General features: G+C 38.6%; 1 protein-coding gene across 1 annotated transcript; it reads left to right on the top strand.

Moving 5' to 3' along the window:
• Positions 1-19,199: 19,199 nt before the first annotated feature.
• cdh5 (cadherin 5) lies at positions 19,200-52,955 on the top strand. The gene is made up of 15 exons (XM_062430423.1): positions 19,200-19,680; positions 29,209-29,448; positions 29,826-30,102; positions 30,589-30,711; positions 30,858-31,025; positions 31,137-31,321; positions 33,527-33,631; positions 34,096-34,238; positions 34,331-34,464; positions 35,621-35,730; positions 36,236-36,338; positions 41,368-41,498; positions 41,608-41,722; positions 45,466-45,598; positions 46,990-52,955. The coding sequence occupies exons 2-15, from the start codon at positions 29,209-29,211 to the stop codon at positions 47,372-47,374; spliced, it is 2,352 nt and encodes a 783-aa protein (XP_062286407.1). The 5' UTR covers positions 19,200-19,680; the 3' UTR covers positions 47,375-52,955.
• Positions 52,956-72,089: the final 19,134 nt, after the last annotated feature.

The raw sequence follows: 72,089 nt of genomic DNA, 5'->3' as shown, positions 1-72,089 counted from the left end.
CACGAGACAATGGCAGAGCACACACACACATGCACACAAAGACACGCACACAACTGCAAACATACATACATACACACACTCACACCGCCAGATTACAATATACTTGGAGGAAGTAAAGGGTTGTTGCTAGGGAAACCAGAGGAAGAACTGGAGAGACCTGATTAAGGATTGGCTAGATGAGATTAAGTCTTTTACTCTGTCTCACTTGGTGCACGCATGCACACACACACACACACACACACACACACACACACACACACACACACACACACACACACACACACACACACACACACACACACACACACACACACACACACACACACACACACACACACACACACACACACACACACACACACACACACACACACACACACACACAGGCTTTCCAGAGGTGAATAGGGAGGAAATCTTTTTATGGAGGTGACTTTTGATGTGAGTGCCGGTCCCCTCAGTTTAAATCTAACGTCATGTGTTAAAGATAGCAGACGGCCAGCTCACCAGTGTGACGCTAAGAGCGGCTATGTTTCACTGAATACAGAAAACATAGGATTCCGGTCTGCGTCAGCTCTGTGACCAATTTCCTTTTGTACATAACTCGACAATGACGTGACCTCACTTGTAAGCGCAAAGAGGAATTTTAACAACTTCAAGACTTCAGATGAGTTTTCAAGTTGTTTTTGTCAGCTAGCATTAGAAATGACAATGTTTAGTACATGAATGTCATGGTCACAAGAGGCTAAGTCCTGATGTTTTTATTGACGACCTGACTTTTCCCAAAAGGCCATCTTGCACACAGAAAATCACAGGGTAATGAGGAGTTTTTCATCAAATTACTGAGCACATTTATGCTCCCTTTCAATTTTGGACACTTAGTGAGCTTCTTGGGCCAAATATCAGCTTTGCACTTGATATATTTCAATTTTTAGGGAGAAGATTACCAAAAAAGTTGCTGAGCAAACTCCAACTATGCAAAGAGGAAAACCTTTTTATTTAATGACCCCATGGTTTCGCACAAGTTTGTTGTTTTATGTGATATAAAACTAAATCTGAAAATGGTGTAACTACAGTATAAAGTCATACTCACAATGATGTAAGTGTTAGAATTTAACAGTGGTTTGAGGTACAGATACCTGCACAATTTTCTTAAATGCTTCTGATATTAAAAATAATGAGAGTAAATAAGAGTATGTTGCTTTTGCTGTATCCGTGCTGGAAGGTGAATAATATCTTACGTGGAACCTGGTAGTGATTTCACCACAGGATACAGTTTGTTATGCATAAAAAACAGGGAGGTGTTTTAGAAAGAAACATGACTCATACCTGTTATCACTGTTCATGGTAAGTCAGATCTACATGTGTAAACCTACTTTTGGGAACATATAAATCATCAGTTCCTGCGACTGTCTGGGGCGACTGTGGCTCAGTAAGTAGAGTGGGTTGTCGGGAGTTCGATACCTGACTCCTTCTTTCCACATGTTGAAGTGTCTTTGGGAAAGATACTGATCCCAAAACTGCTCTCAATAGTTGCACCATCATCCTGTGTGGTAGCTCACCGCCATTGGTGTGTGAGTGTGTGTGTGAATGGGTGAGTGGGCAGTAGTAACATTATAAAGCACTTTGGATAAAAGCACTACATAAATGCAGCCATTTACCATTTTATATAAAAACAAATATAGATTTTTACAGACATCAGGCAGTGAAAATAAGATTGGAGGGTTGTGACTCGAGCTGGAAAATATGAAAAAAAAAACGAATCTTTATTCTTTTAAGATTGGGGTTCAGTCACAATTTTGCAAAATGCAGTGGTTGTGCAAAAATGATAAAAGACCTGCACCACCTGCAAGGTTGACATCATTACATATGCTATGGACTGTCAATACCAAATGCTTAAACAAAGAAGATCGAAGACATCTAGTTTAATAATCACTTTCAGCAGCAGATAGCGCAGTAAAACCAGTTCACTTATTGATCTACTGCTGTCCTTTTTCTTTACAAGACATCAGATTGATAACAGGAAGGGACAGACTGAACACTGAACTCTAGTAACCAGACATGATACCTTGTCGACTAACACAAACCTAGAGCGTAGATGAGTGTGCATGGTCCTTTTCATTCTTTCCCTCTTAAAGATGTGACTGATAAATTCATAATGAGATAGCCAGTGACAGGTTGACACCTGAAGTCACAACCAGCCTGTAAATTATGACAGGTGTGCATGTAGTCGTAACTCAAGACTATTTACTTCTTGCTTTAAAAGTCACCTTTATATGCATGTTGTAATAACTCAATTTTCACGATTTAGAAATTGTATACATCATGCAAATAGGAAATGAGTCCAATTAATTGAATATATTGCCCCACCCTTGCTGTGATAGTTTGATAAACCATCCCATAATCCCAAATACCATCCACAAGTATTTAGTGATTGTACCTGCACATCAGTTCAGTTGTGTATATGTTTGTTTGTTATGTTTTTGAATGGTGGATAGTTTCAGCTGGAGGGAATATCTGAGCTCAAAACACATTACCTACCATTTGAATGTTATGCTCCAGCCATCCATGTCAGAGGTGTGAGTCACAGATGAACTCATGATACTACACTATCACAATGTATACCCATGGTAATGGTATATCAAAACAAAGGCGATTCTGTGACACACAATATATCACAAAGCAATAATCTATGATATAACACTGTATTTGTAGCTGAAGAAGAAAGACAAAGAAAACACACACACACGCACACACGCACACACACACACACACAGACGGACCCGAGACCAGCTAGCTCAGCTACAATACAGGTACCATACAGAAACCTTCACAAAGGACCATGAATGTGTTTCTAGTGACTGTCAAAGCTCTGGTAGTTATAATCCTTGCATTTCTTCTTCATTGTTGCCTCCATTCGCTGTCTATCTGACCATCACCAGTCCATAAAAAGTGGGGGGCAGTAGCGCTCTGGTAGTTGTGAGCCAGAGTAGCTGGATCAATTCTGAGCGGTCTGATGTTTAAAAAAATGTATCCATTCTTGGTGCCAGTGTATCGATAATGCATCACAAGTGGAAATATTGCGATATGTTGTAATATTGATTTTTTTGTCCCACTCTAAATTCTAACCTCCCTCTTCTGCTCTGTGTGCTTTTGTTGATTTGTGCGTATTAGACACTTTAATAAATATTGTTTCGCTCTCTGCAAACAAGAGACTTCCAATTTTCTTTCTGTTGATTTTCTCTCTGAGCTCTTTCTTTCCTCAATTGTTTTTGACACGGATTTGTTAATAGTTACCCTGAATAGTGGGTTTTAGTTGCATAGTGTGCTTGCATATCTTTGTGTGTTTGGCAGGAGACAACAAGGGCAGTAAGAGTAGAGTGGGGTTTTATGATGAAATTCAGTGGCAATTTGAAGTCTCCAATCATTGCGCCAGAGTGAGAAAGTGAGGAAAAGGGGGGTAAAGGAGAGAACTGGAAAGAGAGAGAGAGAGAGAGAGAGAGTTAGAGAAGAAGGAAGAAGGAAAAAAGGAAATAGGAGATTGCAAATAAGAGATGGAGAAAGGGAGTAAAGAGAGAGAAAGGTGAAGAGATAGAGACAATTAATGGCTTCATCATACAGTAAACTAAAAGACGACATGAAAGCATCGCCTCAGACTGTTTATTAAAAAAACCCACTGCGTGTGTGTTTGTGTCTCTGATTACACTGTTGCATCTCTTGCAAGCTTTTGTGAGTGTGTTTGTGTCTGTCAGTCTGTGTAATTACTCTCATTCCTCTCCACACAACAGCTATAGCTGCAGGTTTTGCCAAGTTGACATTCAAGCGTTTGCGATAAACAACTCAGTCAGATTTGTTTGGCTCGCTCGGCACTCTGCGCGCTTCTAGGGAGGGCATTTGAATCGTATGCAGGAAGAAAGAAAAAAAACACCAATAAAGAAGGAAAAAAACCCCAGAAAAGGCACGATGGAGACAGTCCTAGAATCTGGGCACTATGGCACCGTTTGGCAAGGAGTGAGGAGAGGTTGCATCATCAGAGAGAGGGAGAGAGGGAGAGAGGGAGATCACCTACTGAAAACATCAAAACAGTTTAACCTTGATATGCTCTCTGTATTACACCTGCACGGCAGAGTGTCAAAGAAAATCACACACTGCGGTGACCTTGAAAATGAAATAATTTACATTTTTTACCTTCAACACATTTGTCTGATGTTCTAATCTATAGAGACATATGAAGATCAGCAGAATTTAGTTCCCAGATGGTTGAAACTGCGATTTCCCTGTAGAAGCATAAAAGGCAACATATACATAAGAATATCAATAAAGCAGTGACACAAAAACATCCATGAACATATAAGAAGGCAATGCATATAGTGAAAACACACCATATATATATTGTTTTCTTCTATAAGTGGCACACAGATGTTGAATTTCTCCAAAGATGCTCCATTTTCAAACCAAAAGGCAGGGAGGAATAACAAAAGGAAGCGTGCAGAGCATGTTTATTTCTTCCTTTCCGCCTGAGGCAGTTTAAACTGAACACATTTTCTGTTCATTGCACTGTGAGTTCATTTGAATTCAGTCATTTGAAAAGATAAAGTCTTTCTCTGTCACTTTTTTTTTTTTTTGTAAATTGGGAGCTCATTCTTTTCACCTTGTTTGCTGGGCGCTGCCCAAAATTCAAACAAGGGGGAATAAAACACATGCTACTTTCACGGTTCTGCATTTTAATGCTCCGTGCTACAATGTGAGTTGGTTTTCTATTGCCTCATTGTAGAAGTCGAGCATCACTCCCTTTGCCTGTAAACAAAGTGTTGAGCTTCGCTGCTCAGTGTGCAGCAGCAGCAGCAGCAGCAGCGTAGGCAGATATCACAGTGTAGGTGGGCACAGAGAAAATCAGGTGGGCCTAACCTGTCCAAGACCAATCAAACTTAATAGGATCTGAATATATATGTTTACCAGAATAAGCCAATACAACTATACTTGCCTGAATGCACCATCATACAGGCCTTATACATCATTAGAGATAATGTTATGGCGACCAAGACGAACTTTAACATCATCACATAGCCAGGCACATATTCACACTCACAGAGCTGACAGCATTAGAGTGTCGTTAGTCAAGCATATGGACAGAGGTACACCAGCACTAATATGCTCAGTAGCATAAAAAAAATATACTTAAACAGAGCACACACACACACTGCTACATCAGCATAAAATCCAATTGTACACCCAACAAAAACTATACCCCACTGAATTCACTTCCTTGCGCTCCTCATGTGTCTTTTTGTGACAAACTTAAGCAAACTGCTTTGTTTGCCATGATTTTAACCTTGACCTACATTAAAAGCAGGTAGCTATAGCAGAAAGTAGACTTCTGTTCCCATTAGCGGGCACACACCTCTCAATTTAGAATGACTGGTGAATGATTCACTAACATACAACACAATGATGAGATTGGCCAGCAGCTCTGACATTATGGATGACTTCCCTTCTAAAACATCTAGGAGGTGAAGTTTTGAAGATGGTGATGATGATGATGTTAATGATGCTAAGTTCCTTAAATGAAGTATTTTTATGTGTAAAAAGTAGCAATAGGAATGGGGGAGGGGTCATTTATGAAATGCACTGCCATTTAAAAAATCATCTTATAGTCAACAAGATTTTTTCCGCATTTGAAACTGTATTCATTGACTGCTTTCTGATTAGATGGGCCTGAATGCCAAGTGTGCAGCTGTAAGAAAGTGCAAGTGACGTGTGAAAATTTTTTAAACATTTGCTTTTTAAACATTGTTGAAAATGTTGCAAACGTTTAGCAGATGGAGATGATTCACAGTGCTTGTATATTATATTCCAAAAACTGCAAAGTCATTTCCCATAAACCTTGTGGATTTCTGCCATGGAAATAATGTCTTCATTGGGAAATACTCCCTGTGCCGTAACCCATTACAAGAAATGGATACTCGAATCCAAGAGGGCTGTCTCTCATTTCAATGACTTATTCAGCACCCATGCCAAAAATGTTCTAGTTTGATTCTACATATTGCGGCACACTGCAAATGTTTTAGTTTCTCTTTTTCAGGCCTTTCATCACATCACTGTTACACATTCAAAATAGGTTTTCTGTGCTTCTGGAAAGGATTACCAATATTAAACCTTAAAGGACAAGTTCAAAAATTCTCCGAACAATGGTCAGATGCCCATATGAACACTGATGCAGGTTTGGATATCTCTCATCATTCCTCCTGTTCATATAAACCAATGAATTATCCTTTCCTAATGCATTCTCAATGTAAGTTATGGGAGATGAAATTCACAGTCGTCCCTCTACAAATATGTATTTAAAAGTTTATGTGAAGTTAATAAGAAGCGTCAGACGTCCAGATTAGTCAAATGAAGTGGATATCTTCAAAGTCATGCAGCTCAATAGGCAAACACTATCCAAACACTAAGAGGGAATTTTATACTAAAAAGACTGCACCTTTGAAATATATTCCCTTGATTTGACCATCCCAGACTGCTGAAGCTTCATATTATCTTCAGATAAACTTTGGAATACATATTTGCACAAAATGAAGACTGTGGACTTTGGCCCTCGTTCCTACATTAAATGTGCATGAGGGATCTTTTAATAGCCAGTATGAACAGGAAGAATAATTACAGCAAGGAAAAAAACCTGTTTCAATGTTTATGCTGGGCACCTGACTGTTGTTTTAGGACAGACTTGAAACATTATGAACCTATCCTTTAACAAATGTGATCTTTAAGGGATAGTATGAACCACCAAACATTTCATACCTTACTGGTGAAGTTACACAATGGCAGGTGAAAAGAAGAGGCCGATGACACTAAGAGGAAGCACATTTTCTCCTCAGGCCAACAGGTTTTTTTTTGAGATTGTAGTTTTTAGTTTTATTATAATTTTCATCAATGCATTACAAAGACAAACAATACATCCCCTTTATACGAATAATGCATTAAATTAAGTAAACTCATATCTAATTAAAAAGGGAGGCATGAGGAAATATTTGCAGTGCAGACAGAACCTAAATAGTGGGCAACATTATAGTTAACAATGCAATTCATGGGTTAGTGGACATTTCAAATGTTAAGCAGTGGGGTAAAAATCATTTTAAAATTACACTTAAAATCCTTACAGGTCATAACTTGTCTAGGTATTCTAGGCCAAAATGGCAGCACAAGTTCTTATGGTTATAGTAACCTCTTATATGGGCCAGCTGGGTGTCGGGTTGATATGTTAGCGTGTGTGTGTGTGAGTCAGTTTCTATGTTTCTGTGAGTGTCTTTGCATGTCTGTGTCTGTCTATGTTTGTGGATGGGTATGAGTCTATCTGATTCTGCCTCTGTCCATGTTTGTGCATATGTGTGAGGCTCTCCAGTCCTGCTATTTTCTCCAGTTTGATGTGAATGAGGAGTGACTGTGTTAAAAGCATTAACATTTTCAAACCCCGAATCGCTAATCAGGATGTTGTTGGGGAGGAGAGGCATTCGGCAGAATGCTGCATTATTTAGCATCCAGTAGTTAGCATCCTCAAAGAAACACACACAAACATATGCACACACATACTTGTAAATGTGTTTTTTCACACTTTTCTGTATATGAAATACAGAGATGAGAGCTATGCAGCACACTTTAAACCACAAAATCTCTCCGTAATGAGGAATAAATACACACTGATTTCTTTTCTACAATGTGCAAAGACATACGCACATTTTCTCTCACTCAGATTCACAAAGACACACAGAGACACCCTCAGACATCTCGTCATTGATTCAACCTCTGATAGGTTTCGGCCACAGAGCAGAGGGAGTGATGAAAGACAGGAGCAATAAGAAACAGACAGGTGGGAGACACAAGGAGAGATGGGTGTGGGTGTGGGGGTGGGGTTGTGAAACAAGACGAGGCAGCAGGGCGGAGAGTCCGTTTGTGAGAGATTTGTAGGTCATTATCTCTGGATTTTAATGGGAGTGTTGCATATAAATTCTCTATTGAGTGTGTGTGTGATTGCGTGCGTGTGTGTGTGTGTGTGTGTGTGTGTGTGTGTGTGTGTGTGTGTGTGTGTGAACTCCCTTTTCTTAATCCCAAACTCACTGAGAAACGTTCAAAACAACAATTCTCAGCTAACACCTCCTCGCATGCCATTGCTGTCTCTTCAGGCTGTCAGGAAGTTATTATTTCTTTTGCTTTCAGAATCAAACTGCATTTTAAAAATAGAGCATTTATATGCTTCAGAGAGAGACGACCAGTGTTTCTGGTGAAGTGTTTTCATGTCTCACAACCAGCACCTTGCTTCCAAACACATAACAAGTTGCAGCTCCTGGATGAAAACCCTGTATTACTAACCCTTACACACTGAAAATGTGCAGCACCTGAATAAAAACCCTGTATTTGTAACCTTTACATACTGTTTATATTCTGACCATTCACAGCATCCCCCCATAATTAGTCTCTATTCCAAATTTCCGAGCCACACATTTATTTTTTATTCATAAATACGGTATCAATCATTAATAAAATGGGTGATTAATAGTTAATTTAGCTTTCAAAGAGCAGAGGGTGTGTATCCTTTAGGTGTTACATTATTTGTTTATGGAGATTAAACATTCAAAGTCACACTATATCATGGTTTTATGTGTTGCGTAAAACAGGAGGGCAATAATTATTTCATGAATTTTATTGAATGTGACAAAAACAATGCAACTTTTTATTTTATTTTTATTTTTTAATAAATATGGGTCAAATTCATCCCAGAATAGCCTCTACGTACTGGGTTATTTTAGGAAAAGTCATAAAATGTTAGGCTTTCAACTTTAAAAACAGGTCAAATTTGACCTGAACAGTATTCATTTGTTTACATAAGTAAATAAAAGGAATCACTGAGAGTTTAGATTGTTTTCAAACCACTTTCCAACTTGTGTGGATACTGCCTGGCTCTGGACCTCTGAATACTACCAACATCTCCATTTTACATAGCAGATATTTTACCTATATCATAGCGGGTAAAGCACAGGTTTAATTAGCAACATAAATGATGGCACCATTTCATTATGTGCCAGTCATGCCAGCGAGCCAACCTGTTTAATACCAGGGTCCTGGAACTGGTACACCTGGTACACTGATACACCTAGCTGGACTTTTAGTTATTCATACATCTGTGTTTTTGTACCTGTTATGAGATATCACAGTGTCTGCAGTAAAAACTGTGTACAATGTTTTGGATCACAGCCTGTCCTTTGCTTTTTAATGTTATTGCACTATGGAAATCATTGACTTTGCCTTATATTCTCTTTTCCTCTCATTATCACTTAATTCCCAAATATAACACATGAAGCCTTCTTTTTGGACCTAAATTAAGCTAACTGTAGACCAGCAAACGCAGCCTGGTCAACTGAAAATGAGAACCGGCGAATCAAGTATCTCTGTGTTTCATTGTTCCAAAAAAGTGTTCATTTTCAAGCTAGAAATATAGATAATAGCCTACAGATGCCACTCACCATACAGTTTCATTGTTCTAGATTTTTTTCAGCCAATTCAGGTATTTCATTTCCAGGGCCCAAGTACTGTATTGTGTATATTCTCTCACTGGTATGGCTTACTGGGATGTTTGAGTGGCATGGAGCCATCATTTATGTTACAATTTAGTTTGATTGCTATTTACATCTGCTCATTTCTTTGTCTGCAATGCCAAAATTCCTGCCATGAAAAAGGCCTGTAATCTGCAAGAAAGTACATCGAATCATGCCATACCTGGTTTATTGTAATTTCTGTTGAGTTTCTGATTGCATGTTGTCATTATGCCTGGGGAATGTTATTTTTCTGAATATATATCATATCAACATATATCTGACTTGGCACGTATTAATACAGAAGAGGCTGAAAACCATGCATACACAAAGGCCTCGTGTCAGCCAAAGTTTGTCCTTCAAAGTAATTACACTCAAAATTAAACTCACTAAATGGATATAATGTAAATTTCTTTTACATCCTCTCACGACCAACTCTGTCGTCACACAACCTTCTTGACTTGTCAGATGATGTGAACTCAAGTTGTTGAATCTTTCCCATCTCCACCATTCATCCCACACAGTATTACGTTAACATGGCATTATAGCAGTGTGAGGCAAATGGTGAAGAGGTCAGATCACGAAGGAGCAATATTAGACCTCTACTAACATATGAATGTATGAGATTATTTGTTTTATGCTGCTTCTTTGTCTCAACATCCTCCTCTATTATTACCCCCCAGCACCTCCCCCACCCTCTCACCTATCTAGCCTCTCTCTCTCTCTCTCTTTCTCTCTCTCTCTCTCTCTCTCTCTCTCTCTCTCTCTCTCTCTCTCTCTCTCTCTCTCTCTCTCTCTCTCTCTCTCTCTCTCTCTCTCTCTCTCTCTCTCTCTCTCTCTCTCTCACTGTTTCTCTGTGTCTGTGTTACCCTGAGGCGGTATTTCACATTACCATGTACATCAGTCACAGGAGCTCTGCTTAAATGCACCTCATACCTCTCTGCAGACACACACACACACACACACACACACACACACACACACACACACACACACACACACACACACACACACACACACACACACACACACACACACACACACACACACACATACAGTATATGCACAGGGCATGTAGAGCTCAGTCATGCATGATAACAAATCCTAATAGCTATTACTTGTTTACTTGTCTACTCACACACACACACACACACACACACACACACACACACACACACACACACACACACACACACACACACACACACACACACACACACACACACACACAAAGAAAACTCAGAGAAATACAGTGGAGGAATGCATGTGCTCACACACACACACACATGCAATTATGCACACATAGATCATGCAGGAGTACACACACACACACATACACACAGACAGAGACATAGAGCTCATCTAAAGCGGAGTAATGTTGACAGCGACCCTGCTATTTTTAAAGGGCACACTTCACAAGATATCATCTCCTCATCATTTGTCCTCAGGGATCTTTGTCTATTTACACAACACAACACACACACACAAAATGGTAGACACACACATGTAAGCAAGCACTGTATAGTCAAACAAAAGTATTCACACACACATGCACACAGCGGGGGTTAATGTCCCATCTCTCCGGATCTGTGTGCCATAACAATTCAAGCTGGTTAAAACTGAAATGACGTTTTTTAACCGAGGCCAGGGGAGAGTTAGGCTTTTTTTTCTTTGTTTGCCTTGACTTGATTTTCACAACATTTCCAGCGTGAAAAGCATCAGAGTTTTACTTCAAATTCAAACTCATGCAGTCTGTAGAAAACAAAAACACCACCTACTGTGTCAAATCAGCCACCAGCATCTAAACATTGAGTCTGTTTTTTGGCTTTTATTCGTAGTCTTTTCTTCTGTACATAAGACCGCCTGCTGAACTGAGCATTCATATTATGACATCTATTATAACTTATTCCTCAGTCAAAAAACACACATAATAAACTGTGGCTAATCAGAGAGCTATAAGAGGTGCTGGATGGGAACAGTAGAGACATTTTTCACTCAACTATTCCCACTTATACAATTTCTGGAGCTTCAAGAGCTGAAGAGGTGGTAACCTATTGATAGGTGAGCTGAATGGTAAAGCTGGACAGCTCTGATTTTTAGACACACAAACAAACACTAGTCTGACCTTTTATAAACTGCTTGTTGTGATGAAACAGGGTTTCCACAGTTCGCCTGAGGCAGCCAGGTAAACTGCCAGGCAGGCAGGCTGATTGATTGATTGATTTGATTTATGGATTAAACACACACATAAAAAACAAAAATGAGAAAGGGAGCAAGATAAAGTGAAAACGTGTTTATAACATGGTCCTAAGTTGGTAATAAACAAAGAGAAAACACAAAGAAACACCAGAGATTCAACATAAAAATGAAACTTACCTCTTTGAGCCCTTCTCATATTTAAGAACTTTGCAAAAGTGTAAAAAAAGAAAAGAATTTCTGGCTATGTTATTCACTTAAGGGACTCTACATGACTGCACACTAGCCTTGGCATTATAGTTATGTTTAATATGGACCATTGTTATCTGAAAACTGAAGTACTGAAGAGCATACCTGAATACTGATAATATTTTACATATGATGCAGCTTCGATACAGCTTCTGTTGTTCTTGCAGTCCTGGCAGCAGTCCTGCTCTTCTGAATTCATCACCACCAACATGAGTTCGAGGGGATGCATTTTATAAATACTGAATATTTATCACCTGGAGTTTTTTCCTAAGTTTAGCTGTCAAACCAGAGCACCAAGGAGAAAAATGCATAATCAAAATGACACCGTATCAATGCTGACATGAGTAGTCGAGAAGCCTTGTTCTGTGAAACAGGAACTTGAGCTTTCTGGTACACATATAATATTTTATCAGCAGTAGATTCACAGAGATTTCCATGTTCGTTCCATCTCACTGAAAGAAGAACATTTGTACATGGGGGTTACTGTATACTGGTTTCTGTCTCGTTATTGAGTTCAGTGTAAATTTAGGTGAGAGGAAAACAGGAAAATGACCATAGTGGAAGGAGAGGAAAATCGTTATTGGAGTCCTTGGAGATCACTAGCAAATCTATATCAGATTGAGGTTGTTTTCTGTTGCTTAATGCTATCTATAATTTGAGCACTCCCAATGTGAATCCATACATTATTCCATGTTGTTCTGGTCATATTCCATCACCACAGCTTGATGCATGAAAGACAGAAAGTGAAATGCCCCTCTTAAGCATAGTGTCGAGCACAATTTAACATCTGGTAGGAGTAACGTTTGCAGTCTAAGCTAAAAAACTTGCAAGCTTCCATTTCCAAAGAGGAACAAACTTAACAGCAATACATTTGATAATATTGTGAAGGGACAGATGGTTTTAAATTGCTAATTGACAGCAATGTGGACTTTGAAAGAAATGTAAACATCTTGTATTGAAGTGAGGAATGTTGTGCTCACATCAGTTCCACATCACGGAATTTGACAGCTCCTCGCTAACAAACGCCAGCTCTTGCCAACTAAGAGGTTTAAAATGATGATATTCCCAGTGAAATGTCCAAAAAACAGATTTAACTTCTTTGGAAAATATAAAAAAATAGTCACAACAGCTTCACGTAAGCAGTGAACAGCTACTCATCATAAGCATTGACTATTTTGATATCTCTGCTCAAGATATATGCATGTATACGTTGAGCTTGATATAAAATTGAAGTGTATTTGACCCAATTGTACAACAACTGTGAAGGAATGAGAGAAAATGCAGCTTTTTACTGGCGCTGAACATATGCTTCTGATGCAACAACGCAGCGAGAGTGTTTGAACACTACGGTGAAATGTACTAACTGACATTTACATAAAGCTTTTCTAACAGCCTTTTATATGGTGGTGAGGCGATTAACAAATGTGTTGCAGCGTGACTAATGAATCATGACTGAAAATACACGCTCGATTTGTTTACTGATCAGCTTGAGCAGTAATAAGCATTGAAACATTGTTCTTATAGGCATGATACTGCACAAGGTGGGTGTACAGAAATCTGAAAGTTGTTTGAAGACTGAAGACTTATTTCTGTGTATTGATATAAGACTTAGGCAGAGTATTGCAAGGAGAAAGTAAAAATGTGCTTTTAATGGATGTTAAATGCTAAAAAATATATATATTGTGAAAACTTTAATTGGGTGTTGCCTATTTCTCACTTATGTGTTCTCGTTCCCTTTGATATCTGAAATTAAGTCTTAACATTAAATCTTAGCATCAGCACTTGAAATAATCTACCAAGGACACAGATTTCCGTAATTTCTTTGGTTATACCCATTGTAAAAATGTATAAATGTGGCATTGTGAATGAAACAAGAGATGAAACAGATAACTTGTAATGTAAAAACGTGCAATAGAGTAAAAAAAGAAAAAAGGACACAGAGGATTTCAGTGCCTCTTCTCATCATTTAAAGAAACACTTCACAGTTTTCCAACCTTTTCTCTATGCTTGTGTCATATCATGACATGCCTTTATACTTCACTGCACTTGTCAATACTCTTCGTATCATGTAGGCAGGCTCTGTTCACCACCCAAAAATCCTACACATGATGATGCAAGCACCGGCCAAACGGCAGCAAGAAAGACTCATTTCAGCCCCAAGACCTGTAATCATTCTCTTTACCAGATAAGACTACGAGATTTGGAAAAAGGGAGCTAAAGTAAGAATCTAAAACCAGAAAACTGTAGCTATTCTTGCTACTCTTCATCCTATGACTGCAACATCAGATAGAGGATTATGGGGGGGGGGGGGGGATTTGACAATAGTCTCTAAATTTAACGTTGTATAATGGTATATATATTTGATTTATGGGAAACTGATTAAAATACTGTAAAACGGTGACGTGGTCCTTTAACGAAAAGGTTGTCCAGCAAGCCAATGTCCTGTCAGAAGGTCAGATTTCACATCCGCAGTCTGTTGCTCTTTTGATTTCACAAGTATGAACTGCCTGGTGCTTGCAGATAACAATGTGCAGAATGGTAATTGTGCTAACGAAAGGTAGCATGGAGCTAACTTGTTGTGATGAAAGGGTGAAGACGACAAAACACCAAACACAAAACACACCATTGGTCTCAGAAATACTGGCCATTCATTTACAATCTCCAAAAACAATAAGAAATGGAGAAAAGGAAGCCTGCAGGTTAACAAAAACAGATATTCATCTCTTAAATTGGTCATAATAACCTCTGCTACTTATTTTATACTGTAAGCTCATTAAAAATGAACAAACAATTCCTTGAAGAGTATTTAACCAAATTACATTTAATTTCATCACACAAGCATTATCCAATTAAAACTGAGACCCTGTCTACACATGCTATTGTGTTCCCTCGTTAAGCTCCAGCCCAAGTTAGACTTCACAAAGGACACAACTAAGAAAAGGTTATTATAATTTTTTAACAAATAAAACAAAATTCTAATAACTTCTTTTTTGCCCTTATCAATTTAAAAAATGCATACAAACTAAAAAACGAAAAACCCAACCCCAAAATGAAATAATAAACATAATTTCTGTTGTGGTACATTTCTTGAACCACCTAGTACAACACGGCTCAGAATATGAAAGTCTGAAGTGTCTTTAATGAAGGTAAATTCTTTGTTACATCCTGTAGGACCCAGCTGTTAAAACTAAGAGGCCACTACTTTACAATGAATAAGTAATCACAAAGAAGCTTGCAAAGGTCAGTTCACTCAAAGGTCAGTGGCGCTCAAAGCTTTAAAAAATGACATTTGAAAAGCTCAAGGAACGTGTTTCCAGAGACATTGTCGCACTTTTTTATTGTGATTTTTTTTTAACTCCTTAAAATGTGCAAACTGTTCACAATGGAGCACCCTATCATTTCTGGAAAGATACTTTGAGCACCACACATTTACCTCTGTTGTATTTTAGGAGAAACACCATAGATTTCTTTCTTATTTGGGTGAACTAACTCTTTAAAATCAGTAACTTCAACACTCATTCGCTCTTGAAAATCAGCTTTTAATATGGCTCCCTCCATCAATCAGCACTTTGATTTGATATGTGGGTTTTCGGAGCAACATGAGAGCACCACCAGGAACTTCAATCCAATTTGACCCACCTTTGTACTATAGCAGCAACGCCGGTGAGTATGTGTGTTACCCCTCGAATGTGCTTATGGCAAAAAGCATTGTAGGTGTTAATGATGAAAGTCGACCCTTTAGGCAGATATGTACTTTTAAAAAAAAAATCTGTCATGTTAGACATTCGCCCCTCTCTCTCTATCGCTCTCTCTCTCTCTGTTTCTTTTTTTTCTTCTTGCTGTCTCTCTGTCAGTCCTCCAGCCCTTGATGTTCAGCTCCCAGTGGTCTTCCTCCAGTCAAACCACCAGTGGGGGAATATCACCCGTTTCCTTACATGTCATGAGTGGAGCGAGGATGCAATTTCTAGTTTGAAAGTGTGGATTTTTTTTTTTTTTTTTTTAGGAAAGTAGGCCAAGAGCATGAGGATTTTTTGAAATAGACAGAATGACAGAGAGACACAGAGGGGGGGAATAGGAAAAGCGATGTGTAAACATGAGAGTTTCCATCATATTTGTGATGTTTTGTTTGTTTGTTCGCGGGACAACCGTCATTCTTGTATACGTCGCCTCGTTCACTGAAAGAAAAATGACAGCTGACATGAGGACGAACTGACTCCTTTCTCTCTTTTATTCCCTCTCATGTTCCCCCTTCTCTCTTTCAAGTACATACATTACTCCCTCTTCTATGCTCAATTAGATTTAACTCAATTTTAAGATAATTTATAGGCAGGATTTTTAACACATTAATAATACTCACAAAAGAGGTTTATATTAAGTAACATACACAAGACATATTACATATACACACATTTAGATAAACAAGTCACATTCCTTTAATTATGGTGAATACTGAGGAATAATGTTGGGTGAAAGATTTAAAAAATGCATTCGGTGTCTGCCCTTTATGCTTTTTCTGTCTCTCTGGTGTAAAGCTGTCATCCAGCTCACCAGGCTCTTTATCTTTATATATGCTTAAAATGACACTTGCAGGAATACACACACACACACACACACACACACACACACACACACACACACACACACACACACACACACACACACACACACACACACACACACACAAACACACACACGAGTAAAAGATTCAAAGTTATGCATACAAGCAGAGAATAGAGAGAAAATTAAAGCGGGAAGAGGAAAAAAACCCTGAGACTGTCCTCATTAGAAAAATGACAGCCTGGGTCGTTTAAATATGCGACCCCTGACAACGACCTCCCATGATTCTTGAAAAAATATGACCATTGTCTCTTAAATACAAAGGCCGACAGTGGAGAGACAATGACGGACAAAGACAGCGGCATGACGTTATAACACCACAAGAAGTCTCAGACGATAAAGTATGATATGTTCTGAGTAATAGATATTAAAAAAAAAACCTCATACTACTAAGAACACAGCCATTCTTAATAGTATTAGACAGGATTTTACAACTCCGACTAATTATAATGGTGTCAATTATATGCCCGTCTTGATAATTGCAAGGTCAGCAGTAAGACTCCCATTAGAAAGAAATCTAATCTAACAGGAATGTGCACTTGCATGTTCTTGATTGTCTGGGGACTTTCTGGCAGATGTCACTTTGCACCGTGGCAAAAGTTGAACCGTGTCCAATTTGCTTTTTTGCAAGTGCCCTTTGTGTTGGCACCCCCCACTGTGCTTGATGTTGTGGTGAGGGGATTATTTATTTTTTTATATAATTTTTTATTTATTTCCTGACAAACAAGTGTTGTCATTTTTTTTTTCATGAATGTATTTAGGTTGCTTGAAAGCTAAAGTTGCATTCAAAACAAACACAGCCTATGTTAAAGTAATGTAAACTACCAGTAAGATAATGGAATATGATCCTGGAAGTCCAGCTGGAGCTACAGATCAAAGGTTTATCAGCTTTGGTAGCTATCGCATTGGAAACGGTTTTATCTTTTTGAGCTCGGTTCAACTTTTTTCCAAGATGACTCTGTGTTGTTTTGTCGAGCCCTCTTAGGTTTCAAAGCACTAGCTCCTTTAAAATGAAATATAGGGCTGCATTTTTTAAATAACGGTCTGAACATGACCTAAATGGGAAGATGATTTTTTTAATCCGGCCGACTAAACTCTGATTGTTTTACTATTTCTACAACTGGTGGAAACAGTCAATGGTCACACCTAAACTAGAAAAACATTCATGTCACTATCGTTTAATTATAGCTTTTTAAACCTACCCGTTACCATAGCAGAACATGAAAAATAATGTTCATTTTGCCACTGAGAGAGCGAGATTATACTCACGCACACATGGCCACAGTACCAGTCAAAAGTTTGAACACACCTTCCCATTCCCTTACATGTGAAAGTGTGTCCAAACTTTTGACTGGTGCTGTACTTTAATATGTGAGGGGATTCAAAGTAAATGTTGATTTACGTCATGTCAGTGCTCTGGCAACACCGCTCCTAGCTGTAATGAAATGATTGTATGTAGAACTGAGCTGAAACTGCAAATAACAAGAGAGTGAGCAAACAGAGAGAGCGAGAAGAAAGAAAAAAAGAGAGAAAGAGAGAGAGAGAGAGAGAGAGAGAGAGAGAGAGAGAGAGAGAGAGAGAGAGAGAGAGAGAGAGAGAGAGAGGGGGAGGGAGGGAGTGATGGAAGTGAGCTGCTGTTGCCACAGGAGAGGTTTCATGTAAAAACACACAGCCGGCTTTCCTGTCCAATTCGCCAAATTACTGACGGCCGACTCTCCCCCCCCCGAAGTGGGGAGAAGGGGGGGTGAAATAAATGAAGTGTGTTTGTGTGTGTGTGTGTGTGTGTGTGTGTGTTGGGGCGTCCCTCTCATCTAATTTACCGGCTTAGACAAGATCTCTCTGTCAGATACACTCATGCACACACACACACACACACACACACACACACACACACACACACACACACACACACACGCACGCACACCGAAGTCAGCCCTCTGAAATATTTACTAGCCTCATGTGGGGAAATCTCTTAGGATTATCCCCAATAACCTGTTTAACTTAATCCTTATCTCACACACATGAATAATAAACCTCTCCCCCACTCCCCGTCTCTCTCTCTCTCTCTCTTTCTGAGAAGGGCTGAGAAGTAACGCCTCTCTCACCTTACTCTCCATCACCCTCCCTCCCTCCTTTTCCCTCACACACTCACTCCATCTGCTTCATGAACATGAGCCGGCTGCTTTCTCTGCCTCTCCGAGCGTCTTTGAGCTGTTTTGACATATGTGGTGCTCCCTCTCTGGTTCTCTGCCTCTATCTTTTTTTGTTTCCCCACCAGTCTTTATATCCATCTCCCCCCCTCCTCCCCCTCCAGGACAGGAAAAGGAGCGGTAGCAGGGAGCACCAGCGAAGAAGGCTGACCACAATAACAGGAAGAGGAAGTGGGCAGTGACCTGTGCGAGAGAGCACTGGAGTTGGACAGCTGTGGTTCAAACACTTTTGGCCACTGGATGAGAAAACCACATCGGAGTCGACAGGAAGAAAAGAGAGGCTCCGAACCTGTTGGACTCTCACCTGAGGAAAATTGTTAACAACCTGAGGAGGGAAACAGGGCGATAAAGACATTTTGGGGTGAAAAACTTTACACAGGGAGAGATAACTGAAATATCTCCCTGTTTGTCGCTCTTTGACTCTTACAGAGTTTGTCTTTGGAAATCCAGTTCTGGGATACATTGACTCATTCTTCATCATCACTTACTTTATTATCTGGTCCACAGTCCAGAAAAGGATTTTTACCAAACACCTGGTAAAAAAAAAACAAGCTGAGAGAGAAATCTCAGCCTGTACAACAACACCTGCTGCTCTCTTTTTACACCAGGGAAACCAGCTGACAAGAGAAGAGAGTGCAAGACCGAGGAAGAGTTGATTCAGTAGGTGATTTTACCCTCTGTTGAGCAGACAACCACCTATCAGCTGCTAATTTCTAACACAACCTGCCAAGGTAGTGAAGAGTGAGCGAGACAGCACACCTTGAAGGATTTGGGCTCCGTTTTGGACCAAAAACAGAGGTCTGATTCTTGGACTTTCCATCTCTGTGGTAAGTTTTCTGGGGTTTTTTTTGTAGGTGTGGGAAAACTGTAAAAGAAAGAAGGATTGCACAACTATGAATGTGTGTGTGTGTGAACAGATGGCCAAGGTGTGCTAAACAGAAACAGACATTTACGTAAAGATTTAAATGATTCCAGAGCAGAGTGTGAATATATAGATTTCCTTCTGAATGAAAAGCAGAAGCGTAACCAGAACAATGTCACCCGAATGCTCCCAGTTACTTTCATAGACACTCCAGGGTGAAATGCTCATGAACACTGGTCAAACTGTCTGGGAGAACGTACAGAAATAACTTGAAATGATGGTTATAATCCCTTTACGGACAGGCTGTCGCCCCCGTCACCGTTCACATACGTTATGCCAATGATCTCGGACAGCTCGGTGTAGATTTGAATGCTGTAATTGAGCGCTGCACCCCCCTCTCCCATCCACCCCTCACCTCCCAGAGGCTGGACTGTCATTCCTGAAGACAGACGGCTGTGACCATTAAGATGATACAGAATGATCTGTGGACAGAGCTGGAAAAGAAAATTAAAAAGGAAACTAAATCTAGGCGGTCTTCAGCTGTTCATTTTGAGGAGTTCTTTAGAGAGAGAGAGAAATGGAGAGGAAGAGAAAAATTCTTACAAACTGTCAACTTCATGTCACGTTAGTGTGACTATAAAGTATTGATGACAGCATTTATTATTTCCAAAGTAGCAGAGAGCTTGTCAGTTGAGTGGTGTCATTTTGTGAGCTGAAGATTTTTCCTCATTTTTCAGATGAGACTCTTCATTCTTCAACAGTTTATGCCACACGAATAAGTAGACAACATAACACTTTACAAGATGATCTCAATTCAAATACTCGTTTTTTTAAAGGTATTTTTGTTGAGAGGGTGTTTGAGAGATTTTCTAGATGATTTCTGAAGCTTTGTTCTGTAGTTGTCCTGAATTCTATTACAATGCTAAGTATTTATTATTTTTGTCTACTCTACTGTGTGTACTGTGTGGGAATTGTTACTTGGCACTGAGTGGTGGATTTTCTTTGTGGGTCTGGATTGATGGCCCCGAGCGACTGAGGTGATTTGATTTGGTTGTTACGTCGAAAGCCGTTGATGCAACTAAACCCAGTGGTCTAATTCCTGGAGAGGGAACTATCAGGGAAAATCCTTTGGGTGCCATCTGGGAGACTTCACCCTCCCACACATACACATACACACACGCACACAGTACACACACAAGACTCATGATTAGAGGCATTCATTCATTCAGATATATGTCAGAGTGGTTGACAAGCTGTCCAGCTGTGGCGATGTTAGCTCAGCTGCAAGTTGCTGATTACTACTGAAAGACCCAGTTAGGATTTTATTTTCAGTGACTGACCTGTGTTCTACATTTCACATAATAAACCATATTTTACTTTGTATTTGAACAATCTTTAATTTTCTAGTTCAGTGTTTTAAAATCAGTTTTATCCCCAAGGAATGGATCGATAAAGATATTCAGTCACCCAGAGAGAGGAGAGTTTTTGTTTTTTCCTCTCCATATTCTACAACATGAATAATGTGTAAGCTTCAAAAAGTAATTAGGATAATGAGAAAACAAAAGGAAATACATAAAAAATGATAGGAAATCTCTTGATGTATTTGAAGGCTACCCTAATTGGTCCACAGCTTTGAAATGCTACAAACTGGGCTGATTGGACTGATTTAAACATTTATTTATTTATTAGCAAGAGCCAATCAACTCCACCTGCAATCGTGATGTTTTTGGTGGAAGAATAATCAGAAGAAAACATCTGCAATATATTAATTTTAACACATAAATTATATGATCATTCACAGCATGTCTAACATGAACAGGAAATCTCAATTCTCCATAATTTGGCTCTGTTACCATTTCCACTATTGGAGGTGGTGTAGTTGGAGCTTTTGCCTACAGCAAAGGCTGAGCCTGACAGCTGAGCCAAAACCAATGTGGATAACACGCTTGGCTCTAAATGATTTTCAGATTACTGTTGGTCATTACTGCCAGTTTATAGTTGGCTGACATCATTCATAATTGGTTCACTGTGATCAGATCTGATTTGTCTGATTGTGAAAGAAAATACAATTAACTAGCGAATCGATGAAGACCAATCAGAGCATGAATACAATCTGTGACATGACAAGAGTGTTAGTGAGGACAGTGTGTTGGTGTGTATGTGGGTGTGTTTGCGTAAGTGAATGTGTGTGTGTGAGGGTGTAATAGCGGTTCCTAGTGTGACTTGCTGGTAGACAGATTGTTGGAAGCTGCTCGGTGATTAAACCTGTTTTAATCTCAACAACAGACAACTCACTGTTTACAAGTCAAATGTCACAGATTTGAGGCTTTGAAACAAGCCGTCTTCACAAGAAAAACAACAGTATAGGTCAAAAATTCAGCCTATAGTTAGTTTGAGTGACTGAAAGCATCTAGCAGTCGTTGTACTTATGACCCCGGAGAAGTGACGCAGTTCAGATGACGTCTACGTAAGGTGACAAATGTCCATATTAAGAGGTGGCAGGTTGGGTGGATGCTACATAGCCCTGGGGCAGAAAAAAAAAAAAAACATAAACTTGATTGTTATGGTATTTACTGTTGCCTTGATGACAAAGGTTGCCTAACTTTAAGGAGGTAGTAACTGTAATCCACACTGCACTTCAAGTGAATCATTTTAATCCAAACCATGATTTCCTAATCCTAATCAAGAGGTTTTCGTGCCAAAGGTTTGGTGTGTCCACAGCCTTGTCACACCATAAAACACAGTTATTTTTAACAGTGATTTGTAATAGCTTTGGAAAGCACTGTTACAAATCAAGCAGTATATTTGGAAACGCCCCTGTCAAAATTGACCTCAGGGTGGACCCCAGATAATGGAATAACTGCACTTAAACAGGTTCTTCCACCGAAGTGTATCAGAAAATGCTAATACTATCAGCCTGTTACATCATGCCGGAGGCTAACTTTGTACATGTTTAAATTTTAATATTCGGGTGCATAGAAAAGATCATGTGACCATTAACGTCAGGAGGTTTATCCTCTGGGGACCATGAATTGCACTGCAATCTGGCCTGTAGATATTGTGTGTACTAAGAGGTAAAGCTCTCAGTGTCCAAAATGGAAAGTGTTCATCTTTTAGGGAGCATGAATGCGCTCAACATCTTTCATGGTGATCTGCCCACTAGATTTTGATGTGTATAACTGAACTAAAGTTTTGTGAGAAATGTACAATGTACAGTGTATTGCTATGTAGCACAGCGAGCTGGTGAACCACTGCAATCAGAACAGAGGTTTTAGAGAAGAGGAGTCATTGAAATCTTAAAGAATAATCTTCTGGGGACTGTGAATATAAACAGGGAATGCAACATGAAAAACAATCAGGCAAGTTGTTGTTGAGATAGTGTTCAGACTCACTCATAATCAAACCAAATTGCCATTTTCTTTCACCTTATTATTGTTTGTCTTCATTATATAAAGCATTTTCTATTTTGAATAGGTTGTTGTTTTGCTGTAATCAGTCACAAATGAGTGATGTATCCAGACCTCGGATGTTATTTTCAGCTAGCGGCTGCTTGAAGCAGATAAAGTTTTTAATGTCAATCGAAGAGGTTTAAGAGTTGCTTTTCTGAGTCAATTTACAGCTACATTTATTGTTGCAGTTAAGCAATATGTCACCACTTTTCCTTTTCTTTTGTCCCCATATAAAAGCCTGAACACATAATGGTGATTGGCTTGGTTGTTTTTCCAACTGGGGAAGCAGCTAATGAGCAAACTATTCACAATTAGAAACAAATGTGAGATACAGGCAGCGATAAGATCTGAAACATCAGTAGATTCCACTTTTATATATGTGTTGAGTGGGACATGAACTTCAAATGTCCGGCCAGTTATCAGATGAATTTGTGGATATTTGAGCCACATGTTTTTCTTTTTTTTTAATCTTCTGTTGTTAGTCACTTTTTCTCTCTCCTCTCTACCCCAACGGGTCGAGGCAGATGGCCGCCCACTTTGAGCCTGGTTCTGCCTGAAGTTTCTTCCTGTTAAAAGGGAGTTTTTTCTTGCCACTGTCGCCAAGTGCTTGCTCATGTGGGAATGTTGGGTCTCTTTAAAATTAAAACCTGAAGAGTACGGTTTAGAACCTGCTCTATGTGTAAAGTGCCTTGAGATGACTTTGTTGTGATTTGGCGCAATACAAATAAAGATTGAATGATTGATTGATCATATTTAAAAAGAAAATAAAGAAAAACATTTAATATCACACTTCCTTTGAATGATTGCAGTTGGAGCTGTAAAAAAAAGTTTATGTGTCGCAGAGTTGCCGTACATCAGTGTTCAAAACGCATGACGTACAGATAACATGGACAAAAGACAGATCCTTCCCTCATCCCACCAAAACGGATTTGTATTTCTGTCTTTAAAACACCGTAGTGACACAACAAGACTTGAGCGTGAACTTCAATGACCCTTTGGCATCCGCCAGGATTATGAAGTCTTGTTGACTCGTTTCTGTGCTTTAGCCTTTAGTAGACTGAAACTAGGTCAGACCTGTCTGCCAGTCACAAAACATCCCAGAGAATGACAACTGTATCTCTGCGTCTGTCTGTTTCTGCTTCTCTGTCACACTTGCACACACTCCCTTGCCTGCGGATAATGTACAGATGTAATTACAGATATTCCTGGATGTTATTTATTCTCCATACCGCTGAACGATGCCTTTGATAAAGATGTGGTAAATAACTTTGTATAATCCTGAAGTGAGATTTGCATGCATGACACTTTCAGTTGAGAAGAAAATTAAAAAGTTGATTATCACAACAACTTCCAGCATAAACGAACATGACAGTTACAAACAAGTTTATAATTAAAACTATTACATACTATCTCCTCCTGAGCATACCTCATTTACCATATTTTTCTTTTACTATCATAATGATGCAGAATTAAACTGAAGCTATATTACAACTATAAAAAGTTGTTAGACTAAGTTGTTCTAGGCCTGTTCATCCTTAACACCATCTCATGAGGTGCTAAATCTGTTCTGAAGGTGAGGTAAAGAGAGTGACAGGGATGAAAAGGAGGGAAAGGTGATGAAAAAAGGTGAGAAAAGGAAAAAAGGGGAATGATAGACAGGAGACAGAAATAGACTGTGAAAAACAACATTCACCTGCAGAGATTCAACAAGAGGGAATTAGAGAAATTGTCAAACGATTGACAGTATTAGGGAGAAAAAGGTAGACACACAGCGAGATGGAGAGTGTGGACAGTAAGAGACCAAAGCAGTGAGTCAGAGACTGACAGGTGAGGGACAAAGTGAGACAGAAGATGAAAAAGACAAAATCCAAAGCAATGAATGGCAGACCCGAACAGTTAGAAACTGAGACACACATGCAATCAGCTGCTGTTTCTGAATACCAGGAAGGGTGTGTCCACTTACTAATGATGACCCTTTATTAACAAGCCTCACGGCATTTCCCAGAAGGCATTGTGTTTACACTTCCTGTTGCTGATAGGAGGGGAGGAGTAAGACGCCGGTCTTTGAAATGCTGTTTTAAAAAATGCCCATTTAGGGAAAATGCCCCCAACGGATTTGTCATCACAGAAATTAGGCAGTCATAGGATGTTGTCGTATACCGTATGAGTGAGTAAGATGTTGTATGGGACAGCGAGGAAAGTCTGTGTCTGACATGTTAGATACCATCTCAAACTTTCATATGCAACGGCAGTAGCAGCACTTCTTATTCCCCAAATCCCATCCCAGCTCATAATGATTTTATGTGACTCAACACAATTCAACCCAACACGAGAATTGTATCAACTTTTAACTTCCCATTGAATCAGGGCAAACGTTAACAACACAAGTAGCAGTATAACTAAAAACAAGAAAGAAACATAAAACAACCAGGCCACAGACAGCTAACCAGTTACTTTTAGTTATTTTGATTTAGTCTCTGAAATGAATGACTACTGCATGAATTACAGTATTACTGAATGTCCCAATGCTCAAATTTAGCCTGTTAATCAGTTTCAGTTAAAGTTGGTCATGTTGTTTCTCTCAATCTTTCTTCTGCCTATGCTTAAAACCACCGAAGTATCTCAATATCCTCAAATGTCATTTAATATTTGTTTAATCCAAAGTCATTTAAGAACTCTGACTCTATCTGTCAGCTCTACGTAACCTTTGTGTGGGAACATACATGTACAGCGGAGACAGTGATTGCTTTGTTTGTCCAGGACATGAAGGAGGAAGGATACGGGCTGACGCACGGTTAAAGCCAAGCAGGGTGAGGAGAAGGACATCACAGAGAAAATATTTGGTCTCAAGCTGTAATGTGAAGTGAACGTGTGAAGTTTTAGTGAAGACTGCGATGTTTGATGAAACCGAATGCAATCAGTTACTCTTGACGTCTGTGATGTGGGCATACTGACACGCTGAACTGAAATGAACTAAACTAAGCCGAAAGAGTGATGCTAAGTATATACAGAAAAGTGCAGCTGAAGTTTCCAAATAAGGACGAGGTGTTAATAAGAAATGAGATGAATATTTTTGTCATCAGTGTTAAATTTTAATTGAGTTGTGATAATTTCATGTTGCCAATGAGCTCATGCAAATAGATATAGAACAGCCACAATCAGAAAAACAGGTATTTGCTGCTATACGTGTTATATCAGCAACCATTCACACTTACATTGAGAAGTCAATAGAAAATAGAAGTAAAAGTTGGCGCTTTTCTGTTTAATTAATTTAGTACTGAAAAGAAAGTAAACAAAGAATCAAAAAACACAAGAGGAAAAATGAAAAGCAAACAAAAGCATGCGAACTAAAGGCCAAAAAACACTGTTGAGTCTTTGTTTGAGCTGATTTGTGGGGAGCCGTGTGAAGAGGTCAGGGGAGGTCAACAGAATACGAGATTAGGCCATTAGAGGGAAAAGTCTTTGTGCCAGTATAATCCCCTCATCATAATCTCTCATTCTCCCTCCCTGCTGCTAATGGCTGGGAGACAATAAGATGCTCTAATCTGTCTACTGGGATGGCACGGGGCTGCGCTGAGATATCTACTGGAGTACAGAGCACATACAGTCTAAAATGTTTTGAAGATTATTTCGGTGGCATTTCTGCTTTATTAGATAGAGCCCAGTGGGGGGAGACAGGAAGGATGGGGGAGAGAGAGAGAGACAGACGAAGGAGGAAGAAACAATAAGAAGGAACTGGAGAAGAAGCTGAAGTTTTTAAAGGACTGCTGGTTTTTGTGTGTCTTAAATATTTTTATTTGGGGTTGAATAGTGTGAAAATGGCTTGCAGGCAGGAACAACTGCAGCTAAATCCCCTTTTTATCCATCTAACTTAACTATAGTCATCCCTCTAACCTGCCTCCTCCTAATAAAGAACTGCGTATCTTCCCTGGGTCATATTTAATACAGCTGTTGGATGGTGTCAATCACGAAATGTATCAATGGGTTGTTTTTGGCGACTGAATTTATGACACATGGTGTGGTTTTTCTTGGGAGGAGAGGGTCAATGCAAGATAGTGAAATCTCCTCAACCCCTCATCAGTCATAAGCCATAAATCAGATGAGGTGGCTGTTTGATTTAAAATTAAAAAGGTTTCAACTTTAACTTTAAAATGACTTACTCCCTTCTCTTAGGACAGTTTATTTTTTATTAGTAGACACTGATCCAAGAAAGTAGTGAATATCAATGGTGTATGAAGTAAAACTACCCTTTAAATTGGAGGTCATGAGACAGAGTTTGCAGTCAGCTGTGGATTTTTTAAAAGTTTTTGGCCTGTCATTGTTTAGTTAAAATGGGTTACATTTGCAACTCTATGCAGTATTAGAGTGAATATGATTGTGTAAATATCTGTTGTGACATTGCTTTGATTTTTAAACATACTCCAGACTGAAATATCTCAATAACTATCAGATGGATTGCTATAAAATTTTGACATTCATGACCCTCAGAGGATAAATCTTTCAGATGTTGGTAATCCCCTTACTTTCCCTAGATATATCCAGTGAAATATCTTTGCACCAATTACATGGATTGGCACAAATTGTGGCTTAAACATTCATGTTGCCCAGAGGATAAATTCATATGATGTTGCTTGGTTGACATTTGGGGTTTCGAGTAAAATAGATGGTTGGATGGCGGCCATTAAATAAATTTGGTTCAGACAATCATGTTATTTGTGAACACTCTTGATCCCCTGGCTTTCCCCCAGTGTCATCATAAGCTCAAGATTTCAAATTGTGAAATTTTTGTCTTTTTTTCTTCTCTCTGCACGGCAAAGAAATAAAAAGTAATGATAGTAATAAATCCATGAGTTTGAAGGCTTATCTAATGCTGAAACTCTACACACAGCAGTTTTTAATATCATATGACAGGATTTCACAACCCTTTTATTACAAAGAATTTCATCCTCGATCTCGATGATCTCAAAGTAAACAGTAGAATCTAGCAGGAATTCGTGCTTGTTCTTATTTGTTTTGGCCAATGCAGTGCAATCTGTCGCCAGAAAAAATTGCATTATGACGACTGCATGTTTTCTTTTTGCCCTCTGTGCTTGGACCCATGTCATCCAAAGGCAGTTGTCTCATTGAAACACATGTGGATGCATTTTCTTTGACATATCACTAATGTCTGTTGGGACACAATTTAAAATGATTGTACAAAACTGACAACAAAATTGTATAAAACTCTTGTTAATAATGCTATTTGAATCAACAACTGGTATCAGTAACAAAGCCCTTACTGGTTTGTACCCACATTCTTTCTTTTTTCCCCACACAATTTGATGTTTGTTGTAGTAAATTCCAATCAAAAATTCAAAATGTCAAACGGTCCCTTCATGGTACATGGCCTTTCTAATGGCTGATAAAGACAGACATCCTAAGTGGTTTTAATGTCAACTCCTCTGTCTGTCTCTTTCTAGCTGTCTCTCCCTCTTTATATTTTCTCTCTCTCTCTCTCTCTCTCTCTCTCTCTCTCTCTCTCTCTCTCTCTCTCTCTCTCTCTCTCTCTCTCTCTCTCATGCTATACCAGTGGGTCAGGACCTAAAATGGGTCACAGGCCTATGTTTAATAGATCCCCATATGACCACAGTAGTGATATGCTTTCAGCCCAGGTCCCATGATAAGAGGTTAAATGTTTCATTTGGGTCCCTGGCTGAAAAGGTTTAAGAGCCCTGGTCCTAAATGATAGCTAGACCTCGAGCTCAGCTGCGAACTGTAAGGGGACAGCGAGTCCTTGGCCTTCACTCTGAGTCTCTCACCCTGGCACAGTGATGGGGTCTGTCCACGGCTGATAAGTGGTTTTAATGTGATCTCCTCTCTCTTCTTTTCTGCTCCCTCTCTCCTCTCTCATTTCCTCTCCCTTCATACTCATCTCTGCACTCTCACATCTTATTCCTGTCTTCATTCTCTCAACCTTATTCATTCTTCCACCCTCACTTCCCCCCTGTGTTCCGTCGTTCCTTCCTCGTCTTGTAACCATCCCTTTCCCCACTCTCCTGTCCTAGATGATGGCTTGGCTTCGGCTGTGGACTACAGGGCTTATGGCCATCATGGCCTTGTCCGTCTCTCTCGGCATCTCTGAAGACTCAGGCCTTTCTGTGGTGGATGCCAAGAAGCAAGGACCCGCTGAGATTGTTAGGAAGGAGAACTATCCTGTCCTGTTCAGGCAGAAGAGAGAGTGGATCTGGAATTCATACTATGTGGAAGAGGAGAAACCTGGCTCAGGCCCCGAAAGGATAGGAAAGGTACTTTAACAAAAGCATTTTGAACTTGCTGTTCGAAGCTGACAACTAAAACAATCCGACAAGGTTTCTGGATTTATCTCTCCTTGTCATGGCTATCTGAAAGGAAAGGAAATGTATATTTCTGTCATTTCCATTCAGTTTGATGCTGCACCATGCCAAGAATCTGGGGCATTAACTTGTTTTTAACTAGCACTTTGATGAATATTTGAGAAATTCTGTCCAAATACTCAATTTTCCCAGAGTTTTTATTCACTGGAAAGTTGTCCTCGCTCTTCACTATAAGACAATAAACCTTGTCGTCACTCCTCACTATAAGACACTAAACCTTGTCCTGACTCCTCACTATAAGACAATAAACCCTTTTTTTTCATTTACAGCTGAAGTCAAGTAAGGATGCGACGGTCAGGAGGTTTGAAATAATAGGTGAAGGAGCAAACGACATCTTCACAGTGGATGAAAAAGGAGACCTGTTTGTAACCAGGAGTCTAGACAGAGAAGAGAAGGCCATATACCACTTAAAAGCCAGGATACTGGATGGGAACGGCAGAGTGATTGAGGACACTGGAGAATTTGTCGTCCAGGTGACAGATATTAATGACAATGTCCCCGTTTTCTCCACGTTCAATGGATCCGTTATGGAGAGGTCTCCAGTGGGTAAGCAGGATTACTGTTGATATAATTACTTGAAAATCATCAGAGGTTGATAGCATGTTGAAATGTTGCTCAGGATTTTTGTTTTGGTTCCCAACCTAGCCCAAGCTCAATGAGAATACAAGGAAAAAAAGACCATTAATCAAGAAAATTATCGCGGAACAAAGTTTCTGTTACGAAAGGACATATTTTAAATTTTCTGTCCAATAGAAATTTAGATTAAAAATAGACTGGACTGTGAAAACTCTAGCAGAGAATGAACCTACTGTCAGCACCTGTCACAATCATTAGCACATCCTACTGTGAAAAAAGGCACATTGGTCACTTTAATAACACACATCTTAGCACATAATCATAATGCATAAATCAGCTTAACAGCCAAAATACTTAATGGAAGAAATTTTTATTGTATACAAAATTAACCTCCTCGATATTTCTGTGACACACTGATGATGCAAATCATTTTTTACATTGACCTTTTTCATTTAGGAACTAGAGTAGTCGAGGTAAAGGCGACCGATGCCGATGACCCCACCACTCGTAATGGCGATTTGAGGTACTCCTTGATCCAAGAAGGAGACCATGCTGCTTTTGACATCGACAGTCTCACAGGTAGATTGGCTGCGCTGACATCCAAGAAGATTGTACCTTGCATTGTCTGGCTGTAGATGTACAGCCTATTTTTACTGGAATATGACTCAGCGCTGACCTCAAGGATAACACCTTCTCTATCTGTCTCTCTCACTGTCTGCCTGTAGGTGTGATCATCTGCAATACAAATAAGCTGGATCGGGAAACCAAGAGTCATTATGTGGTGGTGGTTCAGGCTAGGGACATGGGAGGAATGGCCACAGGCAGCACAGCCACCACCTCTGTCAAAATCACCATCTTAGACGCCAACGACAACTTAGCGTCTTTCACCCAAAGTAAGGAACAGAGTGTTATGCAAAACTTTAGTAATGATTTACACATTTTTTAAAGAAGAAATCTATGCACGTTTTGGACAAATTAAATTATTCACAATACTTTGCCCACAGGGACATTTGATTTGGTAGTTCCAGAGGACCGCAAGTTGAATGAGGTCATTGGCACTCTGAAGTTGGACGACAAAGATCAGATTCAAAACAAAGAGCCCATCTTCACCATTTCCGATGAAAATAGTAAAAAAACCTTTGGTACTGCACTCAGCCCTGAAAAGGACGGCCAACTTATACTCAAGCAGGTAAGACGCTGAACAGACAAACATTTTTTGAAGCTGTTTTTTTTTCTGTAAAAAAAAAATAAAAAAAAAATCATGTGCCTTTTTTGGTTGCTCACATTATTTTTTTATAGTGGGAACATTCATAAGTGAATTTGTGATCTGGGGATTGTAAATCCAACATTTTGAATGTGGCTTTTGGTTTGTGTAGGTATTCACACTTTCATGTTTTAGGGCCCAAAAACTTCATGCTCAAACAGCACAATAAGCTACGATTTGATGTTCATTTTACATTTTAGGTATTTAAGTGATGCTTTTATTCAGAGTGGTTTGAGACGCGCACAAACATAGAGTAAGCTTAAAATCCAACATCACCAGCATTACAAACATCCAACAGTTAAAAGCCCAAAGATCTGTGCCACAGTACTCTGAAAGGATTTTCAGGACTTCAAGAAGGCTCATGTATTGACATTTTCAGAAGCATTACTGTATATAGTTATATTGTCTTAGCTGCACACGGTGGAACTGTATGGCCACGGATTACATCAGATAATAAAAAAATTGCAATGTCAAATGTGAGATTTTTTGCAGGATGACAATCATGTATAACATGGAATTCAAATCCAAAAGTCCTGGCTTCCTTCTGGTTAGGAGAGATATTTATGCCTCCAGGAATTCTAACAGGTTTACTTCACTGAATTGTGCTCTTCAGATAAAGTATTTAGGACATCACAGAGCTGAAAATGTATTCAAATGAAATGAGCTCTGTAATAGCTTGTACCCACGCCGGCCTGGAATCGAATCACACCACAATCTTCTCTTTGCTCAACTCGCCCCTCAGCTCTGTAGCCCCTCTCATCTTTCTCAACGGCTCTGTTTACATGTACAGAGTAAGCCGGCTATCGGCCACACTGCGGTTAAGGTCTTATTCTTGTTAAGCTGTTTACACATGCCTTTGATACCCTGCGACTGAGTATCCCTGTAACCATGCATAATCCAGTTAACAGAATACTCCTCTCTACCTGTGGTGTCCCATCCACAGATAAAACAGTCCACCAGAAAATAAACATTTAAGTGAACAGTAGGTTGCTTCTTATACAAGAGGAAAAATGATAATCCAGGTAGAAATGTGACAGTAAGCACTGCTTAAAGCTATATATTGGTTGACATGGAAGTGTAAACGTAATGGTATGCCAGATGATGAAAAAGTGAAAGGAATTATATAGCGTTTCCCTGCTAACATGTTAAACACGGAGGAAAGATGAAGTGTTTTATCGCATTTCTTAGACCCAGAGTATGAGTTTAACCAGGTGACTTCAGCTGAGTTGTGACATTTAGAGCCTTTTTACACCTGACATCAACAGCTGTGTCAGTGAACAGACACAGGTGTGAATGTACTGGCGATTCATTGAAGATGAGAGGGGCATTTGAGCACATAAAAAATAAAGTGCAAATGCAATGTGTTCCCAGTCTAAAAGCTGGAGCAAGATATGTGGAAAATTTACACTTTTGAGGATGAATCCATATATACATACAACACATCAAATTCATTGATGGGGAACAAGTGGCATGAGATGTCAACCAATGACATAGTTAGGTCATGATGACATTATAGTTAGGTCAGAAACATTATATTAATGAAGGAAAGTAATGTTGAGTGAGTGTGCGTCATTGTAGTGAAAGAGCAGAGGATGTCAGTGTGTACTGAACACACATTTTAATAACAGGTATACATATAACTATAAATATATCCTGAGTTTCATCAGATCTGGGCAGCATTATTATGAGGTGCATGTTAATCGGAGGCAAAAATTAGATATTCTGGTTAGTTGTGCAATCAGATTTAAGCCCCCCCCACCACCACCACCAAACACACTGATTTGTTTCATGTAATTAATGAGACAATATTCAGTCTTTGTGGTTGTCTGTCTTTTTGATGAACATCCATAATCTGTTTGCCAAAAATCACCACGGCAACAGAATTATCCAAGCAATGCAAGGTTGAGAGGAATGCCAAAGTAATCTATGCACAATGTTAATTCAAAGCCTTCTCTAACTAGCACTGATTTGAACTCTTTGTGGTTTAAAAAAAAAAATCCGCCACTCAAACTGCTCAAAATTCATACAAAAAAATTAATGTTTGCATGAAATCTGGTCTGATGAAGATTAAGAGTTACTAAGCTTTAATGTAGAAACTTTTATTGCATTAACCTTTTCCTGGATCCTCAGGCTCTGGACTATGAGACAAAGGACAGCTACACCTTTACCGTCCAGGTGCAAGAAAACCTGCGATATACTGCTGACAACGAAGCCACTGCTATCAAGACAGCTAAGGTAAATATCAGACAGGACATGTGAAGAATGAAAGCCTTCCTGCAGACATTATCACCCATGTCTTTTTTTCATTGGAATGGGAAAGAAGAGGATGTCCTGTACCACAAGCACAAAAAAAATCATTGTTGACTTCAGTTGATTATCAGACTACTTTACTAGTCAGGAAACAGCATTACTCATAACCAGTCCAAACTGGCATCTCAAATTGGAGTGCAGTTCTTCTTTCTTATTTTCTCTTCGTAAATGCTGAGTATTCTTGAGCAGAGCCGAAGAGTCCCAACTCCCAACTGTGGACCTGCTCAGTCATCACTTCTACCAGGCAACCTTTAGTAGGCAGCTCTCAGTTATGATCATGTGTAACGGGATGAGCTTAAAGTAGAATCCAGAAGTTCAGTACAACAATGCTAGCTCATTTAAATCTTAAACATTGAAAAAATAACAAGTGACTGAATTTAAACTGACAGGTAAACATCAAGGTGTTGGACGTAGACGAGCCGCCAGAGTTCTCCCAGCACAGCTACAATTTCACTGTGAGGGAAGAATCAATGGTGAACAACATTGGGAAAATCACAGCCAGAGATCCTGACAGAGCCAACAACGAGATACGGTACGATACTGTGCACACTCTTAAAAAGAGCAAATACCGTCACTAATCCATCAAAGCTGTTGTTACAATAATCTATTGCTCTCTTGGTTCAGGTATTCCATCTCAGACAAGAACTGTCCGATTCAGATCGACCCGATCACAGGTCAGCTGTCCACCCTGAGGACTCTGGACAGAGAGGTGGTGGCCAAACACATGTTTCAAGTTAAAGCGCAGGAGGAGCCAAGTGGTACGTCACAGGCGTAGACTGCATTATCAATCCTGTTTCCTTTAAAACAATAGATCCTCACATTAAAAAATGAAAACCATGTGTGTTTTTGAATAACGATAATGTGCATGCAGGGAGAGAGTCAGAAAGGACCATAAGAAAAAGAGAGACTGTTCTCTTGTTGTTCACTGAGCAGTTCTTCTGGATTTAGTGAGGAAAAGGAGTGCAACATATTAACAGGGATTTTTATAGATTTAACACATTGCCTCAACACCTGGTCGACCCACACAGGAAAGAGAGAGTAAGCAGGAAAATCACATTAGTGTGCCTCTTTGTTCACTTGCAGCTTCCAAACCAAACTCTATATTTTTAGACCAGCAATGAATGAATTTCAAAGATCTATTTTAGTGGTTTGTCACGATGTTTAAGGAACACAATGGTCCCTTGAGCTTGACAAGGTCTTCGATATAGAGTACATGTACTGTACTAAAGATAGTTTCAAAATCTCACTACAAGAGACATTAAAGAGACCCACACATTTATCAAAAGAGGAAATGTCAAAAAGAACGTTACTGATGTAAAATAAATGTAAAAGCTGCTTTAATGTGACAAAAAAAAAAAACCCACCCAGCTTACAAATAGAAATCCTTTGTCAATTGACCTTAATCAGTTCTATTAATGACAGAGACGCAGCTGATCAGCTTCATGGATAATCACTGTCAGATCAAGATCAAGACAAGTGAAAACAAAATGTTAAATTAACACAAATACTACAAAAAATAGAAGCTTTACAGGTATGGAAGCTTTATAAATAGATGTAACTGAGCAGTAACTGATTTTCCGTATGGCATTTTTGATTAATTTCACCAAATAGACCATGAGAAAATGGGGTGACCAGCATAGTAAAAACGGTTCCCATGCTTGGGTCATACTAAGTTCAATAAAAAGAAATTATATCATCGGAGTTACAGTGTAAATCTCTGCAGGAAACTAATTGAAATATGATGTTCACTTTTTTTTTTAGAAATATTGTGCCACATTAAACTGCCATGTTGACTGTTTTTTTTGCAGGGCTTAAATTACACAGACGATTCTGTGTAATTTAAGCCCTGCAAAAAAAACATCCACCATTACAGCAGACTGCAAGTAACCATGCGTTGTTGTCTCTCCTCTTTAGGTTTGGAGTCATTTGTAAAAGTTAACATTATAGTTCAGGACATCAATGACAACCCGCCTGAAGTGATTGCAGAGGATATCTACTTATGTGACAGTGACAAAACTGGGATGGTAAGAGACACATTTTTTCGTTTTTTTTAATTCATTGCAGCTCTGAAGGCTTTTTATCAGCTGCATCATCTGAAACTCAATAGATTAGTAATATAGTTATAGTCTTTGCAATCTAATATTAATATCTTTGTCACACCTTGGAGACCAGGGACGCAGTTGGGAGACGAGATGTAGAATGTAATGTAAATTATATATTAAGTGAAATTATGTAAAATGACCACAAAGAATGGTATATTGACTAAGTTGTATAGTCATATACAGTATACGATAGTGACTTTATCCTGGCAATAGTAGTTAAAAAAAGTGTGAAGAAGAGATTTAGATTATATTCCATCTATCCAGGTTCAATTTCAGACACATCCAACTAGTGACATTTTAGTTGAGACCATGTGTCTCAAAATGTCCTTTGCAAAGTACTACATATGATACATATTCATTGCATATGAAGTATGTTTGCATGCAGAATGGATATATTTCAGTTTTATTGTTTGTCTTAAATCTGCAGGTGATTGGGCTTTTGAGAGCGGCAGACAAAGACGACCAGCCAGCTAAATTCAGGTTCAGCCTGGCCAGTGAGAGCTCCAACTTCTCCATCAAAGATCACGGCAGTAAGTCTCTGTGTGCGCTGAGCATACATTTACCCTTCTGTTCTTGATTGTTGCTCTAAACGGTGGTTGGTCGAAGCGCTGCCCTCAGCACTTGTTGCTATGCAACAACTGAAACTACATTTAAAGTGCAGTGCTGTGTTGCTGAAAGCTGAAATTATTTTAACTTCTCAAAGCATGCTTTGACTCTCCTAGCCAGACGGGGGGATTTAGAGAGTCTGTCTGGGATCATAAGTGTTGTCTAGAATGTACAACAGCAAATATTGAAAATAATGAGAGCGAGTGACTCAGTGGACTTGCAAATGACTCTGTATGTATGATAATCTCATCCCACCCGAGACTGTCAGAGAAACATGTCACTGTTGCCTTGCCACTGTTACACACAGAGCTGCTGGGGTGCTTTTTACAAACAAAGTGATGAGAAAAAGTATGATGGAATACTGTTCCAAGAGAACAGTTTGGGATATGCATGAAGGTATGTGCAGTGATTTAGGTTTTGATTATGTTATCGTGTGGTATTTTAGGGCAATCCAAAAATGTTGTAAGACATAAGAGAACTTCAATCAGCAGAGGTCACAGCTTACAATTTAGTTGGTGCTAAATAAGAATTCAGGGAAGTGATTAGCCTTCATTGCCTGGGCACCATTGATATCTGTGGCAAACATCATGGTAATCCATCTAATAGTTATGAGAAATTTCAGTTTGAACCAAATCAATCAATGAAACTTTATTTATATAGCAACTTAAAGTCAAAACCAATTCCAAAGAGCTTTGTGAAATCTTCTTTTGCATCACTTAATTTAGTTGTACTGTATGTTTGTATCAACACACTCATATGTATGTTTCCTCTGGTGCTAGCTGCATTACACAGCAACAAGCTTTCTGTTTCCGAAAGATGATATTACAGTCAAAGCAGCACTCTACATTCAGCAGATTCGGTATAAATGAACAAGTTAAAAAATGTCAGCTCAAATAAACAGACTGCGACAAACACTGTAGAAAATGGTGTTAAACTCAGCAGAGACATTTTCTTTGATCCAGACGTTGATATTTAGGCAAAGGTTGACGCTCTGTTACGTCAGATTTCTAAAGCCTATTTGGGTTATTCAACTTAGGACAGAAAACGGCACGAGTAAAACACTTTTCATAATTTTTGATCATCACATACCCTCATAATACATGAAAGCCAGAGGAAAAGTGTTCCCAACTGTTCTAGTCAAATATTAAAAGTGTGAATAGATGAAAGCTTAAGGTAGTCATATGAAAGATTTAGGTGCAGTGTTGCTATTTAATTTAAGTGAAACTTGAATCATGCTCAAAGAAAGATAAACAGAGAAAAAAAAGGCATGAACTTGCCTCATCCATTTCCTCCCTGCTCATGCCTGGAGGGGTTGACATGTTGAACCGATGGAGAAAAAAGGAAGAGGAAGATGGAGGGGAGAAAATGGAAAGACAGATGAGGCAGAATTGCAAGAGAAGATGAAAGGAAGCAGGAGGAAGGGATCAGGATTAAGGGGGGACGGGTAATATTAAAATAAGACCGTGTTAAAATGAGGTGAGGAGGCAAGGGAGGGAAAAGTGAAGAGGGATAAACAAGAGAATAAAAAGAGTCAGTAAAAAAAGAAGAGGTATGAAGTAATGGATAGGAGAGATGAAATGGAAAAAAGTATTGTAAGGAGGAGGAAACAAAGAGATAAGAAAATAAAAAATCGAAAGGGAAGTAGACATAGATGATAAGACGAAGGGAGGAAAGGGAAAGGAAATGAGAAATACATTGTAAAAAAGCAGAGGAGAGCAGTGGCTAATGAGAAGATTGAAGAGAGAGGAGGAGAAATGACGATAATGATAGAGCGAAGTGGAGATGTGGCAAGGACATGATAAAAGACGAAAGATAATCAGAAAGAGAAAATCAAATGTTCGAGTGAGACTTTAAAAAGAAAGGGGGTAAAAGAGAGGCAAAGGGAGGAGAGGATGATAGGACATGAAAAGACGAAAAGAGGAAGGAGAGGAGACGAGGTGGATAGATGTTTTATAAGTGCTGGTTAGTGTGAACCTCCGCTCTCCCCTGTGGCTCAAGACTGTGGCCCCCAAAAATAATCTGACAGCGCCTCACACCACTTAACACACAAACTCATACACGGCAGACACATGCAACAAGAGCTGCAAAGTGAAGACTTTTAAAATATTTATCCACTACCAGCTCTTTAAAACTTGTAAAAAAACAACAATCGTGCTTTCATTACGGGATCCAGAAACACACACACACACACACACACACACACACACACACACACACACACACACACACACACACACACACACACACACACACACACACACACACACACACACACACACACACACACACTTTAACAGTCAGTGTAGCTGCACAGTGAAGTGACAGGACTGTGTGTTCAGACCGGGCGACTACACGAAGCTCGCTGCATTAATACCAGACACACTGAGACAACAGAGAAGAAGACAAAGAGAGGGGGAAAAAAAGGAAAAGACTAATGACATGCAGAAAGAGAGAACAAAAGAAATATAAAGAGGAGTGTGTGACAATCTAAAGAGACAGGAAAGACATAAATTCAAGCAAAATACAAAAACAAAACAAAAAGGAATAGGAGACAAGACAGAGAGCAGGGATGAGATGAAGGTAGGACAGAAGCGTTTTTCATCTTTTATTCAGTTAGTCAGTTATTCAGTAAAGCTTCATCTTCACCCATGTCCTCCCACACACACTTTCATTGATATATCTAAGACAATACGGGGGAAACCTGATCTGAGCGAGGTGGTTGTGTGAACATAATTAAATAGGGAGTAACTTTAGTATCTCGAAATCAATCTGTGAGGTTTCTGCCCCCACCTTAACACAACTAGAGGAGAATTTTAATTGAGAACAAACCAAAAATAACAACAGCAACAAAAACCAATAAAAACATGAAAGAACCTATAATCAATATTTTTTTATATAACAATGTATCACCCAATTGTTTTGCAGTTGTATGGATCTTGATAAAGAGTTTCGGCTCATTGTTTTGTTGTCTGGTGGCAACTTGACTATTTTGGTTCACTCTTGCTGCTCACAGGCAGCTGTTTTCCAAGGAAAACTTTTGGAAACCCGCTGTTCCCAACAGGCATCAACTGGCAAACAGACGCAGTTAGTGGTGAACTGGTGAACATAGTGGAGCATTTAGCAGCTAAAAAGCCAGATATTATTCTCAGGAGTTGGTAGAGCAAAAAACAGGGCTAAAAAAGAGTGATTATTGGACTTACATTCACTAGGTGCACAGAAACATGACTCCAAATGAATTATAGTGTTGCTCTGTGATGCTACGTGTTTCTGTGATGATCATCGATCGGCAAAGATGATTCAAATCAGGAATTCTGTATTAATACATGGTTTATTCGAGCCCGGTTCATGTCTGCATGCATGAGACACTAACAAAGATTTGCTCTTCTACTCTTACAGATAGGTCAGATATCTCCATTAAGCATTTTAAGCAGAATGTGATACATCCTTCTGGTGCTCTGCCAGCTATTCTGGTCTGATATTTGTCATTGTAGACAGGGTGGCACCTTGCACATCCAAAATAAGAGTGCTAGACTCTATGTAAAAATACATACTAACACTCTGTAACATTTGGATGTGTAAATAAGGAACTGGTGGCTATAGTTCACAGTTTTCGCTTCCCTCCAAGTGGCCAAAAATTCATTTATTGCAGGTTTAAACAGAAACAATGTCTCTGAATAATCAACAGAACACATCGAGAACAGTTTTAGTTGGAGTTATGTCTTTGGAAGAAAGTAATTTTAATGATTTATTGATTTATTGTGGAAATGCACAGTGGTAATAAATTCTAACCATTCCTGCAGGTGCATAATTGGAGCTGCAACAAAATATTAAGAACACGTTAGTTTTGTATTGGTTGCATGTCATTTCCAAATGAATGAGTCAATGAAACATTTAAAACATGTTTTAACTACGATTGTTGTGGTGTTTATTGTTGCAATGATGACAAAGGTTGCCTAACTTAAAGGAAGTCATTTTAACCCAAATAATAATCTTACCCGAATTCTAACCAAGTGGTTTTCATGCCTAAACCAAGCCAGACCTTAACCGCAGTGTTGCCACATCATAAAACATCATTATTTATAACTACTGGGTCATTCTGAAGTGGCATGGTCAAATAACCAAAGTGGTATTTTAATTTGGAGGACTTGTAGCTCCTGTGTAAAGTCACATTTATATAAATACAAAGCCATATGTTTCTTTGTCTGAGAGTTTAACAGACGTGTACAGCGTGTCTAGGTACGTTTGAGTGTACACAAGGCTCTTTCCTGCAATTGTGTTCACTGAAATTCCTTCAGTGGTGGGATATTGTGGAAAAAGGTTCTCCCCGCCATCTCAGCAGGAAACTTCTGCCTGGTGGGGATTTGACTAATGACTGTATTGTTGGACTGGTCTGCACTGCTTCATTCGCTCAACACATTTATGTTCGTTTTTGTTGTGTTGTTCTGTTCCTTTTTGGTGGTCTTGAACTTTAAGCAAAATAAGTACTTTGATTGTTGACTTTCAAACCTAATTTTGCTACCAATTAACCAGATAAGATTCAAATGATTGGGGTCTGCATTTTCTTTGGATAGACGTTTATACTCAAGGAAATAATCAACCATTATGAGTGAATTTTTGTCCCACAATTGAAGGTTTTATCATAACCCTAAATTACTCAAATAGTAAATGCACTAAACTGACAAATAATCACAAATTACCTGTCTGCCTTTGTGTAAGGACTGTCTTCTAGCTCTCATATCTTGTTATATCTCTGGAGCAGACGTTAGCTGTATAAATAGACTCTGAAGACTATAAACTGAGCAGGTGAACATTAGATTTGCTTCAGTGAGAAGAGGTGATGAGTCAGACAAATTCGACATGGATGTTGCAGAAAAGAAAGGAACATTTGTTTTGTAAAGGTGGCTGTAACATTTTGTGCACTCACAGTGGGTGTTTATGTGTTTCCTTGTTAAGACAACACAGCGGCTATCGTGGTGGTGCAGGGGCCGTTCAGCATGGATGACCCCAGGGATTACAGCGTGGATGTAAGCATCAGTGACAATGGGATTCCTGTCCTGACCAGCAGGACCAAAGTAGTAATCAAGGTCTGTGTGTTTCTTCGTGTGTTTCCTTTTACATAAAAGAGAGTCATCAGCATTTGTAGTAATCATTGCTCGATTGCTTCATTGTGATTGTTTTTTTCTCTTCTTATAGGTGTGTCAGTGTGATGCCCAGCGAAATGTTTTGTTTTGCAAAGCTCTTGCTCAGAGGATGGGAGTCAGTGTTCATGCCCTGATCGCCATTCTGCTCTGCATACTGACCATCCTGGGTAGGTTCAAGTCCCATCTTTCTTGTCTTTCTTTTGTTCTGTCTTAGTCTCCATCTTAAGTGGAATAGCAAATTGCTGCTGTTTATGCACCTGTCAATCAAACGTGTGTGCAGGGTTTTCCGTGTGGAGATAATATTGAAAGTTTGAAACCATTCTGCATTTTTAACCGGACAAAATAAAGGTTTTTTAAATCTTCTCTCCTTGCTCTACATAAATGTGCCTGAAGGACTTTTTTTTTTCTTCTTTTTTTTTTGTCAATGACCATTTTTTTTTCATTTTCAAAGCACCTTAAGGGTACTTGGATTTACTGAATGTGAAACTGATGGAGCAATTGGCTTCTGCATTTTTTTTGCATACTAATATAAACCAAGTATTTTTGCACTTTTGCTGAGCTTGTGAATGATCAGAAGTGGAGAGGTGAAACACGTCATTATCAACCTCCTGCAACCTCCAACCTGCATTCATGGTGCCAAGTAAAGGAGGAATACTGTTGAGCAACACTTTTAATTGTTAAGGTCAAAGCAACTAATATTAAAGTTAGTCTCTAAAGAATTGACCTCATATGATAATTCTGCAGAAAACATCCAATGCATGAAATAGTGACATTCATATAGCACAGCAGAAAGTCATGTTAAAGAAGTGTGTACATATTTAACCATAACTACAACCTTTCACTTAAATGTTTGATTGTCTAAATGTAACCAAACCTTAACAATACAGTTGTGGCAATGCACACAGATTGGCCGTGAATGTGCAAAAACATCACAATTGAACCATTTCCCAAGGTTTTCGCAGAATCGTCAGTCAGCATTCTGTTTCAAAAATATCTTCACTGATTTAATAAATGAAAATGAAATGTAAAGGAGGAACTTAACAGCAGCTGATGGTCATTTTCTTGCTGACGTTCAGTGGTTTTACTCCTCACCTCGCTGTAAGTGATATAGAAGTGTACTCCAGGGTGTCTCAATACCCAGTGACATCACTGCTGGGCGTGGTTTCAGGTGCGACATACTGGAAATGCTGCTCTGTTAATTTTCCCTTTAAAAGTGTTTATATGCGTTCATTTGTCATGTTACTTATTAGGAAGAAGGAAATCCTAAGTAATGAATAACTATTCTCGAAAATGTATCTGACTCAGCGTTTATCAGACGCTGAATGTTTAAATTTGCCTTTGTAAACATGGCTGCAGTTTGAATCAGGGATAGAAAACAGCTAAACAGACAAAACAGAGAATATGTTTTCGACTTTTGGTTTCAGTCTTGGTTGGTTTATTGCCTGTTAACAAACAAGTACAAAATAACTCCTTAAATACACACACTTGTTATGATTTGAGAGGAATTTATGAAGATGGCATCAATGAAAGATGCAAAATGCCAGCACAGAGTGACTGGGGCATGTTCACAGACTCTCTTGCCCTTGCTTTGCGATAAATAAGGTTTGTGTTTTTGCAGGGAACTTTTCTCCTCCCGGTGTTGTTGGTTTTATGAATAATGCAGCGGCGGATGTGGAAATAATGCCTGCAGTTGTGAGCTCAATATTCTCTTTGATACCTTCGCCCCCTGCTCCTTTTTTTTCTGGGGGAAAAAAAAAGAAAGAAAAAAGACACTTGTCATGTTTGGATGCGAGGCACGCCGGAGATAGTTGGCCAAACAAGAGGGATCTGGGATGAGAAGTGCTGAGGAAGAAAGGAGAAGAGAAGATGAACTTAAAGATACAGAGGGACGGAGGCGGAGTGACAGATGGAAAAAACTTCTAGACTTAGATATGGGAGGTGGAGAGCGGTGAAACAGACAGACAGACAGACAACTTAGACGAGGTGGAATGAGACGGACTGAGTGACAGAGCGAGACAGAAAGAGGTTAAAGAAAAGAGACGGCGAGGAGGAGAATTGTGGGAAAAGCAGCAGAAGAATAGGAGTGGTAATGAGGAGAGTTTATCAGCTCTTTAGGTGCCGTCTGCTTATCAAACACCACCAAACACTCAACTTATTAACTATTAATACACCCCTTCACTATCGTGCCTTTTCTCCTCCGTTTTTTTCTTCTTCATCTCTCTCTCTTCCTTCTTCTCTTTCCCTCTGGGTCTCTCTGTCTCTCTCTCTCTGTCTCCCTCTCTTCCCCTTTCTGTCTCTCTTTCTCTTTATCAAACACCCCCAATGCAGGCCAGATTAACTATTTAATGCACTTGTCATTATCTGCCAGGGCCCAAAGCAATTTACTGTGCTTCCCATTCACAGACGCATTTTCTCACAAGAAGTCGGGTTTGACACACGAAAAAGAAAATTTTCTCAGTCGTTTTTTCCCACAAAGAAAAGGCTTCTTCTTTTTTTTTTTTTTTTTCCTTTTCTTGTCCCTCTAAGTCTGATATCTCCCGAGCTTATTAAACTGCAGAGCATGTGTTGTAAAAGATTAATCTGTTGGTTTCCCATGCAAACTTAAATTAGTCCCGCTCGCCCTCGACTAAAAGGCATGGCTAATGCTGCCCGTCCACCGAGAGAGAGAAGGAGGTTCATATCGGGACCACGGCTCGGGGCCTAATCTAATGTCAAATTTATCCTTCCTCTCCTCCTTCTCTCCTCTTCTGACTTCTCTCTTCGTTTCCTCACCCTCCTCTTCTCCCATTTCTTCCACTTCCTCCTTCAGTCGTCGGCTGCTCCCCTTGTTTGTTTCTTCTTTCCTTTGATTCTTTCTCTTCCTTTCTCCTGCTTCTTTGTCCTCATTCCTGTCCTCTTTAGCTTAAATACAGGGCACAAGCAAAAAAAAGAAACATTTCACTTTGTTTCATTTAGCCCACTCTTTTTATCAACTTGGACATTAAGTTCAGAAATGTAGGTATTGAAAAATGACGGAACCTATTAAAGTCAATGTTTTATCCCTTTATCAAATCTTACAGGAGATTTTACAAAAGTTAACATTATGATAGTTGGGACAATTATAGTTTTAACTTGGGTATTAATGACTGAGACCCTCTTCACTCCCTTTTCTCTCTTTCAAAACTGTTTATTTCTTCAACCTCTGCTAGGTCCAACTTTCTTTCCCTCTTCCTTTCTTTCTCATCCACCATCACCTTGTTTTCTTACACTCGTTTCCACTTCCCTCCTGTATTTACTGAATCTTTCTTCCTGTTTCTTAGGCTCTTTTCTCTCAATTTGCAGTGAGTCAGTGTCTGTTTGTCGCTGGCTGGGTAGATTCATTTGAGGTTTTTACGCTCGAAGGGAATGTCGCAGACACCTTCAACCATCCGCTCCTCATTTTCTCCACTCGTTCTTGCTCTGTTTTCCAAGCTCATTCCCTCGTTAGTGTTCTACTTTCCTCATTTGTTTCCTGCCCCCATTTTTATTCAGTTTTGGTTTTCTTGGCCTCATTTTCTCTTGTATTTTTTAAATTCATAAAACTGTTGGTCGAGTAGGACAGTCTGTTTGTGTTTAGGTTCGACTCTTTGAATCAATCCTTACTAATTTCTGAAGAGATGAGTCATGCAACAGGGAGATTTTAACACTTTGCATCTTTTATATATGGCCTGAATACATGAATTTATATTCTTTACCCACTTCTTTCTCAGGTAGTGGTTTAGGCCACCAGAAAAATTGCATGTCTGCGGATTTTCATCTGCAGCAGTGTGTTTTTGATTGGCTGTAACTTGTGTTTCAGGTGCTGAGAAATGTGCTGACACAGATGATTCACACAGCAAGGATTAAACAGAATGAATCTATTTAAAACACTTTACTCTTCTGTTCCTTTCAGTCATCGTGATCCTGTTTGTGTTGAGGAAACGCTACCAGAAGGATTCTCTGGCCAGTATGAAGAACTGCGGGGAGATCCACGAGCAGCTGGTCACATATGATGAGGAGGGAGGAGGAGAGATGGACACCAATGGGTATGTAGATGAAAAGATACATCACTATGGACCTTTATACAAAATACTGAAGCCCTCCTTCACTCAGAAATGTGTTTGGCTGTTTGTTACTTTGCGCTTCACTGTGCAGAATAATGAATGTAGAGTTTGAAACTAAAAAGCTGTTTTCACATTGATCTGGTGAAGGAGGAAAGTTTCTCTGTGCTTATTCAATATCTGAGTCTTAAGGGAAGACCTATGAGCATGATTTATATTACAAAATGTTTGGAGGCTAATCCCAGTCCAGTATGCAATGTACACAAGGGTGATATGGAAACTTGAAGCCAGTGCACATACACTGAGAATGAACTTTTCAGTGAAGTAAGAGACATCTTGTGTCCACCGGGAAAACTTTTTAAATGAATAATATTTGCATATTCATCAATTTTGGGATTTTCAGTGAGGAAGAAGATGTAATTTTAAGGTTTTTAATGAGGTAATTGTACTTTCTTATGAGAAAAAAAACAAACATATTAGACACGTATTATTCGAACCAGAGTAACATGTCTAGAGGGGATTTTTGAATGATAACTGAAATGTGCTGAAATGGTTCAGCAGTTCTCTCTTTGGAGATATATTTTCTGTTAATTTTCTTCAGCGAAATATCAAAGTAATGAGAGTTTTTAGCCAAATTATCCATGCGGCTTCAGCTTGGTCAACAACTTTGGTTCAGACTGATATAACTCAACAGCTACTGAATGGATTTGTGTTAACTTTGGTGACTGACTTTTCATTCAGCACCATCATCATGTCAAACACTTTGGATTACGAATAAATACTTGAAAAACAAATGACATTCCCAATAGCCTGAATTGTACTTTGTGTTTATGAAACTATGAGACTGAATGAAAGCAGTAAAACATTCTTAGAAAAACAAAATATAAGCATATGTGCTTTAAATTGAAGGTTTCAGTCTTTATCTTAACAGCTACATTTGAATTTTTAAATACGTACATTGTTGTTTTTGTACAATTTCATACATTGCCTTTAGTTCTCTTTGTATGAATGTTTACTTTTAATTTACACTTTTTAAAAACTTGATGGACAAAAATACAGTTTTAATAACTCTCCCCATCTACAATATGTGGACTTTTTGCCGTATCCTATAAACTTGCTGACCCAGTTCACTGAAAATGAATCATTAAAGTTTAATATAATCTAAATCTAATCTAATCTATATTTTAATAGTATTAAAAGCATACATAGCCTTACATACTACGTGCAAATGGTGCAGAGGGTAGAACAAGTTCAGATTCAAGGATGGAAAAGACAAATGGCAGAAACTGTAATAATGCTTTCTGGTGATTGTGCCGTAGTGTCCTTATTTTGTCATATCTAGTGTTCAATAACAAACAATATTCCTCTCTCTTTAGTTACGATGTCTCCATCCTCACTTCCGCTTGCAACGATGGATCTCTACTCCGCCACCCGGACCGCCTCCCCCACCCCTCTCTCTATGCCATGGTCCAGAAACCCACCCAACACACTCAACCCACCGCATGTAAGGGTGACATGGCTGCTATGATCGAGGTCAAGAAAGACGAGGCGGATCACGACAGAGACGGCATCCCCTATGACACTCTGCACATCTATGGCTACGAGGGACCAGAGTCTTTAGCTGGCAGCCTCAGCTCTCTGAACAGTGCCTCCACCGGCTCGAACATGGATTACGACTTCCTGAATGACTGGGGTCCGAGATTCAAGCCCCTGGCCGAGCTGTACGGGGTGGATGGGCCTGACTACTACAATCAATACTAACGGAGATGGTGTTTACTGAAAAGCCTACATGATGCCAACACACGTACATGTACAACACACACACACACACACACACACACACACACACACACACACACACACACACACACACACACACACACACACACACACACACACACACACACACACACACACACACACACACACACACATACAGTGCACCAGTGGTTAAAAACAGCCATATAAATACACTCACACATTGCCAAAAGCATGCAGGAAACATAAACATTCTCAAAGCAGCGACACCTGGCTTTGATTCTGTCCATTTTGTTTTTTGGACAAGGAGCTTCTAACTAGTAGACGAAGTCTCCAAACACTTCTTTAGCTTCTGAAAACAGAATGCAGGCACTCTGGTTTCCTGTGTAACGACAACTAACTTTTTTGTTAATGAATGTTATTCGTAAATCCATTAGTTTGTTGAGGATCCTCCAATGTGTTCATGTATAGTCAGTAAATACGATGTTCAGCAATCTCCAAGAAGCTCCATCATGATGAATCAAGGAAAGCGCTTCTGATTCTCTCACTCTCTCTCTTTATTTCTTTCTTTCTTTTTTTGGTGATTATAAGGCACCCTTATGCTTCCTCCAAGGAGAGAATATATTTTAAACGCCAGGACTTGATGTCATAGGAGGATGTACAGACGAACTGCTTCATAAATGCTCAAGGAGATTGATTTTTGCTTTGATGTTTGAGATCATAATCCTTTTGTTTTACCTGAAAAAGATCATTCAGATGAAACTCTAAGCGACCTTCGCTACAGGCCGAAGCCAGAGTTCATCTTGGAAAACTGATGGGTTAATCAAATCCCTACTGGCCAGGAACATTCCTCAGTTATTACAATTATTGATGCTGTTTTGCATTAGATTAATCTCTTAGCTCTTGTATGCAGTGCCATTTTGCATCCCATTTGAGTGTTACAAAGTATGACAGGTAAAGGTTATCTCTTTTAAAATTAGTCCTGTTTATGCACGTATATCCATGTGCATATACTTCTACAAGTATGTATGTCTCTATATAGCTGAATAAACTAATTTAAACTTTACATTTACCACAATAAAATGACATTACAATCCTGACTAATATTGAAAGACATTCCAGGTATCATATTTCAGTCTTGTCATCTGGATATGAGCATATTTCCATACGTTGACACAAATGTGTGCAATAATGGAGGTTATACTTTGTTTAGTTCAGTCCTACTGGGGATGCAAAATGGTGCACGTCAAAGCAATTCACACAGATTTAACCTGATTTCTTCCATACTCTTCGGTTCTCTTTGGTATTGACTCGGTGTAATCTCTTTCAACTTTGATGTTTTCTTTAAATATTTGACAAAGGAGCCACAAGCACGGCGAGAACGAGGTGATTTAAAAAAAAACAACTTTGATCTGAAGCTTATGATTTGATTTGTAAATATGTTGGCTTGAGGGGGTTTATTGTTTGAGGCAAAAACTTTGAGCAGCCATGTTAGTTTTAACTCAAAGAGGTTTAAAGCGTTTGATCACAGCAAGATGCCAGTTGTGTTTGCTTTATCTGAAATACTAAAAAGAGACGTCTTTAAGGAAAGTTCAACTCTGGAAAACTTATACTGTTCATGAATTTGTGATGTCAGGTTAGTTTTATGAAGTGACCCTGAATAGTGTGCAGAGTAGAGTATCTCGCTGGATTTACAACATGTTCCCTTAAAACTATCTGGCCACAAGTCTTAACATGAAATCAGGTGAAATTAAAAATAAAAAAAACTTGCCCCTTTTTGTGTTTCCTTAAAACCAACATGAACAATATGAATGAAGAATAATTTTCTAAGTGAGTCATTCATCCATGTCCTCAGTTATCTTCTGTTGTAAAAAGAAAAAGACAATAGACAGACAGGAAATTGTGCGGCTGCTGCTCAGACAGAATTACAGTGTGTTCCTATGTTTTATTTGACAGAACCCATCATCACAGTTATTGTTGAGATGAAAGCTGAATTCTCAGAGGTCTACTAGAACAAAAGTCATTCGGACTACTCAGGAAACACAGAGTGACAAAGGCAGCTAGTTGGGCAGTTGAGTTGTGCTACGATGGCTCTGAGGTGGCCTGAATAACTTTAACCTCTCATCCTTTTGGCTACTGTCAGGTCTAAAATCTCTGATCCAAAATGTACACAAACCCTGGATTGTTTTTTTGTGCAGATGTTCAGAAACAAATCAATCAATCTTAAAACAATTTCTTAACTGCAATTGCTGCCATTTAACAATAAGGCAAACTTACAAAGGGTCTATGATTTATTGTAGAATAACTGGACTGAAACACCGTTGCATTGTTTATTTAGTTTCCATCTAAGAGAGTGTATTGTCCAAAAATACTGATAAACAATGATTGCATTTTGGCAAGTCTGCATTGTATAAACAGGATAAACTGAAACCTGAAACCTTGAAGCATACAATTATCCAAGAATAACGCAGTCTCTGGAGCCACGCTTGTCCTCATTGTGCATTATGGTTTTTTTGATAACTGCAATGGTTTTTGTGAGTTATCCTCTATGCAAATCATTAATCAATACATTACAGACAGATCACTAAAGACACTGTTTAATGTGATAAATGGCGAGGTTGTTAGCAGTCTTTTGAGTGGAAAGATCCAAATGTTTATTGCACAGAACTATCTTCTGCTAATGTCGAAGATATCCTGTCTATTGGCTCTCTAAGTAACAACCAAGAACAACCCCTCCCATGGACTGTTTGACCCCTGGAGGAATACTGTAGAGTATCCAGCCAAGTCCTATTTATCAATGACTGACTTTTTGCATAAATGAAGGCTTTGCAGAAAAGATGGCTTCAGCAGTTAGTTCAAAACTCATTAACAATTGGTCATGAAGGTAAAAAAGTGAGTGCTGACAACTTAAATCAGTTTGCCTGATTGTAAAGTGGTACCTATTGATGCAGTCTAGTTGATACAGCAAAATGTCTTCAGTGGGACCATCCCTTTTTTTTTTAAAGTGTAATTTCATTCAGGATCGAGAGTTTAGTTTATTTATTCTCCTGTTTATTCTGTTTTGTTTGGACTTGAACTTGTTTTCTTAAAACTTTGGCTTGCTTGGAATGCCATTTGATAAACGGTGGATACAATAGCTGGAAGCCCTCGCAATGCTTTCCTGTTGGGTTCATATACACTTTGAGCAGCCGGTTCCTTCACCTCACTCTCTTACTCCTTGTTTGCCTCATTGCCTCTCTCCCTCCCTTTTCTAATCAGCTAAACCAAACATTGGAGTCAACTTCCTGTGCATCTGGGGGGATAGTTCCCGCCCCTTCCTGTCTGTGTTATCTCTCTCGTCAGCCGACACATTGTGTTCACTTCCTGTTAGCCCGGCCTGGGAAACAACTCTGGATAGAGGAAAAGGGGGCGAGGCAAGGTAGTAACATGGGATGCTGTGGGGGCGAGAGGGCGAGGGGCGGTGTCAAGAAGAGAGAAAGATGAAGAGAACAATGTAGAGCAGTGATAAGTTTTCCAGCTGAGCAGAACCACTTCAAACCAAACACGGGCGTGATGAAACGCTGAGACACAGCACACACACTAGCAGTGATAGCATCCTGTTACTCTGGCATCTTTATGAAGCAGCGGGGATGAATTCTTTCTCTGACATGTCTGAGACAAAACCTTTGTGGAATAACAACCTTAAAATTTACAATCGGCAACTTCTCACCTTGGTGGCAAAAAAAGAAAAGAAAATTAATATTCTAATATATGAAGGTCTTTTCGCCTCAGTTTGTGCTTATCTTATTGTTTTTACATTTTAGATATTTGCACTGATGATTACATTCTAGTCACATGTAAGCCATGTTTTAATCAGAAAAGAAAAGACAAATGTTAATTGTCTTGTGGCACCACTGTTGACAACATGTCCGAAATGTTTGTTTGTCTGGGTTTATTTTACATTTGTTTGTCTGTTATTATCATTATTGTAGTTATTTTTTACCAATTGAATATGTGGACAACAGAATCTCTGTTGTTGAAGTCAGCAGCTTGTAGCAGACAGAGGTGCTCCGTTATCTACTTTCCTAACAGCAGTAAGCGTTGGGTGCACATTATAAGAGATAATTTCAGCCACTCCTGTTTTCACTCTTCTGTTACAAAGCAACATATTAAAAAAGCTGAGGTTATACATTTCCGCATCTAAAAAAACCCATAAAAAATTCAGATTTAGATTGTTTTTTAGTAGTTTACACATATACAAATGATACAGATTATATACATATAAGCAACGTAAGATGTGATGGAGAAGTGCAAAAAACCCTTAGGGGGGCTTCATATAGGCATTATTAAAAAAAGGAGGTCAAAAGAAAAAAAAAACAATCATACAAACACAAGTAAACAAAAACAAAACAAGAAAAAAAGAAGAAGGAAAAGAAAGAAGCAAAAAAAGGGACAAAACTAAACTTTCACAAAGTAGCAGATTTACATATAAATGCTGTACAACTGCACGAATAAAGATTAAATTACAGCTTTCTTCACAAAATCAGTCATTTAACACTTTCAAGGTATGGAGTGTGTGTTCAGCCCATTTCAATATATTGTATTGGAATAAAGGTTAAATTTGTAGAAGTAAAACATGTTGATTTTGGATCATTTAAGGGGCATTTTCATGGTAATCTCTAAAATCTAAAGCTTTTTCATTGCTTCTGCCAATGATACCATTTTATCAAATTGATTTATTTTTTCGGCTTTAGCTTTTAATGTCTATATTTAAGTGCCACATTTGTTTGTTCTTTTTTTAAATATAATAATTGTTTGTATTGTTTTTATTTGTTGGTTACCAGTGGTTGTATGTATGATGGCATTTGGCTTCCTTCTATCAAATGGTGAATCACTTTGGATCCAAACAGTCACAATGAATCTCTCAGGTTGGGATCCAGGCACTAAAATAAAGTTGTTCACCTTCATGTCAAGAAACAAACGCCCCATGTGTATCAATATACTAGTTTCACAAACCAGACCTTTAAATGATTTAACTGTAATTTCATCTGTGTATCCCACATGTTACCAAGGGAGCGTATTTTGAGTGAAATAGAAAAAAAATGTGCCTAATAGTGATATTTCTCTGGCCTCACCTTGTTTATTTTATTTTTTGCCTAAATTACTGTATTTAGAGGATTTTAAACTTGACACAATCTCTTTTTTTATTGCTGTAGAACAAAACAAAAAGGTTCATTTTCGATAAATGAAAGAGTGTCGTTTGACGCATGAGTGAATGTTCCAGAGTGACTACGTGTTTTTCTGTTTGTGTCCACTTGTATGTGCGTGCGTGCTTGTGATTGTACCCATGTACATACACACAAATGGGTTTCAAACCAATTAAGAAAAAAAAACAACCAAGTAGACATACATTTTTTTCTTGTGTAAATACTGTAAGGGTCGTCGAGGGAGTGTAATGTGCCTTTATTCCTTAAAAAAAATACTGTAATTCAATTTTTGATGGTTAACACAATGTTTTCTATATTGTTTTTATGTTGTAAAGCAACTAATTTTTCTTAAATGAGATTTTTGTAAGTGTAGAATAAAAATAAACACTCAAATATGATTTATTGTCCTGTGATTGATGTTTTTTTATGTACCTGTGCTTTTAAAAACACTCACTCAGCCTCAGCCAGCCTTAAAAGTGAACGCTAAACTAATAAAACATTACCGAGATTAGATAAGACCAAAAAATAAATAAAAGGAATGGCAACAAATCAAACATTATGTCCACATTATGTACTGCAAATAGTGAAATATTGCCAAAAAAGTGAGCTTGTATGTGTTAAAAAACTAAAAAAAATATAAAAAAATACTTTGAGGCCATTAGACCTGAGCTCTTTTTCTCTTCATCAAGCTAATGAAGGGAAAGAAAGAACAAAGGTTTAAAAACTAGAAATATTTATATAAAAAACACATGTCAGAGTTATGATTATGAAGGCTGTTCAGGGAGTGTTTTAAGGTTGGTTGAGAAACAATGACATCATGTGTCCTCATGATAAAACCATCCCTCAGGCCCATGAAAGGCAGAGGTGTTAACCCCACAGTGGGGTCGGGTCAGGTGATTTGTAGCAGATTTTCACAGAGTAACTATAAAGTCTGAGTGTACATATGAAACTGATGAACACAAAATGTACACATTTCCAAACAGCTTTTATACAGTCAGTGTATATGAGATTCCATGTGGTGAAGATCAGCTCTGCTCCTCGCTGTAAAATGATCCAACGTGTCAAATGTTGCACATTGTGAGGCAGCGTGAGGAAAGCTCTGATCTCCTTCACCTTGATCTTTGACATGTGAGATGGAGGATATCCTCTGTTTTTCTCTTTCTTTCTCTTTTTTTTTTAAAACCTCAACTGCAAATTGACCACAGGTTCATGTAGTTGTGTTATCGTAAAGACTGTTAGATTGAAGGGTCAGATCTCCATATGTGATCATGTCCACATGAGACATGCCTGATTGTACAACATCACAGGAGAAGAAAAAAAAAACAAAACAAAAAGAGAGAGAGAGACTTTTTAAACCTCAAAAAAGGAGATTTTGATCTGGCTGACAAATCATGCTGTAAAAATAGGACCAGGTGTTTGTACACCTTCAGGCTATGTTCAGTGTAATGCTACATCCCCTGTGTTGAGCTACATATACACATATATGTACCAGGAAGTCCCAATACCTGAGGCTCAGTGCAAAAATTACAGGGGTGGGGAGGGTTGCTGAATATTTGATTTTATAAAAGAAGCAAAACCTTGCCCTTGACCTAAAAGAGAACTATTGGCAGATATATTTATAAATGTATATTTTATGCAAAACACATGTTCATTACAGATGGCAAATTAAAATTGCAGTGCTTGTGAACATGCCAAAGACAGAGGCAAAGCTGCAGTATGGCTCTCACTCCGTTGACCAGCACGCTCGTTTAAACACAGCAGAGTTGACTTTAAGAAAAACCTGAAGTCGGATAGTGTTGAGAGAACAGGGAGGATATGAAGGCCACACAGGAAAAGAAAGGGTCAACCAGGGGAAGCAGGTCTTACAAACCCAAAGCCATTGTCATCTCTCAGGTGCAGCCAGTTGCTTTAACGACTCGGCCAGATTGCCACACCCAGGTAGGAGAAATTTAGGTTGGAAAGTGCTGACTTAATCCGATACCATACACCTCTAGATACTTCTGGTGGACTTTTAGACACAATGCACATGGTGAGTGTTTGACAGTAGTGGAATGTGACCAAGCATTTACTCAAGGTACTTTATTTGTATACATTTTCACTTTTCACATCAATGTTTTATACATAAAACATATTATGACAATAAAATATAATGTTGGGTAGTCTAATCTGTAATAATAAATTACTAAATTTAACTATAATCCTGACAGAATTAAAATGAATTGGAGTTTCTATTTAATAAAGGTTTTTCTGTTCTTAATTGTATTCATATTTTCAAACAGGTTTAAAACAGGTTTTAAATAACATCCCTATTTTTGTGATGATAGTGTTTGATTCATTTTGTTGTGAACTTTTGAGATTTCTGATGCCTTGAAGACTCTGAGTGCATAACTGATGAAGCTTCACCCTTCTTCTAAAAAAGTGTGTATATATGTGTGTGTGTATATATGTATATATAAATCACCCTGTTTTACATTGATGAAATAAAGAAAGATTCTTCCACTAGTGTTACAGAGTTGTTTTTTCACACTTCAGACATTCAGACACTCATTAAAACATAGAGTTAACATCTATATCCATCCAGACTTTTACATTATATATGTCTGAACCATAATTCATCGTTTCTGGCAGATTTCAGACTCTTCATCAGATCTACCTGGACAGCACGACTACATGACTTTCACTGATGTGGATTTTTTTTTCACATTCCACTATGCTAACACTATCTAATACCACCTAAGGTACAGGGATGCTTTTAAAAAGCTTTCACTGAGTCCTGTGAGCTGCACAGACACCAAATTCACCCTGTCATCAGTTATTCAGGCGAAGAGGATAGCTGGGAGATGTGACAGATGTCTGCAGGAAGGAGAGGGACTGAAAGGAAAGACGGCTGGTGATCAAGAGAAGAGAGAGGCATACTTCTATCATCTCATCCTCCCTCTTCTCTCAACCTCGGCTCAACTTTGGTCTACTTGTGGGGAAGATCGGACAGGACCGGCTGGCGGCAACATGCTAAACATTATGTTACGGTCAAACTACAAAACCAGACTATTAAACCAAGACATGCTTTATCCTTGAATACGATTACATGGGGACTGCGCAAAGGATAATCCTTTGAAGCCTGATCAAAGAAAGTCTGAATTTTGAAGTGGGCTGCAGTATGTGTTTACATGCACAAGGAGTTGATATGGGTAGCTGTTTACATGACTACAGCATGTAATCCAGTTAGAGAACACTCTGCATCTTGTCACGAGCAGTAATGTTTGTTACTGCTAGCGTGAAAACACGGCACAGATGAATGTGAGAGTGGCAGCCTACCTGTGCACACTGCAGCTACAGAAATTAACTGTATTACATGCACGCATCACATGATTTTGTGTGAAGGCATTTGATATGTGTAGGTATTCTCATTCATTGCCTCATAACCTGATTTTCCAAATGTTTCCTCTGTACATTATGCACCTTCAGCAGCACATATATTTATCAAATGAGAACACATTTTAGATACCTGACATGGCTATACAATATCAATTTACATTCCTATAGATTTTCATAATGTATAAAGATCTCATATCATTTAAAATATGCCATAATTAATATTCAACGTATTGTTAATGTATAAAGAAACATGAAATAAACACTTCTCAAGCATTTCACTTAACATCTGTAGTTCTACCAAAATAATCCTGGAGGGCAGTAAAACACAGCTGTTATCAAACCCTCATAACCTTTCAAAATTTAAAGATCCCCCTCAGACATGTTTTAATATATAATACATTTGGAATTTGTTTTTCTCCTCAAAAAGTTTAATTACCTGATTTAAAGTCTCTAAAAGGACATTAACTCCCTCTTCCTAATTAAACCTCAATGTATGAATCTGCAGATATATTTAATTTCAAACGTTAAACTGCTGGACGCAAGATGTTTCAGATTTAACTGAAAGTCCGTTCTCTGTGTGTGTGAGCTGTATGTTTCCACATCACACTTGTCTAATTTGCATACTGGCCCTGGATAGTTATGTCACAAGTTATGCTCGTAGGTGCAGTACATCTTTTTCTCATTTTAAGGTGAGTGCAGAGGAATTTTCTTCCCTCAGCAGGTGAATGTGGAAACAACCTTCTAGTGTCAAACTCTGCACATCCATCATTCTGCACAGTGAAGCTCAAACATCCAACTGATGGGGCTATAAGCAGAAGACACTGCTCAGTATAGGATAACTTTAAAGGATAAGTTGTCAATTTTTCAAGTCTGTCTAGAAACAACAATCAGCTGCTCATATTAACACTGAAACAGGCTTTTCTTGCTGTAATCAGTCCTCCTGTTCATGTACAATAGGCTCCTTCTTCTCCTTCAAATGCACAATGCAAGTGTGAAAAGTAAAATAAAGACATTATGAGGATTCAGCCATCTGAGTTAAATCAAATAAAGTGGATATCTTCCACAGTTACAGTACTTTTAGTTAAAAAAATAAATTAAAAAAATGGAATGATTAAACAAAAAGAGGGAACTGGGCACTAAAAGGAGATGATTTGACTAATTTGTTCAGCCTCATTTAATAAGGGACTGTGGATTTTGTTCTTCATTAGCGGTGGGAATGTCCTTAATGAGGTACAAATGATTATTGATGCATCTTGATGCGTTAAAAATGATTGATTTTTATACATGATTTATTTTCTCTCAATTCTTATCCACTGAAATACAATATGACACATAACTAGCACATAAGATAAATAATCTGCAACCTTTTTAGTTCAAATAGTTAACTGCATTGATTAATGAATGAATTAATGTGAGAGCTTACAGTCTCCTGCCAGTGTGAGAATAACAAACGGAGGGGAGGCAGAGTGCTCCGCTGTTTTATTAATGTCATGTCTCCAGCAGTGGAGAGCAGCTTCTCTGCTGTGCTGTTGCTCTGGGAAAGACATCGCTGTCCAAGACACTGAGCGGGGTTTGTGAGGTGAGATAGACTGAGCACTGACTTATTGTCTTCACCTCAGAGTTAAGTTGTTCATGTGCTGCAGTTTCAGTCTCTGAGTGACGTCATAGGAAGTTCATAATATACACATTCATCTTGCAAAGGTACTATTTAGTCATTAAATCAAAAATGTTTGCAACCTCTGCCTTTTGTGAAGATGAACTCCAGCATATGCACACTGTAAACTGTTCAGATACTGCAGTTAGGTTCTGTCTGTTTCTTTCCGTCAACATCAGGTTATTAACTAACATTTGGAAAATCGATTTTTGACTTTTAGGAGTCGATGCAGAAATGTCCGCATCAAAGTACGTCTGGGAATCAGTATTTTTCCCCCACATCTTTCCCACATCACTTGTAAATACATTAACATGAGATCTCTTCATGGCCAGTATAAGCAGAAGGAATGATTATAGCAAGAAAGACATGGCAGTGTTTACATGACTTTAGGACAGACAGACTTGAAAAGTAAAGTAAATTCATCTTGAATTAAACATTTTTTTTTAATTACCTTGAGTTTATTATGCTCGTTGAAAAATGGTCTTTAAAGCGATTTAAAAAGGAACTTTGAGGTGTAAAGAATATATTATCACTCTCAACGTGACACCATACAGTAATGTTTCTTTTCACACTTAAGTGAAGCTTTATGTGTAAATGTAGTTGAATATAAAACACCACAGTTTATGGCTTATATAATAATACAATATGGTATTCAAAAAATAAATGTCTTGTCTCGCATAATTTGATGCAAGTTTTACCTGAAGAACAGGTTTTGGCTTCTTTGGAAACATTGAAACCTTGGCTAGAAGTCAGAATACATTTTATTTGGTTTACAAAGGAACCCTACAATGCTTTAAAAGATAAATCCAGTTGAATAAAACAGTTTTCCTCCACATTAACACAAAGAATGTCCTCCATTGTCAGCAGCAAACTTATGTTTTTCCTAAAACCGACTAACTTGTTTCCCTGCCCACATCTTCTGATAAAATCTCATAAATAGAAACGCTGTCTCTATTGTTGTTGCAGGAGAAGGAAAAACTGTTTTCTTTTGGGTTGTCTGTGTGAATCTTCCACTGCGGTGTAACACAAACATCTACAGACTAAACACTGTGGCACACACAGGTTCTGGCCTCATGCTGTGAGCCAGTTTTTCGTTTCTGGGTGTCTTTTGTTTCATGTCCTCTGTTGGTCTGTAAAGCAGATGTGTCGTTGTCTTTGTCTGAGGTAGAAATAAAGCTTTGGCGTCTAGCTAAGAAGGTAGAACACGGTATTCCTAGATTTAGGGGTACAATTCCCCATGCGGGAGTTACGGTAGAGCAGGATTACTCAAATATACCAATGCTCCTCCCATGCCAACTGGAAACAGGCCTGGTCCTCATTCCTGGTTTGAAAAGCACTGCAGTCAACCATCACAAGAGCAGAGCTGCATCAAACATCCCAACGACACACTGACAAACAAACCTGACTTCAAAACAGCTGCCACAAAAGCAGGAGCTGTTGCAGATGGAGGCGTCGTCGAGGTCCAACATTTCACAGAGCGTTTGCTAGAACCACAGCCACGCTATGGGTCCCTTTTTGTTTAGAAAATGCTTTGGTAGCTAATCAGCTGGGAGATGTTGCAGTTCTGTGCTACAACGCTGAAGACTGAGTTTTCTGCTGTAGTAATGTAAAATATTATGTGCAAACAAAGCATGCGTTTAACAAAGACTGCCATTCTTGTTCTTTGACTAGCATCCTGTCTGTGATGGTAAATGCTTCCCAACAATGTGAAGAGGAGGATATCCCCTTTCCCCATCCTCTTATCCTCTTTGTTTGCCCCCTTTCTCATTGAACAGCAAAACAAAAGACCTTCACCTAAATCCAGTTTAAGAGTCTTGGACAATTTATAACAGTTGGCCTGGATCCAAATGCATGTTGATTGAAGTGAAAATGATGCAAAAAAAGGAAAAAGTTCCATACCTGAATATAAAGGTGATTCCATGACATGAGCATACTGTTTAATATAATGATTTAAAATGTATGTTTTTACTTGAGAAATTGTGAATCTTATCATCATGACATATATAAAGTAAAACAGCCTTTTAAAGATTATTTTAACGAGACAAAAGAAGACATAAAGGACACTACAGCACAGTATTCAGGTAAAAAAGTGAACATTTTGCTTAAAAGTTATTTGTGTGTGAGTTTTACTTTGTGGCTTCAAAGGTTACTTATCATCTCTGATTCTCTTTATGTGCATGAGCAATGAAATAAGAAATAATAGCAACTTTATTAACCAGCGAAGGCAGAAAGCTTGACGACCTGAAATAATATGACTGACAATTGGCTAAAACACTAGCAGTGCTCTGTCGCCACACTGTGGTTTAAAACACAAAATACACCCTGTATCATTTATTATAATTGTCTGACTTTGTTCCCAGTGCAATGGGATGATTACATAGTCACATAGGAACCCAACCTTTTAAAGTCTTTTAAGTGTAGTTTATATATTTAATATTTTCTCTACATTGTTTCTCATATGTGTACATGTCTATCTGCCTGGCTGTTGTCTGTCTGAACTGAACTGAACTGAAATGTCCTCTGATGTCCAGTCAAACATGTTAAGAGCAGGACACTATTTTCACTTTTAATTTTTTTGATAATCAAATTGTATTGATACAGTGGATGTAGTTCTTTAGCGAGGCATCTTAACCGAGGTTGCTTTACAGTGGTGGTGGTGGTGGTGGAAGAAGCACTCAAACTATCAGGATTTAGCTCACATTTAATTTCAAGTAGAGGAAAACAAGTATTACTTCCAGTAAAATTAACAAAAGTATCTAAACTGTTATTTAAATAAAAATAAGCAAAGCTGAAAGTTGCTTGAGATCTTTTTTTTTTATTGGAGATTAGAGATTAAGGTTGCCACATATTTCCCCTTTCTAAAAGTATTTTATTATCATTAAGTTATTAGTTTAGTTATTTGTTTACCATTAAAACAGTGTAATATATGGGGATATATTATGTTTAATTTAAATCATAATGAACAGTAATTGCATTTTCCTCTTAAATATAATGGAGAAAGAGTACTGTTTGAGTACTAGTATGAGTCAAAACTGTACAATACTCAAGTAAATGTAGTTTTAACATGTTCAGGGTTTGTTAGTAAATCCAGGATTAAAAGAATGGCATGTGTATCTGTGCTCACAATAAAGGCTTGGCATACCTACACAGGTGATTTCATTTGTTGTGTTTGATACCTCTCCTCATTGAAGTTGGGTGGTGCCATGTGATATCGGCATGTAGTCATGCAGATTAAGGTATTATTTAAATGCCCTGCCCTAACAGGTGCACGGAGAGTCAGAGGATTGCATAACAAAGAATAATTAAAGTCTCTGTTGTTGTTGTTTTTTTTTGCATGACTGTGCAGTAAAATACATGATGTGTCAGTTACATTTAGCTGGTTTCAGGGGGCCTTGTATTGTGCATGTTCATGGGTGGCTTGGTTATGTGTAAAATGGGGGAGCAAACTTGGAATGATACATAACTGGCATGAGTTTGGAGACTTACCCCAGAAAAAAACTGCAATTTGAAATACATTTCCTGCATTTCTACACTACCTAACCACTGAGATTAAGTCAAGAAACAGCTACCTGCACTAGTCTTGATTATATGGAATAGGGGTGCAATGAAAACCAATAATGCAGCAAGAACAGTATATATTTGGGTGGATCAGGACAGGGAATGAAGCCTAAAATAATAGTAGGTTGCAGGCTACTAGACCATCCTCAATGTCTAACATAGACAAACTATTTATTTAAATGAAATAGTCTTACAACACATTACAGTATAACTTGTATAATTAAAGCTGGTTAAACGATGTTAGAGTTGCTATTCTCAATATTCACAAGGCCATCTTCAAAGTCTAATAATTGCATTAAATGGCCTCGCAACAACTTTCTTATTCCAATCACACCTGTTCATTTTTTACATAGCTTCTAGTGGGATCTATTTTCAGTAGCACTACTAGCTGATGTAGTTGTAATATTATACAGGAATGAATAATCATAACTTTAAAAGCAGATCATTTAACCTTCATTATCTCAAATCAAGGACTATTTTAATGCACAACTCAGGAGGTGAGTTTTGCTCCTGAAGACTTAAAAGAACCATTTTAGTCAAGTACTAGGCCTCATGGTGAAACCACTCCTTGTATGAGAACATGAGAGAGTAATCATAATAATGAAAGGACAGTGCAGGGCTGCTGGATGAAAGGAGAGATCATTGCATGGGGTGTATTCATCCAAAGCCTGACTAAAACTGAAATTGAAGCAAAGTAGTCTGTAGAAGTCCAAATAAATCACGTTGCTGAACTGCTGAACATTTGACTTTTTGACAATACATCACCATATATCATCATACATCATCATACATCATCATACATCATCACATAATTTGCATGTGTTTCCTATGTGTTTTCTTACACAGAAATATATAAAGTACCACAAGGTTTATAATCTGATGCAGGTACAGATCAGTGCTGTACAGAAAGATTGAATCAAAAAACATTCTAAGATCTAAGTATTAATGCATATATCAAATACTCAACTCATACACTTTTACCTAAATGCACAACATACAAAAAATAGCCTACAAAGATATGTTAACACTGTTTGTATTCTAGTTACTTTTAGTATTGAAAAATCTTAATTCAAGTTACTTTAAATGTATTAGTAAATATATACAATTCAGCTTATACATGAACAATGAAATGAACAAAAGAAGCTGACACTAGCAAACAGCCAGATCTCCTGCACACTCATTCACGAATCACACAACCTCAACAGCTGACTGAACAGCCACTCAATTAAAAACTAATCAATTCTCTTTCCATGTGAGTCCAGACAGCTCACTGTAACGCTTCAACGTCTTCAGTGTTCAGGCGAATTACCTGCAGCAGATTATATGATCTGCTGTATTCTTATTCAGGAGATTAATTCATACCACAACAGCCACAGAGACATTTACATATTGTATTCTGGTTGATGATTGGTTAGGGAGAACATCCTCCATCTGAGCGTCATTTTACGTATTTTGTCCAATCATAAATTAGAATGAAAAAGATTAGGTACATTGAATGAGATATCCCATCCCGTCCTCCTCTGCTCTCCTCTCCCTGCTTCACACACTGGCCTTTCCCCTCTTGACTGCCCTGCTGGTGTCAGTGTTGAAGCATTTTAATCAGAATTTAAAAAATTGATTTTGATCCAAAGAAGACAGAAAAATTAATGTATAAATAATATTGAGATTTGGTAATGATTTATGGTTCCTCTCACTTCTGCACTGTAAAGGGAAGCTCAGCTCTGTCTGTCTCTCACTGAGCTGTCAGTCTGCAACAGGTGCGAGCGGTCCAAAATGAATTGATTATCTTATTACTTGTTTTTGTCAGTTGCTGAAAATGATAAAATGATCATTGATTCATTGATATGGACTGCCTGCTTAAATATAATCACCTGGTTGCGGGTACTGCATGATGATGAGTTTATTTTTGAAAAGACAAAAAAATTGGAGTAGCAAAACCATAACTTTGCTCCACCTAAATTATTAATGAGGATACTTTTGCTCCATTTGCTCCACTGCTCAGGCATCTATGTCAATGTTTTTAGTAACTCCTGTACTTTTCCTGTTGTGGCAATTCAAAATATTTGCTGTGAAAAAGGTTTAAAGAAGAAAGAAGAAAAAGTATGTGAACAGGAGGGTCCACATAGTGTTATTTGATATCATACATAACATTACATCACTTTCTGTTACTACTTGTATCACAATGATATTTTACATTATTCCAAATTGTACTTGGATGCACATTGTTTGTGTTAGGCCTATCATGAAAACGTCGAATTAACTGTGTTTGTGGGAGTAAAAACCTTAATAGACATCTTACCAAATATATCTGGATTATACCTGCAGGTTTTTTGTGATTTTTTACAGTTTAACGTTATATTTTACATCTCAGTATTCAGATTTGGATGTGTAGCTTTGGTGGGGTTGTTGCATATTAAATCCTTTACCAACATTTGCAGAGAATCACTGCAGTTTGTTTTTTTTGCTTTTTTTTGGTGAGGGATTTCCTGACTGGCTGTCTCACCATCAGTACACTGACTGCCTGCCTTGGATGATGCGCTTCTCTTCCCGGGCATGACATACTTACTGGGCTGCAGTGAGAGCCGAGCCACGGGACAGAGACACGGCGAGCGAGCCAGAGGACAGACTCAGACGAGGAGGAGGAAGAGGATGCTGGAGAGGAAAAGCAGCTGATAGCTTTTGATGATAATGATGATGTTGGTGATGTTGGTGGTGGTAGTATCGACAGGGGAATGATCATAGAGGAAGAACAACAATAAATCTCTGCGGGTTGGAGGGTGGTGACAGGGATTATGATGATGATGGTGAGGATGATGATGGTGAGGATGTTTCGGATGTGAGGACGGGACGGCTCGCAGGAGAATGCACGCACTGAGTGTTGATCATCGTGCGTGAAAATCTCGGGTATCACCGAGAGTTTAACGAAGCGCTATTCTGAGGAGGTGGGCCAAGTCCCGGGAGAGAGAGAGAGAGAGAGAGCGAGCGAGAGAGAGCGAGAGAGAGAGAGAGAGAGAGAGAGAGAGAGAGAGAGAGAGAGAGAGAGAGAGAGAGGGGAAGGGGAGGAGGACATTCGGACTGGGTGTCAGTGGTCGGACTGGGATGTTGTGCTGCTGTCAGGGATGTGAAGCGACATTAAGGAGCTGATGATTGAAGGACTTCTGTCTGCGCGTTGAAAACACATTTTACATTTTTGCAGGTAAGCAGCCATGTGTCGCTCTCTCTTTCTGTCTCTCTCTGTGGTGATCCAAAAACTATTATAAATACACATATGATACTATATTAATGTGGTTGTACATGTTGTGCAATGCCTTTGATACTCTTGGTATGAAGGAGTGAATGCATGGTGACATTATCCTAATAGTACTTTACCTCCTGCAGTATCACAATGATATTATGTAATAGTTCCAAATGGTGCACTGACAGGAGGGCATCAAAACTATATCATTTAAAGCCTGCTGCAGGTCACACTGATTCAGTTGTGGTCTAACTCGTGTACTTTACTTGAGCACATCTATTTTATGTTAGTCTATAAATCATTCAACAAGAAATTAATCGACTAATTTGATAATCGAATAATCATATTAGTTTTTTAAGCAAATATGAAAAAAAATGTGCAGCTTTTAGTGTTTCAGATATCTAAGGATTTTATGATTTTCTTTGTCATACATGACCGTCAACTTAATTTGACGGTCGTGTAGAGTTTTGGACTGTTGCACAGAGAAAATAGGACATTTAAAGGCATCACATGGAACTATGGGAAATTTTGGGAAATGCCAGGCATTTCAGTATTTTCAGACATTTTGTAGACAAAACGATGAAGTGATCAATACAGAAAATAATCTGCAGATTAATCCATAATGAAAGTTATTATTAATTGCAGGTCTAATACTCTTTTCTACAGACAATTAAGAAAAAACATGAATAAAGGAGTAGAGAAACATTACAAATGCAGATGCTTTCATACAGGGCACAGCAGTTCATTGAATGGTTTGATGAATATGTGATATGGGATTTGAATGAATCATATGCTATAGATTTGGACCATTAGACAGTTTTGTCCCTCAAATGACTAACAAGAACAAAAACTCTCTTTAGTTATGTTACTGAATTATGATACCATGATTACAAACCTAACTGAGAAGTCACAGCGATCATGTAAGAGGCAATTAAAAGTAAAATAAACCACATTTACTACTGAGTAGCACAAACACACTGTAGGTCTCTGTAGGAATGTTGTAGGCGTATTATAGTGATTTTTAGATGGACTCAACTCGCTCAACTTTCCTCCCACACGCTCTCTTGTTTCAGCAGTGAAGTACAGTAGCCTTACAACCTTACAGTAACAGAAACAGCGCAGAGAGAAATGTTGGACCACATGTTTTCATGCTGTAGGTTACTTTATCACTCAGATCACCATGCATGTGATACAAGTTATATAAAAAGTATTTAGGCCAGTAAAAGACAGGAAATCCAAACAGGTGCAGGTACTGAAACCACATGGGTCCAGATAAAAACAGAATACACCAACAGGTAGTAAAAACAAAATATGTTCTTTTTTAAACAAAATTGGACAATACAAATGTGGTTATCTGCATCTTTTTGTTAAAAAACAATATATTCAATAACATCCATTAAAGATGCAACACTGAACCACATTTTAACACATGTGGAAGACAGCTTTAAACAAAAGTATTAATTTGGGTTAATACAGTTGTACTGAAGAGCCAGCTGTGTGCATGAATTTCATGATTGTTATAACCTCAATTTGGCTTCATAACAACTGTCCCAAACAGGAAGAAGTTGGGTATACATGGCGAAACGTCTTTTTTGCAGTGAGTGGTGAACAGTTCGATCTTGAGCACTTCACAGTGTCAGGACTGCTTATAGTCTTAGTGTTGGGTTCCCCAGAGTAAATCCAAGCCCTGCCATCGGTTATAAGTGGCTTTCTCTCTCCACTGAGCCATAAAGGTCAATGTTACGATAAGACCTTTAACTTTAGTCTGGCGCTCACTATTTAAGTTCTAACAAATCCAATAAATGGCCTCCGGATAAAGGATCCTGACTTTTTTCAGTTTTATGGATGTAGTGCAGTAATTACCTTTCATTGTTAATAGTGTAGTGTAAGTTGTGGTTTAGTGTAATTACAACAAATCAAGAAGGTGTGTTACTTGCAAAAAAAAAATGTATGTAAACATAAAGATAATAATCTAAACGTATATTTACATTAAGGTTAAAATAAGTAATGATTTTTAAAGAAATTTGAGGGACAAAATGACACAGACTTTGACACAAGTTAAGTTAAATTAAGTGAATGTTTCCCAAAATGTTGGCTGAAATGCACATAAAGAATTAGAAATATTTACATTTTTATCACTTCCAAATAAAATGGTTTCTTTGATAAATGGTGTAAAGTCATACCTCCACATCTTTCTGAGTTACAGTATTAGCTGGTATGTAAAATGTCATTAAGTAGTCGTACAGAAGTAACTTAAATACAGTAATTGCATGAAAACCTTGTCACATTGGATGGACACTCTGTTCCACGAGGACTGAACGTCTCAACCTCTCTCTCTCTCTGGGATCGACTTTTTGACCCACATGTCACCAGAATTTGACCCACAGGCTTTCAACGATGGCACGGCTGCTGTAACCCCAGGTCTCGCCTGCCTGGCTACAAACACGAGTCGGTGTGAGATTGGTGCCGTTGCCAGGACTGACAGGTTGAATGGATGACAGGGCTGTGTGGGCCAAATAGACTGTCAGAGAGAGCTGGGAGGAGATGGATGAGAGGAGGGAGAGAGGGACAGAGGAAGAGAGAGAGAGAGAGAGAGAGAGAGAGAGAGAGAGAGAGAGAGAGAGAGAGAGAGAGAGAGAGAGAGAGAGAGAGAGAGAGAGAGAGAGAGAGAGAGAGAGGGATACCAGAAAGAGAGATGAAGAAATGATGGAGTGCTGTTGTGGCTACAGGCAATACCTGATTCCCTTAGTTTCTCTTTCTCTGTGTGAGCCAGGAGCCTCCCTATCACTCTCTCATCCATTTCTCTTCCCTCACGTCTTGGTTTTGACTAATCAGTAGAGTACTACAAGCTCCGCAATGAATGGAGCTGTTTTGCTACCAGCGCTGGTGTAGCAACATATGTGAGATATGTGACAATGCCGACAGTAGGTTGTCTGCTGTAGGAGCTTGACAAGAGCAGCTTTTTTATTACAGTAGTTTGTTCTGTTCAACAAGTCATCCACTGTCTGAGTTGTCCGTTTTTAATATGTTAGGCTTTGCTTATAGTGATGAACCTAAAGAGAATTATGAGCGACTCTGCAGCTCACCTTTACAGCTTTACGGAGCTTTATAGCAAGTTTCAATTCATTGTTTAACTGTCTGGAAAACAGACACAGTTAGCTGTAGACTAGCTGGTGAACATAGTGGAACATTTAGCAGCTAAAGAGCTAGATAATTCTCTCAGGAGTGGGAAAGAGCAAAAACAGAGCTAAAAGAGAGTGAATACCATCAGGTGAACGTGAACACATCTCCAAACTAATGATAATGCTGCTTGGTGACTTCCAGACGTGGAAATAAGCAACTGTTTAAGTAGTTTAACATATAAACTTGAAAGGTTATGACACATCAACTTGTTTCCACTTCTTTCCCCTAAGTGACCAAAAAATCATTTAATGTAGGTTCAAGGTTGAGGAGGAAGAGGAGGAGGCATTCAAGGTTTGAAGTAACTGATGCTAACTGGTTGGTACAAAATAGGACATAAAGTCAAAAACACTTTGATCTCAGCCTCTTCTCTGAGACATTTTATGGTGGACAAAAGCTGTCATGACTGCAAAAGGTCACTTTAAGGGTTCTAACAAATGATGTATTCTGACATTTTTCTGGTGCAACTTATAAGCAATGCAAAGTGGTAGCAGCAGAAATATTGTGATTGCATATGAGATTTAAAGCACACACAGTATTTATCTGTTTCTGCTTGTCCAGTTAGGATTTTAACAAGCCTTTCATCTCTAACCAAACTGTCTCTAAGGACATTTATATGTGATTTTGAGAAACTGGCAGTAGCCTCCCTTTGGCAAGTACACTATAAGCAATGCAAGTCTGTAGAGAAATTACATCATTTCCATTTTTAAACTCTCAAATCCATGAAAATCCTGTCTCTTATTCTCTCTTATGCATTAAATGGAGTGATATGCATTTGCTTTTTCCACAACAGGGATGTTTGAAATTGTTTTTATTTTAAATGTTTCCTCACTTCCCCATCATGACTCTTTTCATGTCTTGTCATGTCATGAAAAGAAGGAAAAAAAGTTAATAGCTAGTTACAAGTTAAAAACTTTCCACCCTTTGCTTTGATAAAGCAAAGCTATTGATAAAGCACTTTGATCAGCAAAGCAAAATTATAAATGTAAATTCACAATCAAATCTGCAATTCTGGTCCAAAATGAATACACTGCATTTTACAATATCTTTACATACAATTTTACGAAGAATAAACATAAAAGAAAAAAACATATTAATACATAACACAGAGCAATTTTTATTCTTTTAAGTCTCATTTAATGTAATTCAGAAGAGGTTTATTTTATGTTGCTCCCCTCCTCCGACTGTAGCTGTTTCTCTGTTACTGTAACTTTGTGTTGTGCAGTCGGGTCGGACTTTGACACAAATCCTGTGAGTTCTCTTCTCTCTTTCTTTCTTTGTCTCTCTCTCTCTCTCTCTCTCTCTCTCTCTCTCTCTCTCTCTCTCTCTCTCTCTCTCTCTCACACACACCACACACACACACACACACACACACACACACACACACACACACACACACACACACACACACACACATTCAACACTAGAAGACTGGGGTGAGAACAACCTAATGTGTGTGTGTCTGTGTGTGTGAGTGTGATAGGAAAGAGAAATAGTGCAGTCTCAGTGCCAGAGTGTGTTGTCTGTAATATCTGTCTGTGTGAGCAGGGACAGTTATGTAACAACAAAGCAGAATGCATCGTAGGTTCACATGAGTCACACACACACACATAGAGCGTATATAAAGATGGACGTAGCAAGGCATGATGTCACCCATTGGTTCACACTGGAGCCGGTTTGAAGCCCAGAGTTGCTGCTTTTGGTCAGCACCATGTTTTCCATTTGGAGCCAGGACCTTCCAAATAAGTAGAGTGAGGTGTTTCATTTCATGCTCTGAAAATATGCGTTGCTACTGAAGCTAACACTAGCTTACCACGAACAACAAATTGTAACATGCTAACATAGTGTAAATGGTAAATGGACTGTACTTATATAGCGCCTTTCTAGTCTTTTCGACCACTCAAAGCGCAGGGGGCCAACCTGCACATCAGGAGGAAGCTAACCATTCACTCACATTCATACACCGTTGGCACAGCAACGGGAGCAATTAGGAGTTAAGTGTCTTGCCCAAGGACACATCGACATGTAGACTGTAGACATACTAACGTTAGCTAACTAAGACAGCAAGTATCATATCAAGCAACATTAAAGTTACTGAAAAATTGCGACTACAGTCTGACTTAGTGTGACTCACTGAACCGGGGAGTTAACTAGATAGATATGGAGACCATTATGACTCATTGAGAAAAAATATTCACTTCTTTCATCAGAGAAGTTGATGTTTTTATTAATCAGGAGTCAATTGGAGCCAGCATCTAGTGACAATCAGTGGTAAGGGAGCTTTGCATCAATTTCAAGCCGTGGTTATTGTTGCTTGGTCACACACACACACACACTCAGTGGTGTCAATGCTCCTGTACACACTCGGTGGACAGGAACTGAGGTATTAAATCTTACACAGTTCTCATGATTTTTCAGAATTTGAGGAAATGCAGTGTGACATCTCCTTGCCTTGAGTTGACAGCAGCAATGTGTTTGACAACTTGTTTATCCAAATCAAGTCTATTTGTAGAGACCAAGAGATTACCATACACCATACCATACAATATCTCAATGGGTTTTATCTGCAATGGTTAGTGGTGGATTAACATGAAAAACTCTTACTGCAGGATAAAAATAAATGGAAGAGATCTCAGATGATGGAATCTGAAGAGACCCAAATGGCCAAAAAGCCATAAAAGTTTGAAATATAAAATGTTTCAATAAAAGAGAGCCTGGCTGTCAGTAAAATATATCTTAATTGATACAAGGCTTTAAAAATACAAGAACTGGTTAATCCAAGAATAGTAAGCTTTAAATAATAAAACTTCCATAATCCAATCACATGAATCTACAAACCAGTCCAGTAACAGTTGTTAGCATTATTCACAGATGCCTTTTAGTGAGGTGGAGATCCAGGGAAGGATCAGAGGACAGGTCAGCATGGGGGATGCGTTGTGGATGATGTGGGAACCAACCACCTGATGCATAGTGGGAGGGCACGGTAGCTTTAAACGAAATGGCTGGTGGTCTTCTAACAGTAATAAAGATCTGATAAAACAGTTGACCTAGCTTGTAGTACTACATATCACAACCTCTTGACTTTATGCTGAACTACATTTTATATTATAAATAACTTCAGTATTAAGTCAGGAGGTTGTGATATGAAGCACACCAAGCTAGCTTGCTATTATTAGTATTTGTAGCCATCTCTAAACAAACTAACATGCCCATAGTGCAGAAGTGTGGCTCATTTGTTTTTAATAGTTTTTGACAACAATGGAAATCTACTGCATAGAATAAGATATGAATAAGAATAAGATGTATGAGGCTTGTGATACACACACACAATACTAAGTAATTAGATCAAATCACTGATGTTTTGGCTAAAGTCAAATTAATCTATCCTGACAGCAGCTGGGAGTTTGTTCAAGATAAATCTATGGCTGTTTTCTTACTCTCAGTGTTGGAAAAATGAAAAGTGGATATAGGAAAGAATATTATTAACTATTATATAAAGTATACTATATAGTGTACTATATAGCCTTCTTTCTCATTTGTCATTTGGCATGTTTATGCTGTATTCTACTTACTTTTTTACTCTCATTATATTTACAATGGATTAGATTAGATTCAACTGTATTGTTATTACACAGACCATCTAACCAGATGTGCAAATCAGGGCTAAAACAAAAAGTACAACAGTTCCAAGTGTTATGTACAGAATAGTGCGTGGTATACATATGTAAATGCAGGGAAATAAATGATCAAACTATATTTACTATGGATGTTATTATTATTAGTAGTAGTAGTAGTAGTACTTGATGTTGCTGTAGTATTACCTCTATAGAGGTCATGTATGTGTGTGTGTGTGTGTGTGTGTGTGCGTGGTAGGGTATTGGTTAGGTATTGATTGGAACATTTGAACTCTCTGGCCATGTTCTGGAAAAAGAAATGAACACACACACACACACACACACACACACACACACACACACACACACACATACACACATATTTGCGCACACAGGGTGGCATGGATGGCCACTTGACTGCCTCACGCACACACACATACGCACACATTGCCCAGGGCTTTATAAACAGCCGGGCTTGGAGGTTGTGACTCGCACATCAGTCTCTGCTCCCTCCCTCCCTCTTTCTTTCTCCCTCACTCTATCTCTCTCTCTCTCTCGGTAAAACAACACAGCTTCTCTTACTCTCATTATTTCTCTCATTCTCCATCTACCTGCCTGCTGTTTGTTTTCTTCCCCTTGCTCTCGTCCTGCAGGCCGGCACCTCACATTTTCCTCTCTCTAATGTGCTGATTTGCCCCTCTCTCTCTCTCTCTCTCTCTTTCTCTCTCTCTCTCTCTCTCTCTCTCTCTCTCTCTCTCTCTCTCTCTCTCTCTCTCTCTCTCTCTCTCTCTCTCTCTCTCTCTCTCTCTCTCCTCTCTCTCTCTCTCTCTCTCTCTCTCTCTCTCTCTGTCTTTGTAGTTACATATATAGCAGCACTGTGTGGTGGAGACCAGTTGAAGTTGGCTTCCTGCCTGTT

The sequence above is a fragment of the Scomber scombrus genome, chromosome 12 (genome assembly GCF_963691925.1).
Source record: "Scomber scombrus chromosome 12, fScoSco1.1, whole genome shotgun sequence".
Lineage (NCBI taxonomy): Eukaryota > Metazoa > Chordata > Actinopteri > Scombriformes > Scombridae > Scomber > Scomber scombrus.
This window is presented reverse-complemented; position numbering and strand designations above follow the sequence as displayed.

What these genes read in the sequence shown, in the direction of transcription:
- cdh5 (XM_062430423.1), top strand. Translation starts at nt 29,209, where the DNA reads ATGATGGCTTGGCTTCGGCTGTGGACTACAGGGCTTATGGCCATCATG. An exon ending in CTGCTATCAAGACAGCTAAG is followed by an intron (nt 33,632 to 34,095) that starts GTAAATATCAGA and finishes TTAAACTGACAG; the next exon opens with GTAAACATCAAGGTGTTGGA. An exon ending in CTCCATCAAAGATCACGGCA is followed by an intron (nt 36,339 to 41,367) that starts GTAAGTCTCTGT and finishes TTCCTTGTTAAG; the next exon opens with ACAACACAGCGGCTATCGTG.